Here is a 55936-nt window from a genome sequence, read left to right on the forward strand (position 1 = left end):
AATAAAAGTCTCCAAAGTTATTAAGCCAATAAATAAGAAAACGTTATTATGACACTGATTTTGATACTAATTGAAGGAAACTTGTTATTACAGCGCTACTAATCGACTAATAAATAAAAGACTCCAACTATTAATAAACTATTTATTTGATAAACACTTAATAATAATAATCTTATATAATCTTGAATTATTCTAAAAATCTATAATTTTCACAATTAGTTATCAGTACTATCATTTTCTTTAGTTTTTTGATAAAGAGAATTAAATTACATAGCAATTCATTAATAATTATATATTACTAATTTTTAAAAAATGATCAACGAAAGAAGCAGCAAATAGTGCCTAATAAAAAATGACGTCATACAATACAAATAACCAATAATAGGCCAGTATACATTGAAATATACCAATGGTAAAATGTATACTGGCCTATCATTGGCTGTTTGTATTGTTTGACGTAGTTTTTTATTTGGCACTATTTACCGCTTTGAACGAAAGGATGAACAATTTTAAAATTTGGTACTTTTATATTTATGACGTCATCGTTATAACTGGGAGAGAACCAAATTATGAAATTTTCAGCTACTACAGAATTATTTGAAGCATCAATGAAGAAAGAAATTTGCTAAAAATGCCAAAAAAAATCATGCCTAAATATTTGCATGTATATCACATATCATGTTTTAAAATCAGAATAGTTATTTATCGCATCGTATTATAGACAGCTTTCAGCGGATAGTAAAATAAAAATTATAAGATTAAAACCAGCATTAAAACCAAAGGCACGGTTTAGCAAAACTGGTATTGATTTTATGATTTATATTTTGATATTCGCTTAAAATGTCTGTAATACGATGATTTTTCAAAATGACTGAGAACCGGTTCTAATCCAGCGGATATTAATCGGTTACGGAAAAGGTAATATTATAATTATTGCACCTGGCAGATTATTTTTAACAAAACAAGAAAAATAGTATCGTATTACAGACAGCTTTCCGCGGATCGTAAAATGAAAAATTATTATTTTAACCAGTTGAAGGCCCGGCCTAACAAAACTAGTGTTAATTTATTGATTTTTATTTTAATATTTGTAGATAATTGTCTGTAATACTATTCTTTACATAATTATTCAGTCTAGCTGAAAACCGGTTCTAATCCAGAGGATATTAATCGGTTTCGTAGCCATACTTGAAATAGAAGCAAAGCTGTTCAACAAATAAGTGTAAGGTAGGTCATGAATATTTATTACAATTTACATTTGGCTGAAATCAATATTGTGATTTTTATATGATGAAAAGAATATTTAAAATTAATAGAAAATCAAATGGATAAGCCAAGATTAAGACCAACACGGTAGTACTTTAGAGTGGCATTGCAATTATAAAATCTCATTTAGAATTAATGTGCTGACATGTTATAAAGTAATAGCCAAAATTTTTTCTTGTTCTTAAGATTTCCATTTGAAAAATATTGATAAAAATATTTAAAAGAATCTGATGGCAAAGAAAAAGCAGCTTATTGTGTCTATAAAAAATGACGTCATACAATACAAATGACCAATGATGTGCCAGTTTACATTTTAATTGGCCAATGGTAAAATTTATACTGGCCTCATATTGGTCATTTAAATGTATGACGTCATCTTTTATGGGCATTATTAGCTGCTTCAGTTTAAAAACATAAGATTTATAAAGTACCCATAGTATACAAAAAGTACCCATAGTTTTTAAAAAGTACCTATAGTATTTAAAAAGTACCCATAGTATTTAAAAAGTACCCATAGTATTTAAAAAGTACTTATAGTATTTAAAAAGTACCCATAGTATTCAAAACAGGTACACTCTTCTTGGACTTTATATTAGATTTGCTCAGGCCGCCTCCGGCCCCCACGCCCATACCCGGCAGGGCCTCGAGCCTGGTGGGCTTGCGGATGGGAGCTATATCTCCAGCAGCGTGTATGCTCGAGCTGGAGTATCCGCCCAGTCCGCCGGTACTTCCGCCGTTACCTGAAAAATTGTTACATTAGGATAGATATTTAAAGTAGAGGTTATACCAATTTAAAGCGACTAAACTTTTTGTCCTAAAATTATTGGACAGTTTTTTTTAAAATCTTGATTAGTTTGTAAAAGCCAGTATTTTCGACCAGAGCTGGATCTTTAAATCATTTTTGTGGTGAGCCAGATCGGGGTGCGCCGAATTTCAGCCAATCACAGCGCGGCATTTCATAAAATGCTGTGCTTTCATTGGTGGAAAGTTGGCAACCCCGATCTGGCTCACCACTAAAATGATTTAAAGATCCAGCTAAGTACTTTCTATCTACATGAGTTTGTTTTTTATAATTTAGGATAAGGTTTTTGAGTTGTGACTGATTTAGTTCTCCTTTTTAGGGAATCTTCACATATTTCCGGATTATTTTTAGACTATTCTATTTTAAGATTTAAGCTTTTAAATGGTTTTAGGCTATTTTTCTGCTATATTCAAAAACAATTGAATACAGAGGCTCTAGATAATAGGAACGCATCCGCTAATTTAAACTAAGTTCAGAAACTTACTTAACCACGTGGGGTTAGAAGAAGTCTGCCCCCAGTTCCTGTAGTCATTGCTCCCCATGCCCCCCATCCCGGCTCCGGACAACTTGCCCCCCGTGCTCACGTACGAGTTGTTGAGGCCCACAGTGTTGAGCCCGGAGTTGAATGAGGTGGCCAGGGTGGAGTTTAGCAGGGCGGCGGACGAGGTGCTCCCGCTGTACAGGTTCGATCTTGAGGCTGAATAATTTTAAATTAGAATGAGATAATGAGACAATAATTATGTATTTAGAGGCCTCTAGGGGTACATGAAATGTTTTCTTTTCAATCTATGGTAAGATCAGCTTTATATATTTTTGGATTTCTCTTGGAAGGGTGGTGATACGCTATAAACCTTTCCAGGACCTTTGAGAAGCCACACTATAAAAGGGGAACCAAATCAGTTCGGCGGTAAGCGAGATCCTTACACCAGATTATCATGTACTCTAATAAACGATCCCCCTAACCAATCCCTTTACCCCATCCCCTCCCACCTTATTGTATGAATGAACTGACCATTAAATGATGTCAATGTTAGCAACCTAAATATAAGACAATTTTTCCCCTATCATAATATCCACGTATATTCTTTATCCATTGTGTATTAAATTTACTCACATGAAGTTTTGTCCATCTGTGCCTGCGCCATCAACCTGTTGGCTCGTTTTGGCTTGAAATAATTTCCAGCTATATCCTCTTCCTCACTCTTGGCTAGCTTCTGCAACAAAAATGTTCTTGAGTATTTATGAGTGTTTTCATTTAATTTAACAAAAGCATATTGTTTAATTTAACCCATTTACCATTGACAGAAATTAATAATCAATAACTTATCAGATTTTTAAGGCATAATTTGTTAAAAACAGCTATTTTTTTTTTAGAGTACAAAACTCCTCAAGCAAATGAATGATAAAAAAAAAGTATTTATGGTGCTTAAAAAGATTAAACAAGACAGAACAAAGTGCAATTACAGAGAAATATTTCGAATATGGCGTCGAAGCCGATTAATATCCGCTGGATTTGTACCGGTTCTCAGCCATACTAAAAAATCATGTAAAGCATCGTATTACAGACAATTTTTTCACGAATATTAAAATAAATTCATAAAATTAATACTAGTTTTGCTAGTACTGGCTTTCGGCCCCTCGGGACTAACAAAACTTGTTTTAAATTTACATTCTAATATAGGTGGAAAGCTGTTCATAATATGATACGATAAATAACTATTCCAACATGCAATGTACAAAATGTTTATTTAAGATAAATTAATAAAAACATGTCTATTGAATATTTTTAAGAACATGCATATCTGAAATTAATATTTTTTGTACTTTTTTTCTCATGCAATACATATGTAATGTAATTATACTGTACAATATATAAAAGTATTAATAGAAAAAATTATATTATTACATGCGTTTAATATTTTTGTGCACTCTTATATGATTTTTATGAGATTTAGCATTATTTAGAAAGCGTAGACTGGATATAGCATATACGTGGATATTATGACAGGGGAAAAATTGTCATAAATTTAGGTCGCTAACAATAACATGGACATCACTTATTATTCATCCAGTTGGAGGGGAGGGAATGTGGTAAAGAGGGTGGATGGGGGATCGTTATTTTAGCCAGCTACAAATTTCACCTTATTATAGTACATGATAATCTAGTGTAAGATCCAAGTGATAATAAATCCATTAAGCATAGCAAGTCTATTTTATTGTTAGAAGTTATCTATTTGCATTTACACTTTACGTTATATTATTAGTTAATGAAGCGATGGAAAGTGTCATGTGTGCGTCATAAAAAGGATGAGAGGAGAAGTGGGAAAGAAAACCCCAAAAAAGAGATGAATTAAAACGTATTTTTATGACGTCACACGTGACACTTTCCAGTGCTTCCTAGTTAATGGCAATCATCACTTTATCAGAATACATGAAAATCTAGTGCAACATCCAAGTAATAATATATCGATTATAGCACATTTACAACACATAAACGAGAAAACAAACATGATTTGTATAGTAGCTTTTCTACAATCAATATATTATTATTACTTGGATGTTGCACCAGATTTTCATGTGCTCTGCTAAAGTTATATATGCTAGCAGCTGGCTAAAAAAATGATTCACCTTTCCACTCTCCTCCTGCAGCATGAACGAACTAACCAATAAAGGAGTTCCATGTTAGCAAGCTAATTTGACGACAAATTTTCCCCCCGTCATAATATCTACGTATATTCTTTAACAATTAATGTACAATATACATAAGCATTAAGAGAAAAATTATATTTTCACATGCATAAAATATTTTTGTGTGATTTTTATATAGAATTTATGAAGAGGAGATGGGTTAAAGAGATTGGATGGGGGGTATTGCTATTTTAGCCAGCTGCGAGTGTTACTAAATCAGAGGTCATGGAATTTACCAATGTCAAATATCGTTGACTTAGTAATTAAGCTTTTAATGTGTTTGCCATTTAATATTATTGTATAATTATTAAATAAATGCATTTTAATTACCAATCAAGAGTATTTACTTTTCTACCAAATAGAAAAGGTTGTTAACTTTAGCACGGTGTGTGGCTATAACAACTAAATCATTATTAGCATTTTGTCGATACTACCATAAACTTTCAAGATAACTCAGCTGCTGCTAGCTACCAATAAGTCGACATTTTAAAGCTTTATAATCGAGCTGCATCTCTATAACCATAATTATAATATGGTAATCCGTCCGTTCAGTGGTGCACCTTAGCAGAGTTTATATCTGCGGCTTGTGCGCGACTACGCGCGGCTGCTAACTCATGTAGAAAGCCATGTTTGAGGCTAGTCAAGTTACTATATGATTTGGTATTTTTCAGTATGGCTTCGAAACAGATTAATATCCACTGGATTAAAACCGGTTTTCAGCTATAATGAAAATCATGTACAGCATCGTATTACAGATGATTTTGCACGAATATTAAAATCTAATTATCAATTTTGTTGGCCAAGGTCTTTAGCCCCTTGGAGCTAACAAAACTGATTTTAACCTTATAATTTTTCATTTTAATATCTGCGAAAAGTTGTCTATAATACGATGCTATAAAAACTATTCCCTATTGTTCTAACACCCGGACCTGTATATATCGAACCATCAAATTAATTATTAATTCTTAATCCTTTATATTGAGAAGGTCAGTTGAATATTGTTTTCCGATTTTGTACTTATCACCCTCATCCTATATCAATATTTACTACTAGCTAAAAAAGCTTCAAACTTCCGAAAAAAAGGAACAATGTATAATAAGTCGTCTTATTATTTATTTTTCAATTAATGATGATGTAGCTGAAAATAGCTTTTGCAATAGTTGGGTTATTTGTCGTACAACTTCGGAAATTAGGGAACAAATGAGAAATCAATTTTCAGTTGATTATTGAGGAAGTTATTATAAATAGTCAATGAAAGGTAAATTAAATAATATAATTATTTTCATATTCCATGGACTTTAATTGAAAAAAAAGGAATAATAAACATAATTTTATATGAATTATAGTAAGTTGATGTTTCATAGTTTCATTAAAAGAATAGTTATTAATCGCATCGTATTATAGACAGCTTTCCGCGGATATATCAAAATTAAGAATCATAAAATTAAAACCAATTTTTTAGCCCCGAGGTTCAGGCTAACAAAAAGTGTATTAATTATTAATAAAATTGTCTGTAATACGATGCTATACAGGATTTTTCTATATGACAGAACAAATATACAAGGATTTACAAAAGTAAGACACAAGCAAAGCCCAAGAAAAATCGATGGACAAACGGACAAAGTGAGCTATATAATATATGTTCAGTGGTCATAAAGGGAGAGAAAAAGAAAAACAAGAGAAGGAAAAGACAAATATTCACGCAACCTTTACATATAAATAAAATAATTTGTAGCTTGACCGACAGACATACGGAACAAGTAAGTTGTATACTTGATCGGATCCTATTTGGTAGGATGCATATCCAATAAAAACAGCAGTGTATCTTATATAGCAGCTGCGAAAGACGTATTTCTCCAATATTCTCTTCGTTCTTTGACTGTGTATCGTTAGACGTATAACGTTGTCAGGTGATGTTTTAAATATTTGCCTTTTTAATTACGTAAGAGTAGGAGGAATGCTTTGACCCAAACCAAGCAAACTATGGACTAGTAGGACTTTCAGACAATGGTTTTGCAATCAAACGTCTATAATAAGTAAGTTGTTAGGTACAAATTTTGCCTTCGACAATACTTTGTGATTAGAATGGTAAAATGCAAATTATTTTTTTTTATGAAATGATCCATTTATCAAATAAATTGTTTTTAATACATAGCATTTTAATTTCCAGTATGGCTTCGAAACAGAATAATATCTGCTGGATACCAACCGGTTAAAATCAAGTGTAGCATCGTATTACAGACAATTTTCCACAAATATTAAAATAAAAATGATAAAATTGATACCAGAGGTGGATTCTTAAAAAAATGCCCCACTAATCGCTTAGTGGGGCAAAATTGTTTTCGTGAAAAATCCACCAAATCACATTAAAAATCTACAAAAATTAAACAAAATCTTAGAAGGGTTATTAACATAAGATTTTATTTAATTTTTGTAGATTTTTAATGTGATTTTGGTGGAATTTTCAAGAAAACAATTTTGCCCCACTAAGCGATTAGTAGGGCAAATTTTTTTTTAAAGAATCCACCTCAGTTTTTAGCCCAGGCCTTCGGACCTCTGGGGCTAACAAAAATAGTTTTAATCTTCATAAGTTTTCATTTCAATATCCACGGAAAGCTGTCTATAAATTAGGTGCGATACATAAATTTTCTAGAGCGTTACAAAAACATGCATTTTTTATTCATAGATTAAAGATTTTTGATGAAGAAATAAATATGATAAAACTCATGATATTTCAGATAAAAATTTTCCATGATAAGTTTTATTTGATGCATATGTTACATGATTTATCAGGTCTTTATCTGGATAGGTAGATAAGTAACCTTCAAATTTGTCATGAAATCCTTTCTTTCTTTATCACAGACATACAAAAACGGACACACACACACACATCTTTCACTCACCCACACACACACTTACAAGAACACACACACGCATACACACAGACATATAAAAATGAACACACATCTCTCACTCACCCACACAAACACACACACTTACAAGAACACACACACGCACACACACACACTTACAAGAACACACACACACGCACACACCCACACAAACACACACACACACTTACAAGAACACACACACGCATACACACAGACATATAAAAATGAACACACATCTCTCACTCATCCACACAAACACACACACACTTACAAGAACACACACACGCATACACACACACTTACAAGAACACACACACGCATACACACACACTTACAAGAACACACACACGCATACACACACACTTACAAGAACACACACATGCATACACAGAGACATTTGGTAAGTTTTATAGTTGCTTGTAATATTATCATTTAAAGGATATTTTCATGGTATTGTTAAAAGCGAAGCTTTTCTATAATTAGGGTCCGTCCGTCCGTCCGTCCGTCCGTCCGTCCGTCCGTCCTTCCGTCCGTCCGTCCGTCACGGATAGCTTTTTGCGTTAATTTAGACATGTTCGAATTGTCCTATCGATTTCAAATTTTGCATGGTGATTCCTTTAGTAGTTAGGTACGATTTAGAAAGCGTAGCAACTCTATAATCATTACCAAAATGTCCGTACGTTCATTTTAAACATGTTGTTTTTTTACTTTTTTTAAATAGCTTTTTTCGTTAATTTAGGCATGTTAGAATTGTCCTATCGATTTCAAATTTTGGATGGTGATTCCTGTAATAGTTAGGTACGAGTTAGAAAGCGTAGCAACTCTATAAACATTACCAGAATGTCCGTACGTCCATTTTAAACAAGTTAATTTTTTTTAACTTTTTTAATAAAAATTTTTTATGTGATAAAAACATCCGATTGATCTGATTTTTTGATTACTGATTCCTATTACAATAAGGTACAATATTATGAGCGAAGCATCTCTATAATAAAGTATTAAAAATGTCAGTATGTCCTTAAACAGAATTCTGTATTTAAGAAGTTTTGCAACAAATTTACGTAGAATTTTGTCAAACCTTATATTTTCATATTTTGTATATTCAGTTCTGACACTCAACAAAAGTTAATGTTCGTCTGTCATATCGTTTCTGAGCTTCGCTTTTATGGATGTTGTCATCCTTGTTTTTTTGTAGCGTAGCAATGAATGTACATAGAATAGACGTGGATATATTGACAGGGGAAAATTAGTCGTCAATTTAGCAATATGGACCTCATTTTTTGGCCAGTTCGGTCATCCAGTAGGAGGGTAGGGGATGGGGTAAAGAAGCCGGTTATCATTATTTTAGCCCGCCATAAGTTTCACTTATTAGAGTACATGAAAATCTAGTGTAGATCCAAGTAATAATAATTCCATTAGAGTTTCGTACAATAATTATAGCGTAGCAACCAAAATTATCTTCTAGTGTCTTATCCATGAACCCCTGCATCTAAAATCAATAAAATCCATGAAAAGTTCAACAAAATGTTAAAATATCCTACATAGTATTTTAATCCTTAACAAAATAAAATTAATGTTTTAAAAAAAAACTAATTTGTCAAAAATATTTTTTTTAATTTAGTACAATTACATCCATAAAATATAAATTATTGAATAAGAAGATTTACGTAAAGATAATTAATAGTTATTTCTCGTATCGTATTATAAACGGCTTTCCGCGGATATAGAATGTACAATTATAAGATTAAAACTAGTTTTTTTAGCCCCGTGGTGCCGAAGGCACCGGCTAAAAAAACTAGTTTTAATCTTATGATTGTACATTTCTATATTCGTAGAAAACTGGATATAATACGATGCTAGACATAGTTTTTTCGTATTCATGAGAACCGGTTCCTATCCACCGGATTCAAATGAATACGAGAAATTAAATTATAATCTTGTATTGCTGTTACTGAGCTTCAAGTTTCAACCTCAATAAACATTAGTAAGTGGAAGTAATATACGCATATTCTATATCCGAAGTGTACATAAAAATAAAGTGCAAGTATTTAATTGCGATCAAAATTATATTGTTCAATTTAAGTTCAAATTAAAAGAAAAAAGAAAAAACATATAAAGTAGAATATGGCGCTTTAAATATTTTTTTGACCGATAAACAAGTACAGCCCTTGAAGAATACATAAGTTTGAAAAACTAGCCCAGATACTTCAAGATGTAATTATCGTGTGTATTTGATTACAATTGCCTTTTATTTAAACTAGAAATCTATATGTTTATTTGATATCAACAAAGCATTTGATAGTTGTTTTCACTTCTAAATATCTATAATACAAAGTAGAACGATGTCTGTCTGTTTGTTTGTTTGTTTGTCTGTCTGTCTGTTTGTAGCGAAGGATCTCGCTAACTGCTGAACCGATCGGGTTCTCCTTAACAGGGTAGATTCTCATATGTCCCTGGAAGGTTTATAACTATTTTGGGGGAGGGTACCACCACCCTCCCTAGAGAAATTAAATTTTTTTAAAATTTCTCAATTTTAGAAAGAGAGTTCAACGAAAAACAAACATCAAACGTAAATTTTTTTTACTTTTTCTTTTAAAATCTAAAATAAGAAATTGAATTACTAAATTCGACTCTCTCCTCCTCAAGTGCCCCTAGAGGCCTCTAGGGGCGTAGCTGCTAGTACCTTATAATTTACTAGCGGATTCGCCCCTAGCCTCTAGGGGCTTTTCCCAAAGAAATAATTTTAAAAAAAGTACTACTTGTGCTCCTCATAGTCTAATGTGTTCCCAAGAAAAATATTTTTTTTTTTGGGGGGGGGGAATTTTTATTTTTTTGTGGGGGGGGGGTAGGGGTGTCCCACCGCCCAAGAAAATAGCTTAAAACCACCACAAGACCAATAGGTATATACACTGAAGAGTAGAATCCAATCGGTTCAGTGGTTACCGATATCTTAAGGGACAGACAAACATCGTTCTACTTTGTATTATAGATGGTGTTACTATTCCCGGAAAGCTGTCCATGATACGATGCGATAAATAACTATTCAATCATATGACAGGAGAGTAAAATTTCCAATTTTTCAGTGTTCAATTTTTGTATGTTTTACGTATTAACAGTGCATTGTACATTGTACATATGAAAGTTTAAGTACAAAGGCTTTTAAAGTATTGGAGAAATTTTTTTTCTATTTTGAGTTGTTTTCATGCTCAATCAACCTTCAAATCATGATTTTTTTTACATAGAACACAAACTTAAATTAAATCATTTTTTTACTTTATAGACTTTAGACTTTATCCATGAAGCTCATTATTAAAGAATACAAAACAAAAATACTAGATTTTGATATCTTAAATACACAGACCATAGTTTCGTCTAAAAGCTAACATATTCAGATAATTTGGTCTGTCATATGTAAAATAATATAAGTAGTAAGGATTTTTTGTCTAAAGCTTAAGATTTTTATAACTACTAACCCTTTTGTTTCTTTATTTTAGGGAAGCATCACATAGGTCCTGGGATGGTTTTAGGCTAATTTGTATTTATATTCAAGTCTTGAATTGGTTTTAGGCTATTTTTCCCTTCCCTTTATTTTCATTATACATCTATTAAAGTTAAAATTTTCATTTTTTTAAGTTTATTATTTTAACGAAATAAAAACTATATTTTGAACTTTTAAAGAGGAAAAAATGGAAACGCGACTAAAGCATTTATTTTGGCACCCTTAATGAGAGAACTAATAATCGATATATTATTACTTGGATGTTGCAACAGATTTTCATGTACTCTGATCCACCCGCTTTACCTTATCCCCTCCTCTGATAAACGAATTGACCAATATATGACATCCATATTAGCAAGCTAAATTGAAGACTAGTTTTCCCCTGTCAATATATCCACATATATACTAAATCCATTAAACTAATTTTATTTAAAAATCGATACTAAGGCCTTAATAATTCATGTTTGACTCACCAAAAGGAAACATTAGCTGTCTCAACTAGACATGATTTTATATATAAAACAATAATCTATCATTTTTTGTTTTATTTGTGTAAGAATGAACATTTTTTAAAAACTATTTGTTTAATGGTGAGAATGTTTTTAGTATAAATTATTTTCAGCATTTGTAGTAAAATGAATTTTTGTCAGTAAAAATCGTTTACAAACTTTGGTTCTAAACAATCTTTAGTATTTATGTGTAATTTTTTTTACAAAATAAATAAATTAGTAAAAAAAACTCAGTAAAAATCAATTTAATGACATGACAGCATATTAAAAGCTAGTGCAAAACCTTTGATTTGACTGTAATAAAAATAAATGACTAATTTGTTTATGTTTCTGTCGAAACCAGTGAAGAGGATCCAAATAGAATGAAACATTTCATACTATTTTGAAGTGCATTTGTTAATATTCAACAGGAGCAAACTAACATGCAAAGCTGAGGCATTAAATGAGACTGAAATTTTATTTATTAATTCCATAATAAAAAATATGTATAAAATTTCCTTACAATTAGGGAAAGCTTTCAGTAATATGATTTCATAAATATAAAATCCTTAGGTGTCTAGGAGAAAATTCAGGTAAGATTTATCTCAGTATTTTTTTGTGCTAACCTTACATCCTGCAATAGAAAGCCCTTGTTTTTGTATGGAAAAACTAAAGCTCTGTGTGAAAAATACTTGAGTCATTGCTTTTCTGTTCCTAATTTATTTTATGTTTGAAACCTAAAAATATACAAAATTGTATTTTGAATATTATAACATAAATGGTATAGTATAAATGTATGAAATAATCTTCTTAAAAGCTTTCCACAGAGGTAAGATAAAATTTTGTGCAACATATAGTTACAGAGATAATAATTGAAACATAAGTTTAGTTTCATTTACCAAGACTTTATTTTTGCAGGGTTGAAACAAACACTAATAACAGCAGACTTTATTATTCTGGATATAAAGCTTTTAGTTCAATAAAAAACACTTAATGACTACACATGCTTTTCAACATCTTAAAAATCTTTAAAAAATTTAGTTGAATTCTTTAATATATAATTGAAAACAAAAAAAATTTGTCAAAAAAAAAATATAACAAATAAAGCATGCAACAACAATATATTCAGCAACAGCAGTTGATGTATGATGATATTCCTTGGTTTCTATAGCCATGCCCAAAAAGTTTTCTTCGTAAAAAGTTCCAATTGCTGTAACCTCTTGAACTTACTTGATTGATTGCCTATGTCCATGACTTAGAAAGCAGAGAAGGAAACAACTAGACATGTAAAAATTGCAATGTACATTTTCATGCACAGTGGGCCAGCAGCGGTTTTGAAAAATTGGCAGAAATTGTGCATAATGCCATAGAATTATGATGAGGCCTTAATAGTATTTTCATTTTAAAATATTTTCAACAATTTAAATAAAGATATTACTTATTCTTCAATAAGCTGTATTCTAGGGCCTCAACATGTAAAATGTAAAAAAGTGACCCAAAGTGCAATCAAGTGTTGGACTTTTTTATAATTAAGTGAGACAGTGAAAATATAAATGGATGTTATACATCTGGTCTAAACCTGGGCTAGTCTAATCTCCTCATCATCTGTTTCCTCCGAGTCTCCGCTACCAGCAGTAGTGCCGGATGCATTCAACGATGGTGATGACATCTGCACCACATTGCCTGTCAGTTTTGTGGCAGACCTTGGCTTAACCGCAGGAATACCATCATATCTAGCACTGCTGTTGCTGCCATTATTGTTGCTGCTGACCTCATGCTCAGCAGCTGCAGCAGAGGCAAGCAACAAAGAAGCAGTGTTGCCACTGCCAGTCCTGCGGCTGCCATTCAAGAGATCACCTGAATGTACATGCCACATTAAAATCTAAGATTATTCATCAATTTGTTCTGTAAAATACTGGTTTTAAGGTACATGCAGTTTAGCTGTATAATGACTTAAATACTGAGAATTATCAAATTCGGTTTATTTTAATTCGAAAAAGAAAAATTCTGATATTTCGATATTTGATAATTCAACAATATTGACGGCACCCAAACCCTGGAAAACCCAGAATAGGCCAGAGCACAGATGTAGTGCAAACCTTAACAAGATGTGAGGCCGCCTCGTCTCCAGAATCATCATCGAATATTTGCAGCCGGCCCGGCGCCGTGCGAGACAGTCCTTGCCCAGGCTCCACGCGGCTGACCCGGCCCGACCCTGAGTCTGTGGAGGAAATGCCCATACTGTCCGGGTACAGCAGGCCGTTCCCGTTGCTCACACTACCTGAGAGGCCTCCCATGGGACCTTGTCCAACACAATTATACATTATTCATTTTTATACAAAAACAAATATGGAATTTTTACCCATACTTTATTCATCAAATAAGAAGTCAAATAATATTTAATTATATTTCAGGGCTCGGCAGCCGCGCGTCAGCCGCCTTTAAGCCTTAGCGAATTCAAACCTTTTACAATTTTAAAAAATAAGCTGGAAGTCTAAACCTGACCCAAATATGACAATCTCTTTTGAAAAATTTCAAAGAAACCAAAATGATTTAAATTTGAGCCTTAGTCGCTGCTGACGCGAGACTGCCGAGCGCGGATTAAAAATTAAAGATATTATGTAATCATAGGAATAACCTCTTTAAACTAAGTAATTTATTACTTTATTTCTATTGTTTTCTATTGAATTGTAAAATCAATGTCAACCATATATATTGTTTTGAAAAAAAAGTATGTCATAGCTGACATTTTTTCAAGATAGGAGCTATATAATCAAAGATATAATTTATGGGATATAAAGGGATAAGACAATAATCGATAAAATGTTATACATCCCCTTTCCCCAATGATGATACACAAAATTACCCCTTATTTAGATTATAATTACTTCTACTTTATGAACCAACCAATAACAATTCAATGAAAGTCCCCAAAGTTGTTGAGCCAACAAAGAAGAAAACGTTGTCATAAAACTTCGGGGACCGGTGTTGTAAGCAACCGGAAGTCCTTGCATAATTTTAAGCATTAAACTTTTCAGGGAAGTAATTTATCATCCATTGTCCTAACCCTTTCACAGAAATACTTTGTCTCCTACCTGCTGGGGGTAGCTTGGTTTTGTGTATGACGAGCTCTGGGACATACCAGGACTCGAGCTCGTCATTCCAGCTGGCCTCAGATTTTATCTTGTCAATATTGCTAAAAATAAGATAATAATTCAACAGTTTCTAGCAGAAAAAAATTAACTTAGAACTTAAAGACAAAGCTAAAACATTTCATTCAGACTAATTAACTTTATTACAACCCATTTAAACTTTTATAAGGATGACATTATCCATAAAAACGAAGCAGATAAACAGAACAATAATGTGTAAGTCTAAACAAAACTGTACATAAATTTGTTGCGAAATTGCGTAAATACATGATACTGTATAAGGATATACTTTCATTTTTGGGATTTAATTATAGAGATGTTTCGTTTATAACTTTGTACCTTGTTGAATAGGAATCAGTAATTTAAAAATCAGATGAATAGGATAATTATAACAAATTAAAAATTGTTGTTGGAAGGGTTAAAAAAAGTTAACTGTTAAGGACCATTGATCAATTAAAATGTATACTGGCCTGACATTGTTCAATTAAAATGTTTACTGGCCTGACATTGGTAATTTTGTCTGTGTATTGGCCTATCATTCACTCTTACCTATAGTTACAATCCTTCCTAAGTGTTGGTTGCACCTTGTCCAGAATAGTTTGTAGGAGTAGGAGCTGTTGGTCCTGTTTCCTGATGGTATCCAGGTAATCCTGCCGGTCCTTCTCAAACTCGCTGTGCAGGTCACTGAAACGTTCACATGTGTCATATATTTTGAATTAGTTATTTTCCAGTTTGGCTTCGAACTGATAAATATCCGCTGGATTAGAACCAGTTCTCAGCCATACTGAAAAATTATGTTTAGGCTAGTATCACTGACAATTTTACACCAATATCAAAATAAAAATCATAAAATAATACCAGTTTTGTTAGTCCGAGCCTGAGACCCCTTGGGGCTAACAAAACTGGTTTTAACCATATATTTTTTATTTTAATATCCTCTTAAAACTGTATATAATACGATGCGATAATTATATTACCTTATTTCACTATTGAGTCCTTTGACCCTCTGTTTCATCCGCTTCAGTGCCGCCGTTTTCTCACTAAAATTAAATAGTTAGGAAAACCTTATAGAAAGAAAAATGTTTTTTTTTCAGGAATAATCCGTGGATCCGTGTATATATCCTAATTCTTTTATAAAGAAAGGATATAATTTTAAGAAATATGTCAAATATGTAACATCTAAAAGTAGCATGATTTCAGTCTGTCTGAATGTCCAGTAGTCAAGAAACAAAAAGTAAAAACACTAGGACGAAAAAGGATTAATATCCTACCTAAGTTCAGTTTGAATATCATCATAAACTTTGACAAGCACGCCATCTTCCCCGTCAACATGACCCAGGGCTTCACCAAGAACCTTAACAACAATTGTGTTAAGTGTAACGAAGCTGCTTTATAAGTACCTAGCGGCTACACCTCTAGAGGCATCTAGTGACAATTGGGTTAGGTGGAAATCGACCCCCCATCCCTAACTTTAAATTTAAGTTTTCGAAAATGTAAAAAAAATTATATTGGGAGTTTGACACTTTAACGGACCTATATCATTACAATGGTTAGCGAGATCCTTCGGTAGTTCAATGGTAGTATAAATTTAAATGTATAGATGTATATTCCAGGCAGCTATCTGCCTCATTTTGCAAGACTCCTGATCTAGCAGACGAAAAAATATAATTAAACTTTTCTTTCTCAATTTAGCTATTGTATTGCTTGAATGTTGGTAATTATTTTCGGCTTCCAATTTTGTATACTTGAAGTATAGTTATTTTTAAAACAATTATGTTTCCTCACCTTTAATCGTTTCTCCGCAGCCTTCTTTTTATTGAGCCTGCGCTCCTTGAGGTCCTTGTCTCCGGCCCTCTTGCCACCTTCAAGCATGGCCTCCTGCAGCTTTCTCAACTTCTCCATGGCCTTGATCTGCTCCTCGTTCCGAACATTATCTCTATATGTATACAAATACATGATAGGCATGCCATTGGTAAAATAGTCTGTGTATTGGTCTTTCATTGGTCATTTGTATTTTATGACGTCATTTTTTAAAGGCAATATGGACAGCTTCCATTAATTTTTTTAAAAAGCATTTCTGTTTTTTCCCATTATAAAGAAAAAGATAATTTTATACTCTTATTAATTATCGGCTGCGCAACAAATCTAAATTGATGTACATCCCAAATGATGATATCCAAAATTAACCCTTCTGTTGATTAAAATTAGTAGTTTAAACGTTTGGACACTCAACTTAATGAACCAACAATTCAAAATTCATAAAAGCCCCCAAAGTTGTTAAGCCAACGAATAAGAAAACGTTATTAAAACACTTTGGGGACCAGTGTGATAAAGAGCCCATTGCTCCCTTAATATGGTAGACAATAATAACTAATAGAACTTACTTTTTCTCTTCATCATCTTCTTCAAAGCCTTCATTTTCATAGCTCCTAAAATGATTATGATTTATCATGTGTCATTTTAACTGAAGCTACTTTTTCACGGGTCAAAGAATGTAGAATATCTCCTAAAATAACTACCCAAAAACCTCTAAAGTTTGCTTAAGGCCTTTTCTGGGAGCACCATGAAGCCATAGTTCCGATTTAATAAATTTTTGATAATTGTATGTGTGGTAGCCTACGGTCTTTAAATTCGAAATCGTCCAGAGGTGTATAAAAATCAACTGCAAGTTCCCGCTTTGGTCTCAGATAAAAATGTCCAAAATCGAGCTACCCTAGTATTCATACTTACATTTCTGTATATGATGGCGCTGTTACAGAAACAGATCTTATTCATACTTACATTTCTGTATATGATGGCGCTGTTACAGAAACAGATCTTATTCATACTTACATTTCTGTATATGATGGCGCTGTTACAGAAACAGATGTTATTCATACTTACATTTCTGTATATGATGGCGCTGTTACAGAAACAGATCTTATTCATACTTACATTTCTGTATATGATGGCGCTGTTACAGAAACAGATCTTATTCATACTTACATTTCTGTATATGATGGCGCTGTTACAGAAACAGATCTTATTCATACTTACATTTCTGTATATGATGGCGCTGTTACAGAAACAGATCTTATTCATACTTACATTTCTGTATATGATGGCGCTGTTACAGAAACAGATCTTATTCATACTTACATTTCTGTATATGATGGCGCTGTTACAGAAACAGATCTTATTCATACTTACATTTCTGTATATGATGGCGCTGTTACAGAAACAGATCTTATTCATACTTACATTTCTGTATATGATGGCGCTGTTACAGAAACAGATCTTATTCATACTTACATTTCTGTATATGATGGCGCTGTTACAGAAACAGATCTTATTCATACTTACATTTCTGTATATGATGGCGCTGTTACAGAAACAGATGTTATTCATACTTACATTTCTGTATATGATGGCGCTGTTACAGAAACAGATCTTATTCATACTTACATTTCTGTATATGATGGCGCTGTTACAGAAACAGATCTTTCATTAACTTGCTGAAGTTTTTCCTCATAGTGCCGTCGCATTTCCTCAATCTAAAATAACGCTTTTTTAGTATAGGAGCTAATATGTATATTTACATATACCATACTAGCGGTTTCCTTTAATTGGTTGGTTCATTTAGTTGAACGTCCAAACGATTCAACCACTAATTGTAATATACAAAAGGGATAATTTTGTGTATTATCATTAGGGCTGTTGATAAAATTTATTGGCCATTGTCTTATCCCTTTAGATCCCTGGTTTTTCGAGATATTAGCGGAGATGCTTTGTATATTTAATAAGGATGACAACATCCATAAGTAGCGAAGCTCAAAAATCATGGAAGAACATCAAGAATTAACTATAGAGTATTTAAATACAAAATAAAAATTTATATAAAATCACGAACCTTTCATGATTCATAATGTGGAAATCTAGGAATCGATCTAGCACCACAACCAATTAGTAAATCTTAATGAAACTTTGTGGAATTATGTAAAATGTAAACTTATTCAATCCCTGAAATTTCAGCTGTCTATCTTTTATAGGAGCCGAGTAAATCACGTATCCCCCAAAACGTTTCAGACAGACATACATACAGACGGACATTTCAAATTATAGAGTACCTTCGCTACTAAAAAGAGACATTCTTTTACTTTCAATAAAGCATAGACATGCCCATTCAAAAACTGTTACAAAATTTCCCCCAACTATTATGATTACGAAAAGGCAGGGTGAGGTAAATTAGTTCATAACACAATCTCTGATTTGATGGCTTAAAAGCTTTTTTTTCTTCAACTAGCATATCCAAACTTTTCCAACAAACATTAAAATATTTCATTTTAAAGGTTAATTATATTTATGTTTATTGGCGGTGACCACGAATTTATCGTCCATTGTCTTATCTCTCATGTTTATAAATATTTTTTGGGAAGGTAGCACAACTCTCCCAAGAGATATCGCCCTAAGAATAAATGCTCCCCTCACCCAAATGAAAAGTAGCCGCAAGAGCAAAACTTGTTTTAAGGAACCTAGTAATAGTGTCTAACTTTTTATCTTTGTGACGTAACAAAAATCGAAGGATGAGAGGGGAGGTGGGAAAGGAAACCCCTAAAAAAGATATGGATTTTTTGTTACGTCACATAGATAAAAAGTTAGACACTATTACTAGGTTCGGTTTTAAGCATACGATTTTTATTTTAATATCCTGGGAATGGTGAGATGAATAACTATACCTCTTCTTGCATTTTCGCCTTGCTCTGTTGTTCAGATTGAAATTTTTGTTTAATTTCCTGCATCTCTTTATCATATTCTTCCCGCACCCGCCGTCTCTCTGCCTCCAAAATCTCCTCGTTTGGCACTAAAAAAGGGATGTAGAATATAAAATGGATAAAATGACAGGGGGAAAATTATCATTAATTTTGGTTGCTTACATGGAACTCGTGTATAGGTAAGTTCGTTCATCCAGTAGGATAGGAATGGATGGGGTAAAGGGGGTGGATGTAAGTATAGTTATTTTAGCCCGCTGCAAGTTTCACTTTGTTAGGGTACATGAAAATCTGGTGCAACATCCAAATAATAATATATCCATTACCTGCTTGAACAAAAGATGATTCAGGTTTATTGTCAAGCATCTCTTTTAGCTTCTGAATTTCAGATTGATATTCACGTAATAGAGCATCTTTGGGGTCCTAAATTAACCAGGAATAAGGTATAACCAACAAGCAAAATAAATCTAAAATAATATTTGGGGGGCAAATGGAGAGGTCGTATTTTACGATGTGTTGCCCCCCAACGACAGCTGAAAAACATGTATAAGTTTCGTTATTTTTTCCCGAATTAATTTCGTTATTGGTATAAGCTGTAAATTAACATAATTTTAACATTTTTTTAGAGAATATATACACAATAAACATATCCGTAATCCTTAAAAGAAACAGGATGTCTGTCGGTATGTCTGTATTTTAATATCTCATTGTCAGCGGAGCGATAGTGTTCTTCTTTAAAGCTTCATCACCTAGAAATTCCTTTTAATTTAAGACGGATAATTTTGTCTGATTAATCATTTTTGGTAATAATTCTATTCAGAAACTAAATTTAATTATATTATTCACGCAACCTCTACACATGATCTATAATATTATATTCAACTTTGGCTTCGAAACCGCGATTGATATCCGCTGGATTAAAACCGGTTCTCCACCATACTGAAAATTCATATAAGAAAATTAAATCTTAAAATAATACTATTTTATTCAGAACAGGCTTCCAGCCCCTCGTGGATAACCAAACTGATTTAAATTTTTTTTATTATAAGATCCGCAGAAAACTGTCAATAAAACGATGCGATAAATAACTGTTACCTCATTAATCTTTGGTTTATTCTTGATATTTTTGGCACGGTTGGCGTATCTCAGGGTAGACAGGGTTTCATCATAATTATTGTCCGCCGGGGACAAACAGGCAACCATCATTGTCTTGGTATTGCCACCCAGAGAATCCTAACATATAATCCTTATAATAAAGTAACAGGATGTATGTTTGTCTCTCTGTGTGTCTGTATACATGTGCGTGTACCGAAAGATCTCGCTTACCACGGAACCGATATCGTTCTCCTTTACAGGGAAGTTTCTTTTAGGTCATGGGAAGGTATATAACTTTTTTTGAGAGGGTACCACCACCCTCTCAAAAGATTTCGCAAAAAAAACATAACAAACCCCATCTAACGACGAAAGAATGTTTTTTGGTAAACAGCTGATATTAATATAGCTTGAAAAGAAAACATTTTACGTGCCACTAGAAGCCTCTAGGGGCACAGAAGCTAGTTTTGTTTATACTGCCTACCAGTCTTTTTTATTGATAAACCATTATAAAATTCAGAAATCTTTTACCTGTAACATACGTGTCAGCTTGGAATCACGATATGGAATAAAGGTGGACTTGCCATCCACGAGAGCAGATATCACGTTGCCCAGGGCGGACAGGGAGAGGTTGATCTTGTTGGCCTCCTTCAGCCTCTGCCCCTCAGCCTGGGTCTTGCTCTGTCTCTCACTTCCGGCAAGATCAACCAGGTTCAATTTACCCTGAAATAAAATAAGTTATTTATCGGCCTTTCGGGGTCACCAAACTAGTTTTAATTTTATCATTTTATTCATAATATGACACAATACATGATTTTTTTTAGCATGGCTTATATCCGGTTTTAATCCAGCGGAGACGAAGCCCAATCTGTCCCACTTTTGTACCACTTTTGATTCCTGTGACCTCATAAAATGAGGGAGATGAGAGGAGATGTGGGAAAGAAAACCCCTTAAAAAAAATGGATTTTTATTACGTCCGAGGAATCAAAAGTGGTACAGATTGGGTTTCGTCTCCAGCGGATAATGATCGATTTTTGTATCAATACTGAAAAAAATATTACTGAATAAATTTTAAAAAATTCATGAGTATGGAAGCAAATATTAACAGTAAAAGATGCAGATAAGTAATATTTTCATGTAGTTTAAGTTATAACATGAATAAGAAAGAATAGATGGTAGCTAAACCTAGTTTTGTTAAAATTATCTTATAAGTCTAGGATCGCAGCTACTTTAAACTACGGCACCAGGGACAAGGGAAGGCTATTCTGGCAAACAATTCTTTAGAGCTGATTTCATAGATTTACAGTTAAAACTAGATGATGAGATTATGCAACTTTTGGCAGAATTTGATAAGAAACTCAAGCATTATTTTATTAGTTTTTGCTCATTTTACTACAAGCCATGCAAAAATGATAGTCAGAGATTAGTTCCATGTTCAGATTTGAGATGAGGTTTAGTGAATTTAGATTAGCGAATTTACACAACTACATAATCTACTCCAAGCCTTTTTTTATAAGAGTTGAATCATTCATAATATTACACACTAATTAAGGTTTCGTGATTAGGTTGCATGATTTTAATAGACTTGTTGGTCAGACAGACCTTCCCTTGTCCCTGCTACGGCACAAGCTTGCTTACCTTTCTGATGTGTTGTCCACCATCAACCCCTGTATCCAGCATCTCAATATTTATTGTAAATATCGAATGAGATCTAAAATTAAATAAATATTCATTTATGGAATAAATTCGATTTGTTCAATGCCAAAGAAAACAAATAATCTTTTAATAATTTTAATAATTAGAAAGAATAGAGAGGGCAGGGGTTAAATAACTGTATCTTTACGGGTTGGGAACTCTGTGACCAATTTCACTTGGGACTTTGAATATCAGCCAATAGCGTCGGAAATATTAACACAGCCAAGTCGCTACAAAAAATCAAAAAGCAATTTGTTAGCAGACAAAAATGGTCCCCACCACTAGAACCAAGTAGTTGTCTGGGTTGTACATCTGTATTTATATATTTATATGAAGATAGCTAAATGTAAGTTAAACCTTTTTTGATACTAGAGGCTTCGCCCCTAGCCTCTAAGGGCTTTGCCCCCTGAGGTAGTTTTTTAAAAAATAAAAAATATAAAAAATTATGGGTGCCCTGAACCATACTCCACTCCCCTAATTCTGAAGAGTAGAATCCGATCGGTTCAGTGGTTACCGAGATCTTAAGCTTCAGACGGACAGACGGACAGACATCAAGCTACTTTGTATTATTGATGAAAACAAATCCCCCCCCCCCCCACTCATAAAAAAATGGTTAATACCTGGATGAATCTGCGTTCATGGCCGTTGCCCCCGTAGATCTGTTCTTCCAACCTTTGTCCATCAACATCTCACATTCCTTATAAGAAAAAAGAATTATTAAACAAGGATGACAACATCCTTAAGTAACAAAGCTCTAAAAATTAATGGAAGACAAAACAGACAAAATGCATCACAGAGAAGACATTCAGTTAATAACTATGCAATAATCCATAGAAATCACGAAACCTTTCTAAAAAATAATATAACATCATAATGTCTTTTTTGCATGACCGACAGACTGGTGGACAATTATACACTATTGATATAGGGAATCTACACCAAAAATTTCAGCCAACTATCGTCAATAGCAGCCGAGAAAATCTCATTTTCCTTACAGTGACTGATGGACTGACGGACATACATAAGGCATTATAAGTTGCTTCGCTACTAACAAAAAATAATAATGCAGAATATATTTTAACAAGCAAAAAATGTTCTTTACCCTATCCCCTCCCCATGTACTGTATGAACGAACTGACCAATAAATGAATTAAGGGTCATATTAGCAAGCTCAATTCACTACGAACTTTCACCTGATAATATATCCATCTATATCATTATCCTATATCCAACCCTTACCTGTGTATTATGTACAGGATGTGTGGATATTCCATCGACATAAATTCCCTTGTCAGGATTTTCTCTCAGGTCCAATTTTTTCTTCACATCTTTCCCCAACAAATCTCTAAATAATGAATTTATTATTACTTGGATCTTACACCAGATTATTATTATGTGCTCTGATAAAGGGAAACCTGCAGTTGACTTAAATTGATCCCCTCTTTTACCCCATCCCCTTCCCTCCTACTGAATGAACGAACTGAACAATAAATGATGTCCATGTTGACAACCAAAATTGATTTTATGATTTTTTTAAAATTCTTGGAAAATTGTCTGCTATACATGATTTTTCAGTTTGCCCAAGAACCGGTTCTAATCCAACGGATATAAATCGGTTTCCAAAACAAACTGGAAAAAATATTCCTAAGACTAATATGTATATTAATGGTCTAATCCACAACGATTGTAACGATATTTTTAAACAAACAGACAGACAAACAAGTATCATATTCGTCTCAAGAAGTAGCTTATAAAGCCTATACAAAATGACGCCATACATTACAAATGACCAATGATAGGCCAGTATATATTTCACCACTGGTCAATTAAAGTGTATACTGGCCAAAAAATTTGTCAATTTTATTGTATTTTTATAGGCACTATAATCTGTTTCTTATCTCAAATAAGAATTAACCTTATTTCTTCATTATATATCTCTAGATAAGATGCATGCACCAGGTACTTCATGTTTTCACTTGAATCTATTGCCTACAAAAAACATAATTATATTAACACAATAATAACAAAAGATTAGTATTTTCTGATCTCCCTATTAATTTCATTCAAAGTGTCATAATATGTGAACTGAACAAGATTTGTTGAAACATAAAAAAAGTTAGCTATCCTTCAGAAATTATTTTTCAGTATGGCTACGAAACCGATTAATATACGCTGGATTAGAGCCGGTTCTCAGCCATACTGAAAAATCATGTATAGCAACGTATCACAGACAATTTTCCATGAATATTTTAAAAATATAAGATTAGTACCTTTTTCTTTAAATAGCTAGTATCAATAGTTTACCTCCATCCTACTTTTGGGTTAGATTTTATGATTTTTATTGTTTCGTCCTGCGTTAACAAATAATTCTAAGTGGTAGTAAAATGGTTATGGTTTTTTAAAAGTAATTAAATTACCTACTGTTTTTGCTCTAACTCGGGAAAATATTTATTTCAATGGCAAAGCAATCGATATATTATTATTTGGAGTTGCAATAGATTTTCATGTACTATAATAAAATGTTAATCGCAGCTGGCTAAAATAACGATACTCCCATTCATTCCCTTTACCCTATCCTCTCCCCTTCTACTGGATAAACTAACTGACCAATAAATGACCATGTTAGCAAGCTAAATTAAAGACAAATTTTCCTCTGTCAATAAATCCACGTATATCCTATATCCATTCAGCCAAGCAATCCCACTCCGTGACGAACGGACGTAATTGTGGAAAAGGTAATCTGCCAAATATTTCGGTTATTTCAAAGAATTTCAAATTGTCAATGTACAAACAGATCAAAATAGAGATGATTCAATTTTTAAAAGCGAAGCTTCTGTATAATTAGGGTCGGTCAGTCCGAGACAGTTGGCTCTTTTCTTTAGTTCAAACAGGTTGGAATTGCCCTATCGATTTCAAACTTTGTATGATGATTTCTATACCAGTTAGGTACGGTTTAAGAAGCGCAGAGACTCTATAATGGTTATCAAAAAGTCCGTGCGTCCTTTTAAAACATGCTGATTTTTTACTTTTTAGACAACAAAGTTTTTTTTACATAATTATTCTATTCATCTGATTTTTGGAAACTGATTCCTATTACCACAAGGTACAATGTTATAAGTAAAGCAACTCTTTAAATCAAGTCCTAAAAATGTAAGTATGTCCTTAAATAGTATCATGTATTTAAGACGTTTGTAGCAAATTTACTTACAATTTTATTTAGACTTATTCTGCTTATTCAGTTCTGACACTCAAGTGTTAATGTTCTAACGTTTCAGGGCTTACTTTTATGGATGTATTCATCCTTTTTAAATATCTAAATATGTAATCTTTCTTTGAACTAAATTTAGAAATAAAAGTCTGACTCATTTTTTCTTAAATTTAATCCTTTAAAGCAAACATTTAAATCATCTAAAACATGTTGATATTTGTTTTTTAGAAAAGAATTAATTTGATTTTAAAAAGATCTAAAGGCAGTTAACCACTAAACATTTGCTAATCTACCCTGCCATGAGATTAATTAAAATCACATAAACACCCAAATGTCTTCTATGTCTTCTCATTTGTTAAATAAATTATTCCTGCTTGAGTTGATTAAACTAGCAATGTCAAAACTTTTTCACCAAATTCTTTTACCAACAGATCTATAGTATATAGTATACAACTACCTCCCTTCATTTTTCAAAGACCTCTTTCCTCTGCTTCTAAATTATTTTCTGCTACATGGCTGTGTTAATATAAGCGATACCATTGGTTGATTTTCAATGACCTAATAGAAAGGTTGAACAAGACGGTTGTGATGGGGAGATACATTTATTTAACCCTTTCTCCCTCTAGTGTTTTACTCTAATCTTTTACCTAACAAGGAGTATCTACGTAGTTTTACCATAATAGGATGTGTCTATTAATTTATCCTAAATTGTCTTATCCCTTGAAATCCCTGATGATTTAATTCGTTTGTAGATGTTTATCAAAACAAAATGCTTGTACGCGTGCCTGCTCTACTGCCCCCCCCCCCCCCTTCCACGGCTTCACCGCCCCCTGCTGCCTTATAATAATTTGGTTCATTAACAAGTTCTTCCAGCAAATCAGCAAAAAAATTGATTTATTTTTACTAGGATCTTACACAAGATTATCATGTACTCTAACAAAGTGAAACTTGTAGTCGACTAAAATAACTTTTCTCCCCATTCACCCCATTTATCCAATCCCTTCACCTCCTACATGATGAACGATCTGACAAATAAATGATGTCCATGTTAGAAAACTAAGTTGACAACAATTTTTCCCATGTCAAAATATGGAAAATTTTATGTAATACGATGCTATACATATTTTTTCACATTGGTTGAGAAAATGTTCTAATCCAGAGGATATTAATCGGTTTCGAAGCAATACTGATAATTGCTATTCTTTATTTTTTCTCAATCGGTATCATATAATAATTTGCTATTTTTTTTACAAAAAATAAGCATTGTTGTTTTGTAATCTATAATTTTTAGTAATTTTGTGAGTACACCTTCTATTAAGGAAAGGCTAAGATAAGAGAATGGGCCGGTCAACTTAAAACCAAAATGAAAGGGTTGGCTGTTAGTTAATTTATATGATGATAGGTCAATTAAATTAATGAATTTAACCGTTTTTCTATATTTTTCTTTCACATTTTTAACCATTATAGTTAAGTTGTTTCTGGAGATATCCATAAAAAATAACAACATTTTGTTTGTCTATCTGTCTGATTTCTCAATATGGATCACTGCGGTTCCCTTTTACAGTGAAGCTTCTTATAGGTTTAGGGAAGGTTTATAGTTATTTTGGGGGAAGGTACTTCTAATATCATAAAAGAAATTATCCCTAGAAATAAATCAACTCCTACAAAAAAATAAAATGTAAAGTAGAGGTTCAATACTACCATCCCTGAAGCGCCATATAGACTTGTATGAGCCTAGCCTTTAGTTTTTAAAAATTACCTACTTTTTATTAAGAATCGGATAAGAAACAATTACTACTATAGTATATACTAGCGGCTACGCCCCCTATAAGCCTCTAGTGACACTTTAAATGGTTTTTTTTTGTTGCGTTCAAGTTTCTACGATATGTTGCGTACGATACCTCGCAATGTTACGTAGGAGTCTCTATACTTAAAATAAAATTTCGATTTATTATTATTTCTCTTGGTAGGATGGTGTTACCTTCCTCCAAAATAGTTATAAACCTTCCCGGGACCTATGAGAAGCCAACATGTTAAGGAGAACCCGATCGGTTCAGCGGTTAGCGAGATCCTTCGGTACAAACAAACACACAGACACACAAACACACAAACATCCTGTTACTTTAGTATAAGGATATATCTTAAAGATATGGTTCCCAAAATTTTATATCAAAAATCACCCTCCATCCCTCCTACCGCCCAACTAAGTGATAAAGAATTACAGGGACAAAAATTTAATAGGTTATACAACAAGGTAAAATTAGATTTATTCGTTGGCTTAATAACTTTGGGGACTTTTATTGAATTTTAACTTGATAGTTCCTTAATTTGAGTGTCCAAACGTTTTAACCTTTAATTGTAATCAACCGAAGAGGTAATTTTGTGCATTATCATTGGTGATGTACATTAATTTATCGGCCATTGTCTTATTCCAGGCTACTAAATAATTACTGTTGACATTTGCAGAAGAAATAATAACTCAATTATTGACAGCCAGCCACCTGAAAACCTAACCATTAATTGGAGTGTACCACCGTTGCAGCGAGGCCTTGTGTGGGGGGGGGTTTAACGGCCACGGAAGGGAGGGAACATTAGGCTGTTTATTACACTAGTCCCCAAAGTTTTAAAATAATGTAATTTTAGTCGTGGGCTTAATAACTTTAAGGACTTTTATTGAATTTTGATTTATTCATTCATTAAGTTGAGTGTTGAATCTACAGGAGAAAGTAATTGTTTATCACCATTGTCTTATCCCTTTAGATCCCTGCACCTTTATCTTTTTCGATAGCCTGATATCTAGTTGCCGAATGTGTACGCAGTTTCCTGGGTGTTTCCTCATCCTAGCTCAATATTTACTACTAGCTACAAATCTTCAAACTTCCCTTGAAATAATCAAAATTTGAATGTGTAAACGATTTATACATTATACATTATAAATTTGAATTTTTGATTTTTTTTTTGAAGTTTGAAGATTTTTTAGCTAGTAGTAAATATTGAGCTAGGATGAGGAAACACTCAGGAAACTGCGTACACATTCGGCAACTAGATATCAGGCTATCTCTTTTTCTTATAGAACCCCTTACCCCCCTTCCCCACCCCCAACTCCTATAACCATTAAATATTTAATAAACCCTTCCTCTCTCCCTTCTCCCTTATAATATTTTCTTAATAAGCTCTCTAATTGGTTAACCCTTACACTAACTTAAACAAAAAAAGAACTTTAAACTGTAAAAGCAAGAGATCTTAAAGGGTGAAAATTTATGTAAATATCAGTGATGATAAACAAAATTACCCCTTCAGTATATTTAAATATTTGGTTTGAAGTTTGGACTTTGCAAGTTTTAACAAATTAATCAAGACTAGCGGCTACGCCCCTAGAGGCCTCTAGTGGCACTTTAAATGTTTTTTTTTATATTCAAAATACGTCTATGTTGCGTTTGACGTTTATGTTTGCGTTGAACTCTCTTTCTAAAATGAAGAAACGTAAAAGAAATTAGATTATTTTGTGATTTCTCTTGGGAGGGTGATGGTACCCTACCCTAAAATAGTTAAAAACTTTCCCGGGACCTTTGAGAATATACCCTGTTAAGAAGAACCCGATCGGTTCAGTGGTTAGCGAGATCCTTCGGTACAGACACACAGACAAATAGACAGACAAACATCCTGTTACTTTAGTATAAGGATTTAATGTTATTGCCAAAAACATTACGCCAACGAATGGCAGAACATGTTTATAAACCTTTGGGTATAATTTACAGTCCAATGGCCCTCCCTCAGATGCAAAAAAACACAGAAATTTTAAAATACAAAACAAATTTCAAACTAATTTCTTCAAAAATAAAAAAGCTAAAAAGTTGTACCTATACTATTATTGGCACTTTTAGGTTTCACAAAATACATGCAAGATATATTAAAAGCAAAATTTATATTTTATGAACAATTTTTAGTAGCGAAGCTACTCTATAATTCACAATGTCCGTCCGTCCGTCTGTCCGTCCGTCTGTCCGTCCGTCCGTCCGTAATTAATGAATTGGGGGAAATGTGATTTTCTCGGCTCCTACAAAAGATAGAAAGCTGAAATTTTTTGACAACATTCCCATCATTAAGGAGCACAATTATAAAACATCAATGGCGGTCGGACTGCTTTTTAGCAGGTTTTAGGCTATTTTTTATATTTTCCAAATTTTCCCCATAACTTTGGTGTTTATGGTCCGATTTTCAAAAAATTTTTCAGTTAAAGATATCAAAATTAAATTTCCCGTCATTTGAAGAAAACAACACAGACGGTCAGACTGCCTTTTTGCAGGTTTTTGGCTATTTTTATATTTTTCACATTTTTTCCCCATATCTTTGGTGTTTATGGTCCGATTTTCGAAATTTTTTCAGTTACAGATATCAAAATTAAATTATTCTGTCGTTTGAAGAAAACAACAATGATAGTCAGACTGCCTTTTTGCCGGTTTTTGGCTATTTTTACATGTTTGACATATTTCCCCATATCTTTGGTGTTTATTAAAACTGTTTTGCATTAACAGTTTTAAAATATTTTTTCCCATTGTTATGTGCATCTAGTTTGCAATTTACTTTAACCGTCTTCATCATACAAAATAAAATAAGGTTTCCTGTTTTTCTCCAACAAATCTATTCTTGATTTTAATAAATACACTTTAAATCTACTTCTACGTATTCCCATCCACAATTTTTGTGCTTCGCTGCTTATGGATGTTGTCATCCTTGTTAACATCATAATGCGGGGATTCATTTAGGATCCGATTTTGTACAGTATATATTTGTACATATTTTTTCAAGCTTTCTAATTATTTTCAAAATAATATATTTCTAATTGGATGTTGCTTCAGATTTTCATGTTTTCTTATAATGTGCCACTCGCAACTGGCTAAAATAACGCTACCCCATCCATCCCCTTTACCCAATCCCTTCCCCTCCAACTAGGTTAACGAACTGACCAACAAAAGAGGTCCATATTTTTAGCAATATTTTAAAATTGACTACAAATTTTCCCCTTTCAATGAATCAACATATATCCTATATCCATTCATACGAGATATTTTACTAGAATTAAAAAAAACGAACAGGTTTCTGAAACTAAATGTATTAATCTATTATTTAAACTTTAAGATGCATAGTTTTATTAGTTATTTCTCTATATAGCTTGAAGACTTGCGTACATTCTAGGTATATTTGGTGGTTGATATCCAATTTTTGTTTTTAAAAATGCAATTATAAGTAATTGGTAAATTAAAGAACACCCAATTTCTACTTTTTAAGTATTTTTTAAGTGTTCCCATATAACAATTAAATATTTTTAATAGCGTCTATATAGCCCCTCAAAAAATTAATGGTGATAATCTTTTTTAACTTTGCCCCTAGCCTAGGATAGTAAAAGAGGGTCAGAAAAATAGCCTTAAACCTACAAAAGATATTGATAAAGCTTTCCCGAGAATTTTAATCATTTCAAACCAGTATTTTCCGAGATCTAAAGATTCAGATAAAAGAATAATATTCTTTATTATAGGAAAGATTTAAAAGTTGCTATTATTAAATTTCCACTGTCCGACATAAACCCCAACCTTTCAATGCTTTCCTAATACCATTTAAAAGGGGTTAATAGATTATCTTCTGTTGAAAAGAATAAAATAATAATAATCACCTCAAAAATATGTTCGAAAGCCCTTGGAATGATTCCACGTTGAGTTGGGGGGTCCGGAATTCCTGTACAAATAAAGAAAAAAAGATTTTTTTTAAAAGACACATTTAAACAATGACAAAAACTATTTTCATCCGTCATCGGTGTTGGTCAACACTAAATAATATCTGGGTGGCGCTAAATACTTGCAGAGAAAGGATGCAGTGATGAAAATACCAACAGATTTGCTTTTTTATTCTTTAACAAAAGCCTGACCGGCCTAGATAAACAGCCACGCAGTAGGCTTTGTGTTTGTCATGAAAAGGGGGACTACTCAACAAAATGTGATAACTTATTTAAATTTTTACAAACAATTAATGAATACATTTACTACACTAGATAAGGAATTTTATGAAAATGTGTTAATTTGAGCGCGGTAGGTAGGTACTAGGTAGCAAATAAAAACATTTTTATTTGGTTTTCCGATATAAACGGTAGCCGCATTTTATTTTGTGGTTTGTTAATACCATTTGATAGCCAGATCTAAATCATTATAAATTTTACATTTTTGATTTTAGTTTTTACAATTAAATACCGTAATTTTAATTTTTCATAATAAGTTTATATTGTAAAAATGTTTTAAATTCGTTCGGATCTGATATAAATTTTCAAAAAAGGATGAAAAATATAGAAAAAAAAGTGCATTACCTTGCATAGAAAAACTTTTTCCGCACCCTGTTTGTCCATAGGCAAAAACTGTTCCATTATACCCCTCCAAAACACCCTGTATAATAATTCAATTTAGAATATGTTAATATTATATATTAGCTTCTTAAAAAAATCATTTAATCATTAAGACAAACTCAATATTGACGAAAGATTTTAAGGGATAAAATATTAATAAATTGATACATTCCCCCGATTATGATAAACTAAATTGTTTATATATTATAAAGTTTAGACACTGTTGTTTGTATCAAGATTTAAGAAAGGTCAAAGCAAACGAATGAGAAAATTTTTTATAAAACTTTATGTACCAGTATAATTTACAGTCCAATGTCCCCTCCCTCCTTTTAGTAAAGTAGGCATCCAGGGCGGAAGGTGACATTGGGCTGTTTATTACACTAGTCCCCAAAGTCTTGTAATAAAGTTTTCTAATTTGTAGGCTCAACTATTTACCTTGGGGATTTTTAATGAATTTTTATTGGTTGGTATATTTAGTTGAATGTCCAAACGTTTCAAGCAATAATTATAATCTAAAGAAGGGGTAATTTTGTGAATCAACATTGGGGAGGGATGTGCATCAATTTATTGGCCATTGTCTTATCTCTTTAGATCTCTAGTAGGCATCACAGTTATTGTACAGAAGCGTCGCTTTACAAGAATACTAACCCAGGGACTTCCAAAAGGGGGGGGGGGTAAAGGTGTGATTTCCCCCCCCCCCAAATGGATGCACCCCCAAAAAATTTTTTTTTTAAAAGCTTGGATGTCCCCCTCTATGATATAAAGATTATCCGCCCCCCACCCAAAAAAAAAAATGAAAAAGCTGGAAGTCCGTGTACTAACCTCGACAAGTCCAAATCCATTGTCATTATAAATTTGTTCAGTAGTGCTATCAGGACCATATACACCATCAAATGTAAATGACTAAACAAAGTAAAAATTGTTTTTATTTACATCGTATTATAGACAGCTTTCCGCGGATATTAAAATGGATTTTAACATTTTGACAACAAGCTTTGTCATACCGTTAGGGGCCGAAAGCTAATACTATTAGATTTAGGATTTATATTTTGATATTCGTGGAAATTTACCTTTAATACGATACTAAACATGATTTTTCAGTTTGGCTGAAAACCGGTCCTAATCCAGCGGATATTAATCGGTTTCAAAGCCATAATTGAAAATATAGTAATTTGTTTCGCTTTATCCCATAAAACTTAAAATTTAAGAACTATATTAAAAACAATGGCTGATTTTGTGGTTAAGAAGAGTCCAATAAAATATCGAAAACGAATGTACAGAATTTTAGGGAAGCTTATTATTGTGATTGCGGAGGTATAGGCGTAAAGGGAGGTCAAATTATAATCTGCAAGAAAAAAAAATCCCTCGAACAAATTCAATGTACCCTGTACCCAACGTAACCTAACCTAACCTAGAGAAAACCTGAATACTTTGAAGAAAAACTACCCCTAACCAAATCTTTTATTCAAATTTATTTGGACGCTATACACTTAAATAAAAAAAAATAAAAAATGCCTCCACCCCTAGCCTATCTTGTTTCAAAAAAATAATAATTTTTCTCCAATTAGAGCCGAAGCCACTTGTAAACTTAAAAAGTAATAAAATACTTTTAAGCTATAAAGCTGCAGTAATTATACTAAATACATACCTTTTATTTACATTTCCTGAATATCAAATAAATACACGACTACTTAATATTTTATTGATGATGTAAATTATTTATCTTTTTACCATAAATAATTAATTTGGTTGACTAAGTTAATATGAAACTACTGATTTTAGTCAAGTTAAATATAAAATGCATTGTTTTTATGTTGAGTGTACTTAAAATGAAATTGGGATTTCCAATATTTTTAATGGATTGTAATTAAAATAATGAACAAGCCCAAACGCTTTAAAAAGTGATATAATTTTCTTCAATGGTTTTGCAATGAATTTATTATTATTACTTGAGTGTTACACCAGATTTTCATGTTCTCTAATAAAGTGAAACTCGCAGCGGGCTAAAATAAATTCCTATCCACCCCATTTATACAATCTCCTCCACTCCTACTGGATGAACGAATTGTACAATAAATGAGTTCTATGTTAGCAACCTACATTGACAACAATTTTTCCCCTGTCATAATATAATTATTTGTAAATTGATTCTGCAAAGCTGCATAAACATAACTGTCGTTCAAACGTAGTAAAAGAGTAGTTTCGCTTATAGTAATATAAAGACAATTTTTACCTTCGGTGGAGCATTTGGATCATTTGGTTGTTCTATACTACATGTATAGGTCTTCTGGTCCATAAATACAACATTCTAAAATATATATAACTATGTTATTAGAGAAGCATCTCTATAATCAAGTCTAAAAGTGTAAGTATGTCCATATAAAACATTTTGTATCTAAGTAATTTAGGAGAGATTTACATTCACTTTCGTTAAAACTTACCAATAAATATTTTGCTGAAGTTCTAACTCTCTAAAAGTAAGTGCTCATTTTTTAAGCTTCGCTTTCTTTTGATGTTGTCATTCTTGTATTTTTTTTAATAGAAAAAGGACATTGAGAAAAAAAACTTTTTTCTTGTTGGAAACAATTTTTTATATTAAGTAATATTGCTTTTTTGTCTGAACCTTAAGATATCGCAGTTCCGATTAAGATATCCATTTTAGGGAAGCATTCCATGGTCCCGTGACGGTTTTAGGCTATTTTCTACTCTTCCCTCCATAGAGCCATTGTATGTTAGGGGCTTGGCCGCTAATTATCAAGTAATATGACATATGCACGGACAAATCAATATACAGAGTAGCTAATAATTAATCATACAAATATGTATAATAACAGATTAATATTTAGTGACCATTAAGTTATGAATAAGAAAGATTAAATTAAGATAATTTTAAGAATAATATAATGAGTATATTATTATTTATGTGTCATGTCATCACATATTAAACTTAATTGTGATAAAACAACAAGCACCGCCCCGTGTAATTTCATTTCTTAATCCACACAAAACTCCGCCCCCTTTAAACTTCCTTACCCCCCTTGCTACTACTTATCGCCCACTGATAATTTGCTCCGCCCACTTGAGGGATAATCCCCACCCCACCCCCCTTTTCTTGAATTATCCACCTATCTTATCTGATTTGTTAAGGAGAAGAAAATTTTCCGGTTATCTTAATGTTTTTCTTATCGCGTCGTCATGTGGCCGTTTGACCGTTGCCTAGCGCATGGTTCAAAGATTAAGATTGTTTCCACCTTTAAAGAAAATATTTAAAGACACCTTTTGGTGGTTATTTTTAGCCTTAATGAGCCCTTTAATAAAATATAATAGTTGTCGCGTGTTTTTTGGTGTCAGGTTGTTTATGGTATTCGTATTAATTCCACAGTATTATAGACAGCTTTCCGTGGATATTAAAATGAAGAAATCAAAAAATTTAAACTAGTTTTGTTAACAACAAGGGACCGAATGCCCAGGCTTTTAAAAAGGTTTTAATTTTATGATTTTTATTTTAATATTCATAGAAAATCGTCTGTCATACGATGTTGTGCATGATTTTTCAGTACGCCTGACAACCGGTTCTAATCCAGCAGATATGAATCGGTTACGAAACCATTCTGAAAAAAAAATATTATAAAATTGTTATCAAATTTAAATATTGCTTAGTTAAAAACTTATGTTTTATCAACAACGGGAAAAAATCGATCAACGACAACTAAGATTTCTATTTTAAGAAAAATATAAATACTGCTACAAATTTTTAGACTATTCTTCCTCTGACAGACGAACATCCCAGTACTTTTACAAATTCTTTACCTTGCATTTTAAGTTTATTTCTCTTTTGTTGAAAGGTCGGCACCTGACTACAACTTTGACCGTCTCCGGGTCTCCGGCCATCTTGATGACCGCGGCTCTGCTTTCCTAACTCCTGAAAATAAATCCTTGTTATATACCTTTACAATTTGGCCCAAAGTCCCTAATTTTGACCGCCAGCGTCTTAATGACCGCTAGTTGCTATAGGAATGAAAGCTATGACCAATTCTTTATCCGGTCATCTCTTTTGACCGCTTTTAATGACCGATTGCATATAAACGGTCATTTGAATGAATGCTTTGCCGCAAAAAGTAAAACAAAAATTTTGGTAATTTCCAAAACTGTGCCTTTCTCTAAAGTATTTATACCAAATAAGGTTTGTTTAACTTTAATGGTTTAATAGTTATTTATGATTTTGACTTTAGTATTCGTGGAAAATTGTCTGTAATACGATGCTATACATGATTTTTCAGAATGGCTTAGAACTGGTTCTCATCCTGCGGATATCAATCCATTTCAAAGCCATACTGGAAAATTAATTCTATGTATTAATTTCCATTAAAGCCAAAAGCATCAAAACACCAAATCTAAATTTTGTTGGTTTGGATTCCAATTATCTATAGATGCAAGAATTGGATTATTGGTAATTTGGAATAATTTTTGGTAGAACAAGGATGACAACATCCATAAAAGCAAATGCTCAATAAAAATTAACAAATTTTTTAGCAACAATGAATCTTCCACTAATAAGAAGTCTGAACTAAAATTCCGTATATATCTGTCCCAAAAATACTTAAATGCAAAATATTAAACATGACCATACTTTCATTTTTCGACTTAAATATAGAGAGTTTACGCCTAATCATCTTAGAAATCAATATTCCAAAAATAGGATAGTTATATTATGTAATTAAATATATTCAAACAAGGATGACAACATCCATAAAAGCGAAGCACTGAAATGGTAGGACAAACAGACATTAACACTTTTAAAGTGTCAGAACTGAATAATCAGAACATAAATGTATAAGATTCGAAGCAAAATTGTAAGTAAACTTGTTGAAAAACTGCTTGTACAGAATAATGTACATGGAGATACTTACATTTTTAGGACTTGATTATAGAGTTGCTTCGCTTATAATATTGTACTTTGTTGTCCCAGGAATCAGTAAACCAAAAATCAGATCAAACGGATAATTATATCACATAAAAATTTTTTTGTTAAAAAAGTAGAAAATCAACATGTTTAAAATGGACGTACGGACATTCTGGTAATGATTATAGAGGGGCTACTCTTTCTTAATTATAAGTAACTATAAATAAAATTATCATGCCAAGTTTGAAATTCAGTTCTAAGATGACTAGATAACGATTGTGGCTATCCGTACGGACAGACAGACCTGAAATGTAGGGAAAAAATTATATAAATATTGCAGACTATTGCATTTTGTCCACTACGGTTGTACGTCGTCTATAAATTGGAAAAAAGAGTAAAAATTACTCGACACAACGTAAATTAATCCTTACTGAGACACAGTGTCTTTTTTTTATATTACAGAAATTATTCTGGGCAATAAAAGTAACAATAAAAATGATTGGTGGAAAGATAAGGGGAAAAAATAATATCCAGTATGACTTCAAAACCTATTAATCCGCTGGACTAGAACCGGTTCTCCGCCATTCTGAAAACTAATGTATTGCATCGTATTACAGACAATTTTTCACGAATATTAAAATCTGTTTTGATATCCGCAGAAAGCTGTCGATAATACAATGCGATGAAAAACTATTTAAGGTTCTAATTTCAATTCGATAATAAACTTCTTAATAAACAGACATACGAATATACCTTTATAAAAGAGAAGCTACGTTATTAAGCAATATATGTTAAAAATGGATATAGGATATATACGTGGATATATTGACAGGGGAAAATTTGTCGTCAATTTAGGTTGCTAATATGGAACTCATTTTTTAGATGGTAGGTATCGTTATTTTAGCCAGCAGCGAGTATCACTTTGCAAATGAAAATCAGGTGCAACATCCAAGTAATTATAATATATTGATTATGTTAAAGCGTACAATAAATGTTTGTGTAAGTCGTATGTAGAAAAACAAATATCGATATTCATTTTATTTTATTTTCATATTTAAACTCTTTAGTGGCCACTCTTTATATCGCTTTGTCCGTCTGTTCTTTAAATCTTTTACTTTATACAATAATTGAATTATTGGATAAAAGAAGAAATACAGAATATAGAATATACTTGTATATTATGACAGTAGAAAAATTGTCGTCAATTCAGGTTACCAACATGAAACTTATTTATTAGTCAGTTCGTCCATCCAGTAGAAGGGATAGTGATGGAGTAAAGGGGTCAATTGGTATCGTTTTTTAAGCCCGCTGCTAGTTTCAACATGAAAATCTGATGTAACATCCAAGTAATAAAATATCCATTGCTGTAATTGTTATATATGTTGTCATCCTTGTTTCTCATTATTCAAGCCACACATAAAAACATGTTTTTTAATGTTTTTACCAATTATGTCTTTACAAATACAAATGGATAAAAATGTAATTTATTTTATGAAAGCATTTTAAAAGTAGTAAATGTTTATCTTCATGTTAATTTCTTTTTGGTTATTTCATATAGTTAAACATATAAAATTATAAAATATAATCGAAATTAACTATTTTTTTGGCAAAAGAAAGTTTATTTTAATTCTAGGCAAGCATGGATGTGTTTACCATTCCGCTACCTCAAACCTTGAAACCCCTCATTTTTTCCTTCAAAATTTAAATAAAAATGCATTAGATTAACCCCCCCCCCCCAAAAAAAAAAAAATAATAACAATTTTTTAACCTCTCATTTTATTTTGTTTTATAGCTCATTGAATTTTTGATGAGTAACGTTAAAAATCCGCGATTTAACAAGAAAGTTACACGAAGTATTCATGGTCGGGACGAACGTACGGACATGTGATATAGTTAGAGTAGCTGCGATAAGTCTCTTAATAAATATTTTAGTAATACAGGCTTATAATCTAACCTAAATTTGTTCCAGACATTTTAATTTTGTAATGAAAATTTGTCTGTTAATTTGATGATTAAATATTTTACACAATGTTGTCTTAAACTAAATTAGATCTTTGATAATTTTTCTACTATTTCTTCGGTGGATTAGAACCGGTTCTCAGCTATACTGAAAAATGTTTATAGCATCATCCAGTTTTCTATGAATATAAAATAATTGCACATTTTTATATCCGCGGAAAGCTGTTTGTTGTAGAACAAAGCGATGAATAACTATTATCATTATCATCCTGAATTTAAACAAGGATGTAAATGTTAAAAAGTAGCGAGGTGCAAGTATTTAATTTTTTAAATTTCAAAACAGATATACAATCATTGGATCATTGGTCTGGGGAATATTCCCAGAAAATTCCAAAAGCTTTTTACGTTTACGTACAGTTGCCTATGATATTACAGGCCAAATTCTTGGATTAGTTTTTAAATTCTTAGGGGAATGAACACAAAAAAAATTAAGATGTCAATTTCTAATAATAGTAAATAAAAACAAAAAATCTTTCGGGATGAACGGTTATTTTGAATTTCAGAGTAGCCTCGCTACCAAAATGATTAAATGAATAATAATTACCTTTTATGTACAATACAGTTTTATTTTATCTATTAATTATTTTGGTCCAGTTTCATATCAGGGGGAACACTTCTTCTTTTCTTAATCATTTCTTATCATCTGAAAATAGAGATAATTCAGGATCTAAAGGGATAAGACTATGACCGATAAAGTGATGTACATCCTCAATGATAAAACACATAATTACCCATTCTCTATTGAAGATTACAATTAAAGGTTGCATGCATCATTTGGACATTCAACTTAATGAACCAACCAATTAAAATTCAATAAAACGAATAAGAAAAACTTTGGGGACTAATGTAATTAACATCTAAAATGTCCCCTCCCTCCCTGAAAATAATTAGCTTTTACTGTTTAATTTTTAAGCGACTAGTGACTTAGACCTTACCATCTAGGGGCACTAAGGGAAAGGAAGGGAAGGGGAAGAAAAATAGCCTAAAACCCCCACGAAACTTTTAAATCGAAAAAATAGCCAATAACGGTAGCTTTCAGAAGCTTTTCTTAAATGGATAACTTTATTGTTTCAGTGGTTTGCGGGATCTTAATGGACAGAGAAAAAAATCCCTACTACTTTATATAAAAGAATATATAATGAACTTTTAATACATCAACAACCTACATTGACCTTTCAAAGCCGAGGGTATTTGCTTCAAGACTTATGTATTAATCGATATATTATTTCTTGGATATTGCACCAGATTTTCATTTACTCTGATAAAGTAATACTTGCAGCTGGCTAAAAAAAAACCCTTTATCCCATTCTTTCTCCTCCTACTGGATGAACGAACTGACTAATAAATAAGGTCCATATTGGCAAGCTAATTTGACGACAAATTTTCCCTTGTCAATGTATCCCACGTATATCCTATATCTATTTACCCTAATATATAAAGAAGAAATCTTTTTTTGTCTGTAACGAATGATCTCGCTAACCGCTGAACCCATATGGTCCTCCTTTTCAGTAAAGCTTCTTATAGGTCCCGGTATGGTTTCAGGCTATTTTTCTGCCTTTAGTTCCATATCTCTTGGAATATAAAGCCCCTAGAGGCTAGGGGCGCAGCAACTAGTGTATTATATAATTTTCCAAAAACCTGGATTTATAAGCTGCAGAAATGCAGTCACTGTGCTCCAATGTCAGGGTCAAAATAATATTTCAACAGTTTCCTTTCAAATATAACTATACAACTAATATACCCCCCTCCCCAACCATTTTCTCATTATTATTTTTTTCATTATTTTTAAGGAAGAAAGCTATTTTATTTTTGCTTCTTTTAAGGTTAGGTTAAGTAACATCTAATGTAACATACAGTGTTTTTGGAATATTATAGTTTCTCGAAGAAGCAGGGATTAAAGTTTTAAAGCAATGCATGGTACCAGGAATCTAAAGTGATAAGACTATGGATGATTAATTGATGACACCCCAAATGATGATACAAAAAATTACCCCTTCTTTAGATTATAATTAGAGGTTGAAATGTTGAACCAATCAAGATTCATTTACCTTGGGGACTGGTAAAATAAACAGCTTATTGTCCCCTCCCTCCCTGCCATGGTACTCTAGTTAAGAATAAAAGGATTATACCAATAATAATTCAACAATAAATACACAAAATATTTAGGACAAAATTTACCAAAATAAAGGAGGGATTTTTTTTAAAAATTAGAATCAGGAAGCAGGTTGTAAAATTAGGATTAATATTAACTTTAATGTTTTAAATTAACAAAACACATAATTATGTTTATAAGTAGCAAATTATTAAAATTTATATTCAGGCATATTAGTAAATAATATGTTTATGACATTATCATTTTCTTTAAATGTAAGCAAGTTAATATGTCATATTTTTTGCAAAAGGCAGCATAACTAATATGGGCTGTTAATAACACTAGTCCTCATAGTTTTATAATAACATCTTCTTATTTAAAGGCTTAACAACTTTTGGGACTTTTATTGAATTTTGATTGGTAGGTTCACTAAGTTGAGTGACCAAACGTTTTAACCACTAATTGTAATCTACAGAAAGGATTATTTTGTGTATCATTATTGGGGATGTTCATCAATTTATCAGCCATTGTCTAATCTCTTTAGATCCTTGAATATTTGCAGATTTTCTACCATATTATGGTTATAATGCAGCTGTACTACTAAAAACTAGGATATAGTATTACATAAGTCAAAAAAAGACAAATATTGCAAAAATTATTATGCTATAAGGGAAAACTTTTAACCTCGCAAAAATGCAAAAATAACATTTTTGCATTTTTGGAAACATTTTTTCCAACACAAGTTTCTTCTGGATAAAAACCAGTTGTAAAAACTATTTCTTTAACACTATTTTGGTAGAAAAATTGTTAAAATGGAGAAAAAAGTATAATCCAGAAATGATAATTATGAAAGTTAGTAAAAGCCAAATTCCAATCAAACTTAAACAAAACAGTGAGAATGATAACCAATCACTGAAAAGGGCACATAATAAATGATAAATTAATAAAGGCGGAAAGACTGTAGATATAGAGTTGACAGACTGTAGTTATAGAGTTGATGCGACATTAATAATTTCGGGTATTGTCGGTTTCGTGACAAAGCCTCTTAAGGGGCGTTTCGTCGTATGTTCAAAGTAGGATTTCTCCTATTTCTAGCTCCTGCGGGGGGGCTATACCAGTGCGAGGCAAGAGGCCGACGATGTGTTGAAACCGACAATCCCCGAAATTTCCAATGTGTGGTCTAAAACAAAGCATTTTTCTTGCATATTTTAAACAATAAACCATTTAATTTCCTTACGAAAAAAAATGTTTATTGTAATAAAGGGATTAAAAAAGATTATCCTCGTAAAGAAGCACACAAAAAAAAGATTATTAAGAACCAGTGAACATTTGCTTCAAGTTATTTTTAACTCGCAAGTGTCTTTAGTCTCGAGGAGGGAGGGGACAATGGGCTATTTATTACACAAGTCCCCAGAGTTTTATAATAACGTTATCATATTCGTTGGCTTGTTAAATTTGGGAACTTTTATTTAATTTTTATTGGTTGCTTCAATAACCACTTATCTTTATTTACAGAAGGGGTAATCTTGTGGATATTCATTAGGAATGTACATCAATTTATCGGCCATTGTCTTATCCCTTTAGATCCCTGCATTAATCTACGTTGAAACATGATTTCAGTTCATTTAAAACTCATAATTTCTTTTTTAAGCAGCAGACTAACATTTTTAACCATTTATTAGTTTAAAATAAATTTTAGAAGTAGAAATAATAGACAAAATTCTTGACTCAGAAATCAAGAGGGATAAAACAATGGCCGATAAATTTATATACATCACCAATGATTATAAATTAATTCACACGTTTGTTAGATTACAATTAGTGGTTGAAACGTTTGGATACTCAACTTAATGAATGAAAGTCCTCCAAGTTATTAAGCCAACAAATAAGAAACTGTTATCATAAACCTTTGTGGACTAGCGTAATAAACAGGCCAATGTCCCCTCCCTCCCTGCTAAGAAATATCTTGACAAATATATCTGTTAAAGAATTATAAACAACAAATATAAATCCTCTAATCCACATTCTTCAAGATTGGTGGCCAATTTCATACCCCAATATTATTATTATTGATAGCGCAGCTACTTTATAATTAGGGTATGTTTGTCCGTCCATAATAAATAGTAACTGAGTTGAGAATTACGATGGTTTATTGAGCAATGCACGATAGTAATTTACACATAATAATACGCTCGAGACACTGCGTAAATGTGGAAGCGCGCTCTCTCTCCCTCTCTCTTTCTTTCTCTTTTCTATCTCATAATGCTTTGCATAGGTTTGCACATTGGGGAGTATGCAACTCAAAATGTTTTTAGAGGGGGGTGGCTGGTTATTCCACCCGATTAAGAATTTTTGGTTAGAATACATTGAAATTACTGCTGTCTTGGTTATTGTTCTTTTTCCATCCAAAATATTTATCATAAAATATAACACTGTCATACTTATGGACATGATTAATCTTGTTTTCCTTTAATCCGTTTCTCCTGCTATAAGATTTTTTTAAAAATAATGAAAAATCTGTCATCTTATAATAATGGCAGATTCGCGGGTTAATCCAGCCAAAAATTTTAGGATAAAAGTCAGAAAAACAAAAAATAGGAAAATCTAAAACAATTACATTTTTGTGGAATTTGTCTAAATTAGTCTGAAAGATTTTTCATTGATCCCAATTTTCATTGATTGTTTAATATTTAATAAGGATCAAAAGTCACATTTAAGAAATTTGTCTTTTTAATTATTTCTCGTCCCAATTGATTTTTACATATTTGGACGGATAAAGTCGACTTTAAACAAATGGATAATTTATTTCTAGTATGGCTTCGAAACCTATTAATATCCGTTGGATTAGAACTGGTTCTCATCCATACTGAAAAGTATGAATGAACATTTAAATGAGAGCATAAAATTAATACCAGCTTTGTTAGCCCGTGCCTTTGGCCACTCAGGGCGGGGGGATGGAAGGGAACGATCGTTATTCTAGCCCGATGCGCGTGTCACTTTATTAGAGAACTAGCGGCTTCGCCCCTAGCCTCTAGGGGCTTTGTCCCAAGAGGTAAAAAATGTAGTACATGTGGTGGATCTTCATCTTCATCATATGCATTATAAAAAAAATTGAGGATCTTCATCATATAACATCATAAAAAAAAGAGGAAATGAGGGGGATTTTTTTTATTTTTAGGGGGGTTGGGGGTGTCCCACGCCCCAAGAAAATAGCCTAAAACCACCACAGGACCAGTAGGTATATTCCCTGAAAAATAGAATCCGATCGGTTCAGTGGTTACCGAGATCTTAAGGGACAGACGGACAGAAGACGGACAGACATCAAGCTACTTTGTATTATAGATTTAAACTTTGTGTAAGATCCAAGTAATATTATATCGATTGTTATTCTATTCCAATTCAATTGATCAGACAAAAACTGCGAAACTTGTGACGTAAATAGGTGCAGTGCAGACCCCGCTTGCATAAAAACTGCACAATATCAATCTTTTTTAGTAGAAAAGCTACTCTACAATTTGAAATGTCCATCTGTCCGTCCGTATGTCCGTCTTTTTCTCGGCTCCTATTAAAGGTTGAAGGCTAAAAGTTTATCTCAACATTCCCATCAATATGGAGCATTATTAAGTATAAACCATAACAAGTAATATGTTGTACAAATCCGTTTGTGTTTTGCATAATAGATTTTGTGCTTTGCTACTTATTGATTTTGTCATCCTAGCTTTTTTGTTTATAAAAAGTCTTTAAATTTAACAGCAATATTGGCGGTTTCCCCTGAAAGTGCCTGTTGGGCACTGAAAGACACAGTTTCCTAATTTAAAAAATAAATATAATATTTCTTTTTTAATTTAGGTTAGGTTAGGTTAGGTTATATTGGTACTGTATAAGAGCACTTAAAGTGCAGACCCCGCATGATTGAGGCCTCTGCAGGGGTTAGGTAGGCATAGGAACCCAATTAACTCTACCTTTAAGGGGGGGGGGGTCGTGGCTCTACAAGCCCTGCGAGGGAAAGCACCACAACCATTGTATTTCCATTTTTGCATTCCTCATTGTACATTTGCATTCCTTTTGGCTTGAACGTACATTATGATTTGGCTGATGATTTGATCCTTTTTATCAATAGAACAAGTACATATAATTATGTTTATAAGCAGCGTAGCTATCAAACCAATAATTATTTTTTTTTAAATAAAAATTTGTTGTATAATAAAATATGAATAATCCTATTATATAAAGATGTAAGGATTTTTTGTCTCTAGCTTTAGATATCAATAAATACTGAAGTGATTTATTGAAACCATCATATGCTAGTTCTATTGAATATGTTTCAATTGATGTAATTAAACAAAAAATAACTAAAATAATCTAATTATAAAGAAGCTGTGTTAATGACAAGGATTGCTATATCAAGAATAAGCGTAGTTGAATAGCATAAAATTTTAATGTAAAGTAGTAACATTTTTTGTCTGCAACTTAGGATCGCAATAACTGCTGAACCAATATTTCAGGTAAGCTTTACATAGGTCCTGTGATGGTTTTAGGCTATCTATTTTCAGATCTTAGTCTTGACATTTTCCTATCACCCTTTAAATACAGAGTCCCTAGATGTTAGAAACGGCACCGCTAGTTTTTAAGATAGGAATAATTCATTTTTAGATTTTTTTCTACTGTCTAACCAAAAGTTATTTTATCGGAAAGGTGAGTTATAGAGTAGCACCACTATATAAAAATGCACAATTAAATAATGGCCTCTGATATTTTTGCATATTTAATTTTCATAAAATATGGTCAATTGCTGTTTTAAATATCTAATTTATAATTGCAATTTTTATTTAATATTAACATTTAAATTACTAGCCCTAGCGCCCTAGCATTTAATTGAAGACAATTATAAGGGCAACAAGGATGACAACATCCATAAAAGCGAAGCTCTGAAACGGTAGGACAAACGGACATTAACACTTGTATAATGTCAGAACTGAATAATCAGAATGCGAATGTATAAGAGTCAAAGCAAAATTGTAAGTAAATTTGTTGAAAAACTGCTTGATACAGGATAATGTTTATGGACATACTTACATTTCTAGGACTTGATTATAGAGTTGCTTCGCTTATAAAATTGTACTTTGTTGTCCCAGGAATCAGTATACCAAAAATCAGACCAATCGGATAATTAGGTCACATACAAAATTGTTGTTAAAAATGTAAAACATCAACATGTTTAAAATGGACGTACGGACATTCTGGTAATGATTATAGAGTTGCTACGCTTTCTAACTCGTACCTAACTATTACAGGAATCACCATGCAAAATTTGAAATCGATAGGACAATTCTAACATGCCTTAATTACCGAAAAAACCTATTTAAAAAAGTAAAAAAATCAATATGTTAAAAATGGACGTACGGACATTTTGGTAATGATTATAGAGTTGCTACGCTTTCTAAATCGTACCTAACTACTAAAGGAATCACCATGCAAAATTTGAAATCGATAGGACAATTCTAACATGTCTAAATTAACGAAAAAAGCTATCCGTTACGGACGTACGGACGTACGGACGTACGGACGTACGGACGGACGGACCGACCCTAATTATAGAAAAGCTTCGCTTTTAAAAAAATATTAATTAAAAGTACGTAATAGTAATATTTTTATTTTTTATTATATAATGATTGCACTTTGTATTCTAATTAAAATTACAAAAACACGTAATTTTTGGATCATTTTAAAAATTAAAAGTTTTATTTTAAAGATTTAGGTAACCACGTTCCATATTTTCAGATCATTTTTGTTGTTGTTGTTGCTATTTTTTCAAATTAGCAAAATAAAGTTATGATCATGGAAAGAAAACAAAGTAGTGGGTTTCGTCATTTTTTTACAGTATAGCTTGAGGTAGGTTATTATAGGTTAGATTAGGTAATGTTAATGATTGTCCCGCAGGGTTACAGCCCCCGCAGGGGCTAGAAATAAAAGAAAAGCTACTTCTACTGCGTTTTCTTACCATAATCCAAAAATTCAAATTATATTTATGGCTCAAGATTACACCTCAAATATAACAATTTACAGGCGAGCAGACACTAATAAAACAACAGACTAACTAAAATTATATTTTGAAGGATATATTTTCATTGTCAAGCAAAGTTTACGGAAATGAATTATGCAATGTATAATAACTTTTCCTTATATTACATATATAATTAGAGAGGGACTGGACATTGGGCTGTTTATTACACTAGTCCCCAAAGTTTTAAAATAACATTTTCTTTTTCGTTGGCTCTACATCTTTTTAAAGACTTTTTAGATAATGATTGGTTGGTTCATTAAGTTAAATGTCTAAACGATTCAACCATTAATCTTAATCTAGAGGAGGGGTATTTTTTGTAACATCATTGGGGATGTACAGCAGTTTATTGGCCATTATCTTATCCCTTTAGATCCCTGTTACATAATACACATGCATGTTATACATATTTTACAAGTTCATAAATTGCATATTATTAACCTTAAAAGATTAAGCTTTCAAAGGTAAATTTTCACGAACAACAAATGTATTTATAATTATTTTGATAAAATTAAATTAACTATTTTGTTTTGAAAAGCAATCATTTATAAAAAGGCATTTATGGTTAACAATGCAATGTTTAACTAAGGTGGAAAGCTGGATAGTCAAGTGTAAGCGAAACTAAGGACAGCGCTCCGTTTCCAAGTTTTCTTCCTAGAGACCAGTTTCAGTATTATTATTAGTATTACTACTACTTCAACCTTCCTTATTTCTAGACCATTCCATTCTGTCCTCCCCCCTCTTCCCCCTCTCCGACAACCCTCCCAAGAGACATGAAACTCCTCCGTTGAAAATTAGTGTTGTGATATTATTAATTTTCTCCGCTGGACCCGCACACTCTTTCTGCTTTAATTTACCTCCCCAATTAGGTTAAAAAACCTCCGTTGACAAGCAAGTGCAACCCTCCCCCCCCCCCCCCCCCAACTACCACACTCCACCCTTTCATTTCTACCTTACTGTAAAAAGATGGACCTGTGGCGTTTTCGGTGTTTTAGATTAACTTTCTTCCTTTTTAAAGGCGAAGCTTTTCTATAATTAGGGTCGGTCCGTCCGTCCGAGACGGATAGCTTTATTGGTTAATTTAGACATGTTAGAATTGTCCTATCGATTTCAAACTTTGCATGGTAATTCCTGTAGTAGTTAGGTACGATTTAGAATGCATAGCAACTCTATAATCATTACCAGAATGTCCGTACGTCCATTTTAAACATGTTGATTTTTCTACTTTTTTAACAACAAATTTTCATGTAATCTAATTATCCGATTGATCTGATTTTTGGCATACTGATTCCTGCAACAAAGTACAATATTGAAAGCGAAGCAACTATATAATCAAGTCCTAAAAAAAGTATGTTCTGTATAAAGCGTAACCGTTCGGACCTTTAACTGATAAGAAATAATCTTGGAATCTTAATTAAGAAATATTAGAATTTTCCTATAGATTTCAAACTTTGTAGGATAATTCCTATAACAATTAGCACGCTTTTAGGAAGCATAGCAACTCTATAATCGTTAATAGAAAGTACGTAAGTCCTCTTAAAACATGTTGATTTTCAACTTTTCTTTATTTCTATGATATAATTATCCTATTTACCTGATTTTTGTAATAATGACTCCTAGGACAACAAGTTACGATATCATAAGCAAAGCATCTCTATAATTAAAACATAATGATGAAAGTATGTCCTTTTACTGTATCCTGTATTTATGCAATTTTGCAACAAACTTTTAATTAAAAATTAATGTTCTGATTTTCAAGTTCTAAGAGCTAGTGTACGTTTTTAACGAAGCCCAATCTGTACAACTTTTGCAGCACTTTGTATTCATGTGACGTCATAAAATGAGGGAGATGAGAGGAGAAGTGGGAAAGAAAACCCCTAAAAAAGAGATGGAGAATCACTCATTTTCATTTCGTCACAGGAATCAAAAGTGGTACAGATTGGGCTTTGTCTACGTTTGTCCTTCCTTTTGATTAAAAGCTTCTCTTTTATGAATAGCATTTTCCTTGTTTTTTTTTTTCATGCACTTTCCTTAATTAACATTAGTAAGTGTGTCCAAAAATCCAAATAATAAATAATTCTACATGCATGTATGTACATATGTATATCCCTCTATCTTTCTATGTATATATATGTATTTAAAATGGATATAGAATATACGTGGATATATCGACAGTGGAAAATTTGTCGTCAATTTAGCTTGCTAACATAGACCTCCTGTATTGGTCAGTTCGTTCATCCGGTAGTAGGGGAGGGGAATGGATGAAGGGGGTGGATGGGTGGTATCATTATTTTAGCCATCTGCGAGCATCACTTAATCAATGTACATAAAAATCATGTGCAACATCCAACTAATAATATATCGATTGTTTTTAAAGCAAAGCTTTTCTATAAATACTGTAGGCTATACATGAATGCAGTCGTCCAAAGTTTTTAGATATCATCATTCCCAGAATTGTTAGACGACTATTTAAGCTTATACATTAGTTACTTTAAAGCAATTTAAATTTTGAAGTGGTCATTTTTTTACTTGAACGGCACAAAGTTATAGACCCATTTTTTTTACATATTTACGCGTATATAGATCATTTCTAAATACGTCTCTATTAAACACTCTTTATTTTATGTTCTTTTGTTTTGTTTATCCACACCTATATATATGTTGACATCCTTGTTTGTATATATGTTCATAATTACTATTATAAAATGAAAATAAGTAAGGCATGTAGTCATCAGTGTTCAATACATATTAAGTGTCAAGAAAATCATTAAAACAAGAATGAAAAAAATCCATTAAAGCGAAGCAAAAAATATAAAACACCTATCTAAAAAGTATTAAAAGCAAACTTTTCTATAATTAGGGCCGTCCCTACGTCTATGACCTGTTAAATTAGAATTGTCCAATCCATTTCAAACTTGTTTTCATGAATCCTCCTTTGACAATAAAATACAGTCTAGAAAACGTAACTACTCTATAATCATTACAATAAATTCCTTATGTCCATTTTGAACATGTTGATTTTATTTTTTTTATTTTGACAAAAATTTTCCATTTGATACGATTCATTGATTATCCTATACATCTGATTTATAAAATTAATGATTTCTTGGACAACTGGGCATAATGTTATAAGCGAAGCATCTCTGCAATCAAGTCTTACAACTTCCGGTGAATCGCTGTGCATTCCACTGTTTGTTTGTCTGTACGATTTATTGGGATATTGCATGGTCTTCCTTGTTAGTAGCAAAGCTACTCTATAATTCGAAATGTCCGTTCGTCTATCCGTCAGAAGCAGAATGAGGGAAATGTGAAAAAAAACTTCTAAGGGAGCTGTTTTATTTACAGATAAAATATTTTACCCAAAAAATTTTAAGCTACTACTCTAAACTAAATGATTTTCCTTGTCCTTTGGTATAAGTGGTTGTGCTGTACTTTTTTGGATATTGACATCTTTGTTGAAGTTCACGTAATTTGGACTCGTATAGAAAGGATAGTTTTAAATGTTAGACTACAAAAAGATATCAAACTTTAATGTATTTAATTTCCTAAACATGAAATATCAATTCTTCATCAAATATAGGTTAGACAACAAATGTTGTGAGACTTATTTGACAGGGATCTAAAGGGATAAGATACTAGTCGATGAATTTATGTACATCCCCAATGATGATAAACAAATTTAATTGAAATCATAATTTGCTTTAAAGAAGGTGTATCAACTTTTTCACTTTTTATTTAAGATAGCTAGCCGGCTCTTTTAGTAAGTAGTAGATGTAAAATTTTTCATAGAATTCAGATATGCAATCGGTTTTTTTGTAGACCTCTTATTTTTTAAGTAATTTAAGTTTTAAAAAGAAATAATTAAGTCGGTTTTAAGGTACTAAAACGCAACAAAATAAAAGAAGAAAATGGCCAGTATGAACAAAAATAGTAAGATCTTTAATTTGACACCTTACTTTTAAAATTCTGTTGAGTAATTATTGAAAAAATCAATTTTTTTAATCTCGGTTTAATAAAAACTTTAAACCTAAATATTTTATCAAACAGACATAAAAAATATGGGTTCATATATACCTTTAGAATCAGAAAAATATTACGAATCCATTCTAAGCGAAATTGAAAAAGTTTTAAAAAATTGTAATAAAAAATAAAAAAAAAAAAGTTTATTTTAAGAATTGTAACTACTAAACTAGCCAATCACAAATCGCAAAAATTGACGAATCGTGAAGCTTAACCTATAAAGTTAACCAATAGAATTGCCAAAAAAAAGGAGAACGTTCATACAATATATACAATAGATACTACAATAAATATAGTGATATTACAGAACATGTAAAGAATGAAAAATTATGAACAAATATGCATCAGTCTGTTTATAAACTTCAAAACAATGCAGTTAAAAATACATTATTGTTTCTTGTGTTTAAAAAATATCTGCTACATTGCATTGTCTTTTGTTTAGGTTTTATTCAGGTTTTATTCAAGCTAACCCTTTAAAGCCGAATATTATGATTCTTAAAATAAACTTATATTTTTTTTTTAGTTTTATAAAAGTTTTTCAATTTTGCTTAGACTGGATTCGTATTATTTTTCTCATTCTAAAAGTATATATGAACACATACTTTTTATGCCTGTGAGAGGATATTTTTAATTTCAAAGTTTTGATTAATCTGAGGTTAAAAAAATAGATTTTTTCAATAATTACTTAACAGAATTTTAAAAGTAAGGTGTCAAATTAAAGATCTTACTATTTTTGTTCATACTGGCCATTTTCTTCTTTTATTTTGTTGCGTTTTAGTACCTTAAAACCGACTTAATTATTTTTTTTAAAAACTTAAATTACTTAAAAAATAAGAGGTCTACAAAAAAACCGATTGCATATCTGAATTCTATGAAAAATTTTACATCTACTACTTACTAAAAGAGCCGGCTAGCTATCTTAAATAAAAAGTGAAAAAGTTGATACAACTTCTTTGATACATAATCCAATGAAGATTTTTTTTGCGGATTTTTTTCATAATTTTAAGCATGTAATTATTGCGCTATATATGAACATATGTTCTCTTGTATTACTTACTTTATTTATTTTAAAATAAAATACAATAACCTTATTCAGATTTATTAATTAAAATCTAAATTGATTACGAAAACAAAATTAATGCTAAAAATCTAAAATAGATAATTTATCACCAATTATTAGTTTGTTAAGAAAGAGGAATAACAAGGGGGAGAGAGAGAGAGAGAGAGAGAGAGAGAGAGAGAGAGAGAGAGAAAGAGAGAAAGGGAGAGAGGAAGCATACCAATATTATTTGGATGGTTATTTGTACAGAAGCGGTTATCAACAGAGAGATAGATAGATAGATAGAATTATTAGATATATACTTGTAATAGGGAAGGGGTTGTGCAAAAGAGAGGGCGGTGACAGGAAAAGGGAAGAGGAAGGGGTGGTGGTCAAAGTAAAAAGAAGAAGAGCCATATCTATCACCAACCTTTCAATAATAGATAAGTACTAAACGCTGGTGGCCAACCCCCTCTCCCCTCCCCTCACCCCCCCCCCCTCCCGCGCCTGCGCACTATATCCTCATTATCACAGGTGGGAGGTCCAAGTATTATTATTAATTGGTGGGGGAAGGGAACTGCGGGGAAAGGGGCAAAATGGGATTGAAGGGGGGTTTTGTGGTCTCCGCACTTATCGGTCAACATGCGAGAAAAAGTATCAGTTATCCACAAATCATCGAATGGTGAACACACGCGATCCATTTACACATAAATATAAATTAAAGTTAAAGTGATTATCACTAAAGAACATAAATAAAATTAATTTGACATTTAAACTTACAAGAACATTCAAGATGTTGTTAAACATAATTATCTGTGCAGTGAGCCTAGTGGCGGTTGTACCGGCTGTGCCCGCCAGAGGCATCAGCAACGATGTTCCCCGCCCAAACGGCGGCGGCGATAGTGAAGGCAGATTCGGCCCAACCTGTCGTACAACAAACTCTATCTCTAAAATGGTATCCGCCTCAGATATTATTGTGGAGGCGGGAGTTGTCGCCGTTACACCGCCAAGAAACAACATCTACGCCGTCACGTTGAAGGTTCAGCGAGTGTTGAAAGACGACGGCGAGTATAAGACTGCCAAGACTGGACAAAGGCTGCAGCTGCTGTTTATCAAGCCGAAGAAGACCAGTGGCAGGCCGGAGCTGAGGTCCCTTGGAACTGCCAAGTCATACCTGGAAGCCTGCATTTATGAAATGGATTTGAAGGTATTTTATAATATAAAATTTTATAAATAATCCATACAAATAATTATTATTCAAACTTTTATTCTTTACGAAGCATTTATAATATATATTTTTATTATTTAGGTTGGTAAGAAGTACAACCTTTTCCTGAACTCCCAGACGGGCAAGATGACCGGCGGGACCGCCATGGCCAGATTCGCAATGACCGGACCCCCAGTACTCGCCACCAGACTTGCTAGAAGAAAAATTAAAATGGGAATTAAAGGTGAGCTAAAGTTTTATATTCGCGCCAGACATTTTTATCTTATATAACAGTTAGATAAATATTTATTCAGACAAAATTATTACGGGATTTTCTTATCATTTCTTCTACATGGTGACATCTTAATTTGAATTGAAAAGTGCGAAATATTTTAGGATATCCATAATCTACCAAATAAGGACACACGGATAAAGACTTAATATATTAATTACTTGGGGTTAATCTTATGGTCCATGACGAATATTATAATATGTTGATGACACTTAACCCTAAATGAGCATATCATTTTTAACCACGCCCACTAACCCCTACCCCCCCCTTTCTTCTTGTATTATCCTTTCTTTAAATTCCTAAGGGTAGGATTTATATAAATTTAGACATCAAATTATTTTTGAAATTCATTTTTTTTTTCATAAAGTTTTTATAAAAAATCTATGAAAAGATTTTAACTGTACATGATTGTTAAAAGTTAAAACAAACTTGTTTATAAAGGATTACCAGCTAATTATTAACATTTTTGAATTAGTTGAAATGTTTATATTTTAGCCAGCTGACGCTCACTTGACCACCGTTTTATAATCCGTTAAATTTGTGCTATAGGTTGACCTGCATATAAATTTTTCATGAGGGGGGGGGGGGAGATTATCCTCTTTCTTAACATGTTTAGATTAACGTCTTATTTACATTCTTTACCCGACACATATAAAACAAAGAATTTGATAACTCTAATTAATCCGCATGTAATTTTTAAAGATTTAAGATTATTAATATGTCATATTAGCCTATAATTTGAAATTATTTAGGATTGATTTTAATAATCAAATGTTTATAACATATTTTGTCAAATGAAATGTAGATATTGAGCACTGGGAAAGTAATATTTGAATTTGTTATTGAATTTTAATGGAAATTAAGATATGTTAAACATTGTCCCATAATTTAGTCCATGTGAACTTTATAAAACCATAGCCCAGGGCTTTATTGCATATTATTTTAAATTGGGTTGAATACTTGAGATTCAAGTTTCAGTATTTTTAATTTTGATATTATTTTGACACTATGATAACATGTGTGGGGTCTAAATATTGATTTGCATATTTTTACTCAATAATATTATTGTTGATTTAGCTCTATAAATTCCGTAATGTATTCGCTAATCTTACATAAATATACTTGTTAAATAATCAAACACACACGGACCTTTTCATCATGCTTTTATAAAAATTGAGAGAGTTGACAGACATCCCTTTACTTCACCCCATTAAACAACCCTTCCTGCTGTGTAATTGGGGTCATCCCATCAGGGGGTGGGTAGTGGTCATTTCTAAATTGAATATTCTGTCATCATATAGCCCCCCTTCATCTATAGGAATTTATGTAACAATAAGTTTATTCAAAAAGTTTTACATAATAGAATTCAAAAGGAGGGACAGTAGTAACCCCCCCCCCCCCCAATCTTACTTTTTATTACGCAGACAAAGACACTGTAAAGTTTAACAAATAAAGAACAATTCTTTTTATTGTTGATAGCTCAATAATTATAAAAAGAATTCCGACACTCTCTTCAAATCATTAACCCCAGCACCAAGGTGGTCTTGGAACAACCCCCCCACCCCCCTCAAAGGTCCCAATTTTGAAATAGTTATGACTAAATTACTTTATAAATAATGAAATTGTGGTCAGGCTTTATATATAGAACAGGTCATTAGAGCACCTTGCAAATTTACCAAAAAAAACAACTGCTCAGCTTACCTACAACTAGTGGTATATGAATAATGGGGTATAATTTTCTAAGACAGAACATACAAATTTATGTAGTAAAGTCTCTTAAACCAAACATTTAGGCAGGTGGTGGTGGCTTGGGGGTAAGGACATTTTATTTTCTAATATACAACTAGGATATCTAGTACTTGAGTATATGATTGTATCCAGATGACCTACGCGCAGTTCATCTGCACCTGCTAGACCTCCCCCCCCCCCCCCCTCCCCCACTGTTGTTCATATATATTACTTAAGCTGCCTGTGGCCTAAACCTATACGCACCTGCTTAATTCAACTAGCCTAATCAACAAACCATTTATTATTATATCATGTATATTTGGCCAGGGAGGTAGGGGACATTGGCACTGAAAATTATTCCGGTCCCAAAAGTTTCTCATTTGCCAAGCATTTTGGGTACTCCTTTTTTAAACCTTGATTCAAACTTTTAAGGGTAATTTTGTTTTTCATCATTGAAATTGTATATTTTTGTCTTATCCCCCAAGATCCCTGATATTTTATACACTGGCTACAAATCTTAACTGTGATGAAGGAAGATCTCGATCATAACTATTTTCGGATAGATTCACCCCCTCTCTTTCTCCATTCCCTTTGAACTGGATGGTTCTGGATTATCTATTTCAAAACTTGATAGCGATAAGGTGTTTATACA

General features: G+C 32.3%; 2 protein-coding genes across 4 annotated transcripts in view; one reads left to right on the forward strand and one right to left on the reverse strand.

Annotated features, from left to right (window-relative positions):
- Positions 1 to 443: 443 nt before the first annotated feature.
- LOC145317824 (osmotic avoidance abnormal protein 3-like) lies at positions 444 to 39490 on the reverse strand. 2 transcript variants are annotated; one of them, XM_080159095.1, is made up of 25 exons: positions 39390 to 39490; positions 35734 to 35845; positions 34157 to 34231; positions 32746 to 32826; positions 31888 to 31963; positions 31204 to 31265; positions 24240 to 24313; positions 23564 to 23669; positions 22945 to 23021; positions 22268 to 22340; positions 21161 to 21352; positions 20633 to 20770; positions 19864 to 19960; positions 19505 to 19629; positions 18234 to 18322; positions 17174 to 17218; positions 16575 to 16725; positions 16061 to 16143; positions 15767 to 15829; positions 15339 to 15473; positions 14733 to 14833; positions 13217 to 13494; positions 3183 to 3282; positions 2553 to 2765; positions 444 to 2006 (listed from the first exon to the last, which is right to left on the reverse strand). In XM_080159095.1, the coding sequence occupies exons 2-25, from the start codon at positions 35812 to 35814 to the stop codon at positions 1807 to 1809; spliced, it is 2715 nt and encodes a 904-aa protein (XP_080015221.1). In that variant the 5' UTR covers positions 35815 to 35845; positions 39390 to 39490; the 3' UTR covers positions 444 to 1806. The 2 variants fall into 2 exon arrangements, with proteins under 2 accessions (XP_080015221.1, XP_080015222.1); XM_080159096.1 differs by lacking the exon at positions 13217 to 13494 and adding an exon at positions 13737 to 13939.
- Positions 39491 to 52609: 13119 nt separating this feature from the next.
- LOC145317821 (uncharacterized) overlaps positions 52610 to 55936 on the forward strand; it is a 6498-nt gene continuing 3171 nt past the window's right edge. Inside the window, exons 1-2 of one of the 2 annotated variants that reach the window (XM_080159092.1) lie at positions 52610 to 53264; positions 53367 to 53508. In XM_080159092.1, coding sequence (XP_080015218.1) covers positions 52851 to 53264; positions 53367 to 53508 — 556 coding nt within the window. In that variant the 5' untranslated portion in view covers positions 52610 to 52850. The remainder of the gene's footprint in view (positions 53265 to 53366; positions 53509 to 55936) is intronic. The other variant, XR_013879129.1, reaches the window with a different exon arrangement.

The sequence above is a fragment of the Acartia tonsa genome, chromosome 4 (genome assembly GCF_053477335.1).
Source record: "Acartia tonsa isolate MP-2025a chromosome 4, ASM5347733v1, whole genome shotgun sequence".
Lineage (NCBI taxonomy): Eukaryota > Metazoa > Arthropoda > Copepoda > Calanoida > Acartiidae > Acartia > Acartia tonsa.

Excerpts from the sequence above, each read along its gene's own strand:
- LOC145317824 (XM_080159095.1), bottom strand. The coding sequence starts at position 35,814 with ATGGCCGGAGACCCGGAGACGGTCAAAGTTGTAGTCAGGTGCCGACCT. Across the intron at positions 34,232-35,733 it reads AAATAAACTTAAAATGCAAG|AATGTTGTATTTATGGACCA; the intron begins GTAAAGAATTTG and ends TATATATTTTAG. Across the intron at positions 23,022-23,563 it reads ATCCTGTACATAATACACAG|GAATGTGAGATGTTGATGGA; the intron begins GTAAGGGTTGGA and ends TTTTCTTATAAG.